The sequence below is a fragment of the Xiphias gladius genome, chromosome 9, assembly GCF_016859285.1.
Source record: "Xiphias gladius isolate SHS-SW01 ecotype Sanya breed wild chromosome 9, ASM1685928v1, whole genome shotgun sequence".
NCBI classification, from domain to species: Eukaryota; Metazoa; Chordata; class Actinopteri; order Istiophoriformes; family Xiphiidae; genus Xiphias; species Xiphias gladius.
The window spans coordinates 8,490,582-8,561,787 of record NC_053408.1 but is presented as its reverse complement, the minus strand read 5'-3'; the positions used below and the strand labels follow the sequence as shown (position 1 = coordinate 8,561,787).

The following is a 71,206-nucleotide window of genomic DNA, read 5'->3' as shown; positions in this document are numbered from 1 at the left end:
AGCATGGCAGCGCTGAGCATCGACAGGTGGATCGCGGTGGTGTTCCCGCTGAGGTATCACTCCAAAATGCGCCATAAAGACGCGGCTTTTGTGCTCGGGTACACGTGGGCGCACTCCATGTCCTTCTCCACGGTGGCCACCTGCCTCTCCTGGGTGGGATACCACCGGATTTACGCGTCCTGCACCCTGTCCAACCCCAGGGCGAGCGGTCGGACCCAGTTTGTTATCTTCACCGTCTTTTTCCACTCCTTCACCTTTCTCTTGTCTTTTATAGTGTTATGTGTCACATACCTCAAAGTGCTTAAGGTGGCAAGGTTTCACTGTAAGAGGATCGACGTTATTACAATGCAAACTTTGGTGCTGCTGGTGGATATACACCCCAGGTGAGTTCCCTTCAACTCATTGTTCCCTTTTGTATTACACCTGCACAGGGCACCTCTTACTACTAATCCTATAGCTTTCTGCACTGTGGTTTTGCATTGGAAGGGCATATAATAGGGCAATGTCAAGATTCTTCAGTGAGAAGAGGAAAAAGAACAAATTGTACAAACCAACCCTCTGATCAAAAAGGGAGGGGGGGGGGGCACCTGTCCCTGGGAGCAATACGTGTGGTTGGTGCCATCATTCCTCTTCATGTTGATTTTGCAACCTGAAATGACACTGTTCTGTATCTGGGTCAGGACAAAACAGTGCAGGTCACGATGCTTTGCGCTGACATTTGAATTTTGTACTCAGTATTCAGAAGGGTCGTAAAATCCGATTAAACTGAAATGTCATACAAAGTGATTGCTTTACTCTACCTCCATACAGAGTGGCTAAAAAACAATATGTAGTGAGTGTGTGTTTGTGTGTGTGTCCCTGTGTAAGAGACTGTAGATCACGGCTACTTTCTATTGGGTGCATACTGGTGCTCTAACTCCTGGCTCTCTCTTTACTCACGCTGATGATCTCAATTTCACAAAGTATTACACAAAGCAGTGTGTCATCATGACATCACAGCCGTGGTGCATTCAGGGTCACGCCCTCAGGCACGTGTGCACACATGTTGAAATTGTTATTCAGGGTAGCGGGGGTCCTCACTTTGTATTACAAAAGTTTTGGGATAAATCAGTTGTTTTACATCATCGCAGCCTCCGATGGCTCCCTCACTATTTAAACCCTGCAGAGCAGAAATGGACAGAAGTACGCCCACTCCTCGCTGTCTTTTATGAGATTTCTAGAGACACTTTGTGGTCCTCCCTGGGTGTGTCCCACTGATTATAACCCCATTAAACACTGTTCCATGTAGTGTTCGCCAGCGTTGCCTGGAGGAGCAGAAGAGGCGACGACAGAGAGCGACGAGGAAGATCAGCACCTTCATTGGAACCTTCATGCTCTGCTTCGCTCCCTATGTGATCACAAGGTGAGGGCCGGAGGGAGCGAGGGGGGGGAAACCAGGCTGGCAGACACTGCGGGTGTACGCAGCCCTTTTGTTTTGCTGGTATTCCCCAAACCTCCCACCTCTCCTGTCATCTGCCCCCACATCCTCCTGTCTGCCTTGTCTCTGCTTCCTCTCCACACCGGCCAGAGCTAGAAGATGAGATTGGCTGACCTTGTGATAAGTAATATGCCTCTGCTCTGCTGTTGCTGCTGCATTAGCACTTTTCTCTTCGGGTTCATCGGGTGCATCTCAGTTAGTTAGGTAGCACCCATAAAGAGTTAGAAACATACAGTAAGTGTGTGATGTGTAAGTGGATATGTGTGTTTTAATTTTGTAAATTATACAAAGGAGATGAGAATATCAAAACAAATAGTGTGTGGGGAGGGGAAAGAAACCCATGAAAGGCTTATTCATTGCTCCTTTGTTAGTGCAGTATTGGATATATCCAAGATATGTGTAGAATACATACAAAACACACAAAAACAAAATTAGAAGTAAACAAATTCAAAAGCTACCATGCTTTGTAAGACAAGCGACAAACGTCAGCTCTTCTACATTACCAAAAAAAAAAAAAAAAAAGCCACTTTCACTCTCACTTTGTTTTGTGATTTTAACAAAGAGATAGTTCCTGTGAGTAGTCCTCGTTTTTCCTGAAGATTAGATTAAATTAACAGGGACACTGTTTCTGGAAGAAGATGTTGCTGTACAAAATTTTTAATGTCTTTTTTTCAACGTCGTGAGCGTCTCAGTCCATTCACCTGCATTGTATTTGGGTGGGGGCAGAGATCTCAGAGATTGTTAGGCCTATCTCAAAACCTGGACACAGAAAAACTAAATTATCTGCTTGGCTGGGTACCGATAAATGAGTAAGTTACTGAGTGAGGCAGAAAATATATCTGTGCCCCATACTACATACCGCTGGAAAAATGACAAATTAAAACATACTCCAAACATGTACATTATTGAAAATATTGTAGATGGAAACTGTTCTCCTACAATGCAATGCCACAAAAGAAATGGAGGAGCTGCTCACAGCCGGAAAAAAAAAATCTTAAGCTAATTCTGGCAGGTAGTGAAACATCTCAAATACCACATCAGAAAACAGAAAAATATCTATTCTGGAAAAACATTCTCCTGCCTCTTTTCAAGTTTAGTTGGCAGTGGCCTTGCAAAGTCACAGTTTGATTGACATCTAATGTCACAAGTGTCATTATCTGTTAGTGTAATACAATTAAGTATATTGATTTAGACGGTACTGTAAAGAACTGGCCCTTTAAGACATCATTTTAACCAAACACAAAAAAGCTTCCTTAAATTAGTACCCTCATATCTTACTTCAAATTTAGCTCTACTAGTAAAAGACGCTGGGGGGATGAAGATGAAGATTAGATGATTGTCTGACAGGACATAAAAAAGCCCAGAAGATTTTGCTCTCTGAATATCATCTTGTAAATATTGCACATTAACATCTTTAATTAAGATCTTAAACAGGAAGAAATTGGACTTCTTGAATTGAAACCAGGTTGCCCCCCCCCCAAAAAAAGGGGAGGGGGGCTTTGTCACTGAGTTTTTCACCCACTCGGACCACGGACTACAGTTTGTTCTGTTATCAGTAAGCTGGCAGTTATGAATGGCCACAGCGGCACTGTACATTCCCTGACCCTGCAAACGGCAGTTAACTAATTACAATCTGAATATATTACGCTAAAAGCTCCTCCGCTGCCTCTTTGGTGCTCATGTGTTGTCAGGGTCATTACGTGGACGGCGAAAAACCCGGCTGTGCGTTGTGGCGGCTGACTTAACCTCCTGTTCGCTCCGGTGCTGTGGAGTGTGCGGGCAAATGCCAGTGATGGCTACTGGCCCTTGTAGGGCCAGTGTTAATGTGCTGACAGAGCTCGAATGTGGACAGAGTAATCATACAGAGTGCGAGAGCGGAGGCTTGGCGATTTTTTTTTTTTTTTTTTTTTACACCTTTTGTGACACCACATAGGATAAAATATTTTAACACTTGATAAAAAATTTGTGTGAAAGCACCAATTTTATGCCTCAATGAGCATCAGATGAGACTTTGAGACGCAGACAACAGGCGAGACTGTAAATCTTATTAGGTGACCCTTTAAATCAAATATACAGTATTGTACCTATACATGAGGTTTTTCTTCCCCAGACTGCTGGAAGAACTCGCTGTCCTCTGTCCTTTAAGGTTTTCTGCTGAGCCCTCAGTCTATTACTGTACTAAATAACAACCAAAGTTAATTGGCTCGTTTCCAGCCACTCATTACTGCTTAGACAGGTCTGCTTTATTCTTCCAGTGGCTCTGCCTTTGCCTTTTCTAACAGGGAATGCTGGCTGCAAATGAGAAATGGGGTGAAAAGTAGCCTCACACACTAAATCCACACACATCAGAGAAAGAAGGGGGAAACTCTCCGTGTAGGTTCACTTGACAGCTGCCTATATTTTATCTTGTGGGTGACTGCAAACAATAACATGATACAGAATATTTCTAAGGTGACCCATATGCAGAAATAAATACTGGTTCTTTACGTAATTACACAGTAGTAAAGGAGCACCCTGCTTCCAGCAAAAAAAAAAAAGAAAAAGAAAAAGAAAAAAGAGATGATGTTTTGTATGACCATGCCTTGCAAATGTGTTTCTATTTCTGCATAATAAGCTTAGGGCATGCATGTCTTTTCCAGCATGTTGAGTTGCCTTTCCACTACACTCCCTTCTCTCACAACCCTCTCTTGATGCTCGCCCGCAGGATCGTGGAGTTGTTTCCAGCGGTGCCTATCAATCCTCACTGGGGAATTGTCTCCAAGTGCTTAGCTTATAGCAAGGCGGCCTGCGACCCCTTCGTGTACTCCCTGCTTCGACGTCAGTACAAGAAGACGTGCACTGACATCATCAACAGGCTGCTGAAGCGTAGCTCCATGAACACGTCCGGGCGCGGACACGAGGGCCAAGGCAACAGCATACCGACGGTAGAGTGACAGAGAGTGGAATGATGGGATACGGTCTGAGGGTTGACCTGGCAACCGTTGGGGAAACATGAAGCTGATAATTCGTCAATGAAAGAGAGGACAAATGTTGGTTGTTGCTGTCCACGTCTGCCTGAATTTGGTGTGATATGCCAAGAAAAGAAAAAAAAAAGAAAAAAAAAGAGCTACGACAGACAAGGGCAAATCCCCGCACAGGAATACCACTGTGCTTGCATACTGCGTGCCCAGAACAGCAGATCAGTGCAGTGAACTTGCTGTGAGGACATTCAACAATGGCAGATTTCACATCCATCTGGGGAGACAGATGTGCTCACCCAAGAAGAACGGCCAGTTCATAACCTCATTATTTTAACTAGAGTAGCTTTCACCCTGACATAGAACATATTGATTTTGCAGTATATGTTTGTTTTGACATTGCTGTAGTATCTGTTCATATTATCTTTAAAAGAGATGGGAATGGCTGTATGTCTGTTTTAGTCTGTGCAAAGTGTTTGCAAGTGACAAGTTAATACGTTCATACTGAAAATTAGCCTAATCGAAAAGAAATGTATGTTGTATTCCCTAATTGTAGGCTATAAAAGATGAAAACATACAGGACAGCAGATATTGCCGCTGCACAGTCCGGCCCCGGTTTTTTCAGAATTTATCGGGTGAAACACACTACCAATTAAATTCATTCTTAGGCTACTTTTATTTTTTAGTACATTGCGTTGCAGTATAAAGGCAAATGGAGGGAAAAAGCAAGATTATGTGTTTCATGTGCATAAACACATTACCATCGTTTGTGCTTTCAGTACACTTTTTGAAGGACTTACTGACAAGGCCAAGCAGAGTTTTAATGGGAAACATGGGGCTTCAAAAAAGGCTGCCTTTGCTGTCATGACTGACGTGTGCCCCTCAGGTTGTTTAGTCAAGTGGAGCGTGACCGACTGTGCTTGCCGGGGTTGTTATTGAGAGAGGAGTAATCTACAGAGACTGCTTCATGCTTTCTCACACTTTTGGGCAGGAAGGACAGGAAAGGGAAATGTACATGATGTCTTTATTTAACTTTAGCAAAGTGATCACATGAATTCTAATGACATCCTGTGATATTCAATAGCAATGACAGCCGTCCGTGCAAGGATACAAACAGTTTTTACAACAAAGCAGCTCTGGAAGCAGGAATAATCTTTTTGCTTAAGTCCGTGGTAGAGCTACAGAAATAGTCTCTGCTTTCTGTTTCTACACATCTAACACCCATTGAATGTGTACCTTCAATATTTCTGACAGGCCCTTGAAGGCAGCACCTAATAAGTTTGGGAAACCTTGAAGACTAAGAAATCAAAATTGTTGCAGATTGATTTTCTGTCGTCTAATCGGTTAATTGACTAAATGTTTCAGCTCTAAAAATTTCCCACGGAAACATTAATTTCAAGGTTTACATTAATAACAGTAAATTGCAGGGGGGGTCATCACCTAAGAGGGGATTTTAAAAAAAAATCACTGCTTGTTTTTATTTTGCATTCAGGGCATCCCATCATTTATTTAAAACAAAGATCAGCACCCGTTTGAATTGATGCTGGATAGTGTAAAGTGGTACATCAGGGAATAAATATCACTTCAGTCTATGAAACAAAAATTTCAGAGTGGAAACCGTAAAGTACTGTAGACTGGTTATTGGTCAAGCAAGTTAATTCAGTGAACTAGAAGGATTAGACCCATTTAAATTATTTCGCTTCCAGAGCAGCTTTGCCCCCGTGAAACGCTTACATAACTAAATCTCCTGCTTTATAGTTCGAAGTATCCATCGAAATCGAAATGATGACATTTATGATATTTTTAAGAAAGATACATGGCAACCAATAATCCATGTATATGGTTTTAACGAGATGGATCGCTACAGACGGATGGCAGTACCACACTTTTATGTGCACATCGAATAGATGCATTTTCTGTATATTAATTTAGTCATATTGCTTGAACTATACAGTTATTTCCAGGCAATTCTTGAAGACAGGTCATGAGCCCTCTTGACTGACAAAGTGTTATCTTACCCACTGTATGTTGTCCACTTTTTTTTCTGTATCAGAAGACAGGCAGCTCTGTATCAGAGGGCTTTTGACTGGGCTCCACTTAGAGGTGACAACGCTGTACACAAAGTTGCTTCAGCGCCTTAGTTCAGGAAACAGAGAATACAGAATAATATGTATTGTGAAAGTTTATTTTACAGATTTCCCGCCTACGCTCAGTGTCGAGTTGGGATTTTCAATGGATTTGGGCACAGTGCATTTAGACTGTACATGCGGGGGGCGGCATTAGTGAGATACTGTATGCATCTACAGTTAGGACACACACAGTGCCAAAAATATAAATGACGACCAGTGAGCCAAATGTTAGTAGCCTCAGTTCACTTTCTGAAAACATAAGGTAAAATCGATTTTTAAAAAAATGTAATTACTAATTAAAACATATTCTGTTCTATTTAGTGTCCATGAGTTTAAGGATTTATGATAATAGAGAGGAGAAATGGTTGTTTTGGATTTATGATGCACTGCGTAGTACTGGATGGCACCCCAAGAAATCTGATGCCTTAAATTCTGTGATACATGGTGGTTTAGAGTCTTTCCATTCACAATGGCATTTGGATATCTTGAACAATATACACAGAATAAATCATTGCCTTATTCAGCTCCATTCAATAACATGACCTAGGATCTGCCACTGTATGTCTGAACCACAACTCAGCTTCCCATGGTAACGTCTCGCTGATGTCTTGCACTGATGTAGAGTAGCTAATTTTCTCATAAACGACAACTATGGTTATTGGTGAAAAACAAGCTAGAGATGAAATTATATGTGTTGCCAGGTTTGGATAAATGACAAAGTATTTTTGTGTCTTTTTGATATATGTACATGTAATTTACATGTATGACGACACTGTATTTGTTGGAGTGTTACAGAATGTGCTGCTTCCAATGCAAAGTAAGTTTTAACCCTTGTTGATAGCTGACAGTGAAGTGAGTGTAACATACCTCAATCCTGTTATGGCGACTGACTCGGTGGCCTGAAGTGTTTTGTTATGTACCCCCTAATTTATTAAACCTTGGCACAATGTTACTGCTGCTAAAGCTGGCTAAGATGACAAACTGATGATGACGGTGGGGATGTGATGACAGGTGATGGTGATGGTGATGATGATGATGATGATGATGATGATGATGACAGCGATAACTGCTGTTTCATTTCTGTTGATGGTAAGTTGAGAATATCTGGTCGTAATTGCAACGTCGGAGAAAATGAGGAGAAGATGATGGTTTCAGATTTTGAACATGATGATTAAACTAAACTGTAGACTTTACCAAAATGGTGTAGTACTGTTTAGGCAAAAAAAAACAAAAAAAAAAAACAAATTGTGTCAGTTTTCTAAATTTTTTCTGAGTATTTAACAACTACAGTACATCTTCCATGAGGCTTTGAGTGTTTGCCATCGGCTAAAAAAAACATGGAATATGTTGTGAACGAATGGTGACAAAACTACTGTTGTTTCACTTCGGCTAAAATGAGTAAACACCCAAATAACCGCATCAGCCATAATCACATCTTTTTTGTATCCACAGCAATTTGGACTGTTTCCACCTGCAGTCGGTTTGAGCCAGAGGGGAAGCGATTTTTCACTTCACACCACAGTGCAAGTGGTAATGAAACAACATCAGCCGCTGACTGAGGCGGCCTCAGTTGTAAATGACTGAGATTCTGTTCACTTATTCACACACCCAGGAGCCAGTGGTTATCTTCAGGTGGGTGGCACTGACCGGAACACGCGGCTTAGTCGTGGTTGGGCTCAACCCACCCGGTCAACTGACCCCCCCCCCCCGAGTGAGAAATAAACCACAACTCAAAGTGAAAAGTGGACACCTCACTCTGTAAAACACAGGAATGTTTTTTCTCTTCATAACCCCTTCGACTTTGAACCACGACTCAAAAGAGGTTAAAAAAGATTTAAAAAAGAGAAAGTCAGAGTCCCTACATATTTGTCATGAAGCCCGTGTTTTTTTTTTTGGTTATTTGACTGAAACAACATATGCGAAATCTGTGTGTAAAGCTATACTAATACTTTCAAGTGATTCAGTACAGTGGTGCAGTGAAGGTTAATTTTCTTTTTAAATGCGTAAAAAAAAAAAGGGTGCAATAACATCTCTTTTGACAGGTATTTGGAAAGCGTCAAAACAAAAAATAAAGGTTATGAAAAGGCCAGGAATGGCAAAGAATGAACGTTGTGTTTGTTGACTTTTTCTGCTGCAAACCACAAAGACATCGACATGCACCAAAAGACTCAGCAAAGGGTCCCCTCAAGACAAGGCGGTCTCTTTGTTTAAGAATGCTGCTTTGTGTTTCATCCAAAAATCCAAAAAGCCCAACAAGCTTCACCTTGGCTTTTGCCGCCACATCTGAATGACATGTAGGTGACTTTGTGGAAACTCTCAATGAGGATCCAGCATGACTCTTTCATATATCAATAGACATTAAGCATGTGGTGCTTATTATTCCACTTGTATTCTTGTTTCTCCCCCCTATGTCACCATGTGCTTTCTGTTTGACTGTGTATACTAGAAAATGCGATGCACATTGTCACTGTGCTGTTATGTCTTGGGTGTAGCTGCTGCTCAGTGTCCTTACTGATTGATGCTTGGGTTTTATTTGTTTGTTTGTTTGTTTTTTTTTCTCAGGACATCTGAATAACAGATTTTAATGAAACTTAGGAGAAAGTTGTGCTTGCTAGTTTTTTGCAGTTTACAGCAGATCAGGATCCTGTAGCGCCCCCACCCGCAGGCATTTTCATTTGTGCTTGTGCTTTCCTGACATTTACCTCCTGTTAGTTTTTTTTGCATCTTCCACTCATTTTCTCAGTTTGAACAAAAAGTTAAAAAAAAACTGTGTGAGTGTGCAAGGCCATGTACTGTATTTGGATAAGTCTAAAAATCAATGTATTTGATATCTTTTATGTTTTTCTATATTTAGTTGTGTATCGGGGATCCCTAAACATTTTGTTAAAAGAATTAGTAATAAGTCACTGTAATTATTTTCCTGCCGATTCCATACTATCTACAAAACCTCCCACTATCGCATTTTACTATACCCAGAGCTCCTGCGTGGACCAGCTGTGTGTGATGACTCCACCCACGGTGTGTGTCTTTCCCGTGTGCTCCGCTCCGCTCCTCTTCTGCAGGCTGCTGGTCTGTGGAGTTAGTTTGTTACCTGGACCTACGACATCTGGGCTGTGGCTGCTACAGTTTAAAAAGGGCAGTCCCCTCCTCTCTTTAGTTCCTGGCAGCCTCCCACATAACACCAAAGTTTTACTCACCTGTACTACACACAGACACACACACACACTGCTGATCTGTGCCTTATGCACATGCCTTATGGTTTGGGTTTTTGATGATTATTAGATTACCTTCATTCTAATTCTGTCTGTGTCTCCTATTTTGAGCCAGACAGTAACAGGCAGTGGTTAATTACATTTTAGGGATCATTAGGGGTAATTTGTTGTAGAGATTAATTAAACACCAGACAGATTCAAACAGCAAGGAAATATTGATCTTAAGCGAAAGGTCAAAGTGGTGTCAATATTTCACCTATTAACAACGTACTCGACTTGTTTCAAAAACGAATGTCTTACCTAACTCCTGAACTTGGTTCAGACACATTAAAGGATTATCCTGGTTTATTACAGCCTGGGTCTTATGTGAAGCCACGCTTGTGGTTTGGCTCTGGGGATGGCAATTCTCAGCCACTGAATGGATTGCCATACAATTGTATACAGACATTAATGTCCCCTGGAGGATGACGTTTAATGACTTTGGTGATCACCCGCACTTGTCGTCTGGCGCAACCCTGAGATGGACATTTGTGTCAATACACAAGAATTGGATGGACTGCCATTGTGCCCAGAAGATGAATCCTGCCGACTTAGTTGATCCCTTAACTTTTTGATCCTGTGTCATCATCGGGTCAAAATTTTAATTTGTCCAATACTTTGGTCTGTAACCAAATACCTGCAAAAACTAAAGACATTCCCATCAGCCTCAGCTGTACATTGTGTGGATGTTTACAAGAAACACTTTGGCTAGTATTTCTACTGCTCACCTTCATTTTCTCCTCCAGAAAAATCTGGAAAACCTAGTGGTTTTCTTAAATCCTGCAGAGTCATCTGACTGCTTATGTGTCTTGCTACTTCAGACTTTGTTTTAGTTGCTTGCTTGAGTACAATATACAGTCAGTTCAATGTTATTATTACCAATGGGAAGTATGGTCAAAAGTATGAAAATAAGCCCCCCGTTGCATGAAACTGGAATTTCCCTGAGGTTTAATCAAAACAGTTAAATCAAACCACATTGAGATATTTCTGTCTTTTGCTCATAAGGAAGCAAACTGTATAATGCTTCTAACCTTTGCAAATCAATTAATTAATTACAAAACTTGTTGACCACCCTCCCTCTGTGTCGTCTTTGATGTCCACCGAGCCCACAGATAGTCTATCTGTCTCTGAGGCTCTGGAGCAGTGGAGGGGAGCGAGGTTAAGAGCTGGTTTACCAACGTTGCATGGCGACTCACTCCCCTGATATCCAGGCCGGCACTCTAACACTTCAAAGGCTGGACCGACTTCTGAAGAAGCATTGGCCTTTCAACTGCTGGCAAGGTCGGCTGGTGTCTGTGTCTTCCCACACATCTGCACGGTATCACAGCTGCAGGCCACAGTGGCTACACTGCACACACCCTACACACTGTACAACCCCTCCCCCCATCCCGCCCCGATCCAAACCCACCCTCACTCAAAGGGATCGTCTGCAGTCCATATGGGAGAAGTTTAGACCTCAGTTTGTCTCACAAGCTCTTGTTATTAGTGAACATCACAGCTGTGGTCAAGTCTGTCTTTTTAAATAAATACTTGGCTGGTTTTACCCAAATTTAGCTCTAAATACCTGGTGCAACAACACAGTAAGTTACTGGAAAATCAAATGTGAGTGATTAAAGGTAGGTTTAGTGTATTTATCTGGTTTTTTATAAAATTTCTTGCCAGAGACTGAAATGTCAAACTCACATTCAAGCATAACTGATGACAATATCTCTTCTCTACACTAAAGGAAAGCAATAGAAGTCACCTGCAATATTAAAATGGCTTCCATGGAGAAAGTGACCAAAACCTAAGAGAGGGGACTCAGGTGTTGCTGGTCAAGGCCACGTTCTCCTCTTTTACCTCTATGGCTTTCTAAACAGGGCCGTCCTGGCTCTCTTTTTGATTTGAATGCTCAATTCCCATAGCCTTCCTGGAACTCAAGTCAACATTGGTGCAGCTTTTGCATGTTGGAGACTTTAGGCTCTGACAAACTTTCAAGTAAAAAAAAAAAAAAAAAAAAATTAGCTACATGAGCTAATGTTGTTTTTAGCCACGATAGTGCCATTACTGTAGGGATGGCAAATTTGGTCTGTCCATTGGTCCATTTTGATTCGGACTGAAATATCTCAACAACTATTGAATATATTACCAAGAAACTTTGTACAGATATTCATGGTGCCCAGACACTGAATCTTACTGACTTCGTTGATCTCCTGACTTTCCCTCTAGTGCCCCCAGCAGGTTGACATTTGGATGGATTGCCATGAAATGTGGTCGACACATTCACCAGAAGATGAATTGTAATTACCATATACCATCCAGTGGTTCTGTCATTCTTCCTTCTTCCTTGCTAACTTGCTAGTTTGTCAGTTTATGCAAGACTGAAATAGATTAAAGTTTTTATGTAAGGCATACAAACGCTAGCCTTTTCCTTTTCTAGCGCAAGCAGTGGGGTTGCCCTCTGTACCGCCTCCATACCCTGTCCATAACAACAGCCATGTTTGTTCGAATGCAGAGCTTGCAAATATCAGATGTTGGACCCTTGAATGCATCAACAAGGAGGCAAAACCGTCCCTGCTCTCAAATGAAATATACTGAGATACAGCCCCTGTGATACCAAAAAATGCGGGTTATTTTCGTTTTGTATCAAATAGATTAAAACTTGCAAAAATCACATGGATTGTCCCTTTAATAGGTAAATTCCCACTAACATACTGTAGATATTTCTTCTGTTTCAAATTCCAAGTCACTGTCAATGGTATAGAGCTGCAGAAAGCACGGTAATATTAACAATCTCTTATATGTCTTATATTCTCCAGTGCTCTGAGATGATGACAGGTGTCTGAGCCTCCGTTTAATAACCTTTGGAGGAGGAGATAAGAGGTTGAGGTCTTCCTCTAATTGCATGTTGGCCAGAGAGAAGGGAGGCTGGTGGTGTTGTCAGAATAAGCCAGTGATCTGTAAAAGCCCCAGCAGAGCTCTGGTAATTAGAGCCTTTCCACCCCGACACTCCCAAGATACAATCGCGCTGCTGCAAAAATCAGACGAGATGATGCTTAAAATTATCCACAGTGATTACAAGCAAGTTATGGGAATGTAATGGAGTTTATTTTCCATTAGGGAGGTTCAGTCAAGCAAGAGTGAATGTAAAATCAGAGGTAATTTTGATATTAATCATACAAATAACCAGCCCATCACAATAAATCATTCATTAATGCAATCGCTTTGACTTGTTCTATCAATTCCTTGTCCTTTCGATGCGTTGTTAAGTTCGATGTTAAGGAGAGAACAGTAAAAGCGCTTTATGAAAGAGTTTACAGATTATATTTTTGATGTTCCTGTGCTATTGTTGTATGCACGTGTTGGTTAAAACATCTCATTTGTCATTTCGTTTATGTTATTTTTATATATACCGCTTTTGTTCAGTTTTACTTCTCAGATTTTCTACCGTGTCAGTCTTATTAGTTTGTCCTCCAAAATACTTTGGTACTGGTTTATTTTATTCTTATCTGTCTATAACTAGTACCAGCTTACATAGATCTTTCCAGGAAAATCCTTAGAAATTTGCAAATTAAGATAAAGAGTTTGACTTATTTCCAAGATGCCTACCATGAGTAAAATCCACACCCTCCCACATGAGCAGCTAAAGAAGTTCAATTTGTGCAAACGTAGTCTTTATTTAATAACTTGCCAGAAGCAAAGTTTATTAAAAAAAAAAACTAATCAATGACACACAAAAGGTCACTGTGTCCACAGGTTTTTTTAAAGTACTGAAAATTGTACAAGTACAGGTATAAAGCTTTTGTAATGGTTTACATAACTCTGTTACATAAGTTAATAAGGATGTACATAATGACACTCATAGCCATTCCTCAGAGTGGCTAAAATTAGATGCTAAGACATATTCTTTATCTGTAGTTTCTATTTTAATTTTCTTTTATTTAAAAAAATAAGTTCTAAATTGATCATATTCAGTTATCTGCCATATCGGTATTTAGAGTTGATTTCACAAGGAATGATGGTAGATGTCTTCATATTTCTTATAGATTGAAGAAAAGGGGTTAAACAAACATTCCCCTTGGCAGAATGAAATACTTTTATGTTTACAGTGGATATTGAGAAAAGTCGAGACGACAACAGTGACCACAGAGAGAGCTTATGCCTGGGGACCAAACCAAACTAAACAAAAAACAAATAAAGAATCCCGTTTAAATTAATCCGCATTTTCAATCTCCAAACACTAATTCCACTGACAGCACTGTGGAGGAATCTGCCAGGGGTCTGAGCCCAGGCCTGGAGTTCACCCCAGTCTGATCAGAGCAGATGTTTGTTTTTAATTCTTCCACTGGTTTCCTCATACAGTCATTATGTTCCCAGACGTCTTTCTCTGGATCTGCGAGCCTGGAGCTGCCTGATGGGCAATCTGATGGGCTGCTTGTTGAATTTTTCCATAATTTCTTTGATCCGTGATAGGTTGGTGCGGCCGATGGTGAAGTCGCACCTGGTGGCGCCCATCTCGTAGCCCACCTCGCACTTCCTACTGGTGAGGCTGTAACCTTCAGCCCTGGCTGTTACTTTATACTCTCCGGGGTTCAGCAAGCGCCAGTAGTCACCATCAGCAGCTGATAACACAGACACAAGTGCACAGCAAGTACTTTTTTTTTTTTAAATGTTCTTGTAATAATCACTATCCCTTCACAGTGACCCCAAGATATAATGATATAATCATGATATTTTTATCATCCTTTCACTGTCACCTTGTAACACTTTCTTCAGGTCAGCAGCTTTGTCTTGTATCACATGAAACCAAATCACTGCCCATCCCATCTGCTAGTTTCTTTTTTAGGTTTACTTCAGCAATTCAGCATTGCATTTCCATAAATGCTTGGGGCTTGCTTCACAGGTTTACATAATGATGCTAGTTTTTTTTGAAAAACTATTTATATATCACTGTTTATTCAGTAGTTGTGTTTTTCAGCAGCGGTTAACAAACAGCATTTCCCATATCAGCGCTGGATATTCGCGGGGCAAATGTCACGGCTCGACAGAAGAGGCGAGTCCGTGAGCGAGTTGAGGGGTCACGGTTAGCTCCGACGTGTCTGTAATAGCAGCAGAACAAAGTTTTGGATAGCTACATCTAGCAACTGCTGCAACGGATGGCGATTTGTCTTAGAATATGGAAAGTAAATATCAAGAACGTACTTATTGGCAGAGCAGTTTTCCTGGGAAAAAAAACGAAACAAAACAAATTTCACAGTAATAATATATGTACAGTGAGCATGTTTGGTCTTTTCTCTTCTCGGGGTAAATACAAAACAAATCAAAAGACTTTTTTCTATTAGCGGGGAAATGGATCTAATTACTGCACAACCATTAGAGATACCCACTTTTCTCTCTGAAACCTTTCACTATGGATGCTTTATCTTCAAGGGTTTAACCTATATAGGACCATGTGAACATGAAATTTAAGTTAGATCGCAACAAGCATAACAGATACACATTATTTGTGCAAAAGCAGCAATATGCAAATCTTGTCCTAGAAAGATGAATTTAAACAGCCTACTAAGCAGTGGCAAAAAGCAAACATCACAAAAGCCTTCATCTAAGAAGTAAAATAAAAGTAGGAGACTTCTTTGTGTTCTACTTCTGAAAAAGGAGGTGCTCTGTATTAGTATTTAGATTTTTAAAAATAGCTCTGCTTTGTCATGTTGGATTTTCATGCGTGCTGAACGCTGCCTTTATGTGACCTAGGAACACGAGTGCGCTTGAGGTTTATTTTCAGCCCTTTGACTTGCGCATAAAAAACGACAGTGTTGCTTCCTTCCTCCCAGTCATTCAAACACCCACCTGACACGTTTGAACGATCACAGAGACGAATGAAATACGATAGCAGGTCTGTCTCTGCTGCTGATCTACAGTCGATCCCAACACTTACACACGGACATCTGTGCTCACATTACTCAGAATTCAGATGGCAGAAGGGAATCTAATTGGTTCCTGAAATGCATCAATATAAAACGCTAGTGAGCTAATGAATTCCTAGACAGGCAAAACATCTTTCAAATGTCCATTGTACATCTGTAGCTCCCAGGCTTTGTGTCCTGCCTTCTCAGTGACTACAGTTGATTTATCCTGATGAATGGACAACTGCTTTCCGTTCATAAAGGTTCATACAGTTCCAGAGCAAATTCAAAGCAGCTGAAAAGGTACTTTTTTCAAAATAAATAGCCTAAAATCTTTCCTGACTGCAACTGAGAATAGCAAGGTTTCTGAGAGGAAGCAGTAACTTATACTTAGTTCCAGGAATAATAATAGCTAATGTCCTTTTTGGACATTCGATTTCACGCTCTAAGTACAAAACTACTTTTGCTTTGAAGGCTGCATTTTTTAAGGCATCAGCAGAGATTGCCTCGAGGATGCACAGTCAATAGTCAAATTCAGAGCAGAAGGTCTCGACTCCACTGGCTATGACTGTCAATTGGGCTCCAACTACAATACATCAGATGCTTTTGTTTATCCTTTTTATTCCATCTTACACTGGAAAGCTAACTTACTGTAAGAGTGACTCATTCCTGAGGGAGAGACAGTTGAGTCAGTGCGCCCTGAGGTAGCTTCTGCTGCTCTGATTGCAAAATCTGAGCTTACTCGCATAAAATTTCAGAGATCAAGGGAAAACACTTCCGCACGCTGCAAAAAAATACAATGACAGCTGAACAAATTTCAGAAGTGAGCATGTTTGTTTTGTATTGGTTGCTAGCTCAAATGAACCATTAATCGCTGAAATTATACACAAAAATCAGGCGAAATGAGATGTTTTACCTGTACGAATATCGTGGCTGATGCCCTCCACGGAGATGATGGCATTAGCGATTCCGCGACCTTGCAGGTCCCTCACCACTCCTTTGATCCCACGATGCACCTGCATAGGAAAAGCATGACCCGTGCAACCATGCGTGAATCCTGCCCCAAGTTTACCCCATTAACATCTACTGCATAATTTAATGCTATGCATATTACACAACGTGATGATATGACGCATAATGTATGATGCCTAATGTTCGATCTTCAGTTTAACAGACCAATTCAACATGTTGTGATATCTTTCGTCCTCATCCAGCATCAATGTTTAAATAAAAGCTGTCCTTGGCAGATCCTCTGAAGTCAACATCACCAGACAGAATACGACAGAACAGGTCCACGAGTTTTCTCAAAGTGCGGCTGAGAACGCAGCCTTATTTTGGAGGACAAGACCTTTGCAACCGTCACTATCCTATAATCCACTGTGCGCTGGTCAGTTGGTTAATGAAACATTCAGGTAATCGTCATCAACTAATAAAGTCTGAAATTTAACTTTTTGCTTTTGCATTAGTCTTGAGGTTTTCTGACAGTCCCTATTGGCCTTTACTGCAAATTTCAGAAAGGTGATCAATTTTACCCTGACATCAAAAAAGGTGTTTGACAGTTAAAATACTCTTCAGTATGTGTAGAATATGTGATCAGCTCATATGGTGTTGATACAGCACTTTTAAGTAAGCACTATAGAGAGAAGAAATTACAGGAATAAATTAATAGTCAAATATGGACAACCATATCCGTAAAATAACTCCAAAATCGTAAAAGCACGTGTTTATGTTTCTTGGGTTTGCGTGTGCACGGGTTTTCATGTGTGTACATGCAGGGGCTACTTTGCCACTGTACCTGCTCCATGAAGACGAGAAGAGACTCGCGGTTGTTCTCCCACTCCTCAGGCAGTTCGCTCTCATGAGGATATTTGTCACAACCCACATACATTGACAACTCAAAGCAGTTGGTGCGCAAATAGCTGAAATCATTCATACCTGCCAAGAAAGAGAAACAAATTTGTAGGCCAGCAACAACTTAGGTCCGCATTTCGTCCAGTTATTGGCCAGAATTTTGGTGATAATTAGTGAAAGGGATCTGAAGCCCTCTCCCTTTTGTCTGCCTTTGTTTGTTTGCCTTTGAATTTTTTACACGATGCTTCAAACTAAAACCTAGAAGCTTTGAAACAGCCAAAGGGCTTCAGTGCTGAATATGCGGATGTGGGTGCTAAACAAAGCTACAGCTCAAAGGCTCAGCGCTGAGCAGAGAAATCCTGCATAACACAGTGTTAGGCTCAGTGAGAAAACATCCGGGCATCTATGGACACTAACTGCCAGCCGCCGTGTGCCAGGATGCTCCATTGATGGTGCCATCCTCCCTGGCAAAGTCTTCTGTGTGGCAGACCCGTCGGTTGGCATCAGTCATCAGGCGGTGGGTGGATGCGTAGGAGAAGGCCAGCCAGCGGAAGACATGGTCATCCGGGGTGGGGGTCTGCTCCCTGATCACCCCCTGGGAGCGAGTTTTGTCATACGGGAAGGTCACCACCAGCTCCCCTCCCTGGAGGTTACCACCCAGCACAAAGGGCATCTTCTCCATCCATGCTATCAGAGCCCGTGTCTCCACGGCAACCTACGGCGGGGACACAGGAGAGGGGAGGATAATGTAATTCATCCAATCATCTCTGTACCGTGATTGCTCAATGAACTCCCTCACACCGAAAACAATTTCACTGCATTGTGCTCTCAAGAGGGAGTTGTAAAGCCATCCGAAAGGTTGTTCACACATTCCCATGCTGTAAACGAATTTCACCAATATTTATTCTGAAAAGTGGACAAATAGTCATCGGGAGGCAGCAAGCCACCTGGGATCCAGTCTCTTGTATGTTACAATCAGGAAATTGATCAAATTGTGTCAGCTGTTGGGATCGTGTAATTAAACTAGCCCTGCTAGCTGTCTAAGCGCTGGTCGGGCCGGTCAGTCAGGCGAGAGAGGACAGTTTTCACAGCTTCCTGAGCACAGATGGGGATCCCAGCTCTGCAGCTGCAGCTGCTATTCTACAGGCTCTGTGTGACTCACTCGTGGCTCTCAGTAACGTCAAAACACTCGTGAAGATGTGCTTTTAATAGATCGCTGGGTATATTTTAGCTCACAGCCTTTCCGTCACAAATAGCAAATGCATCCGCTTCTCCCGAAATAAACAGCGCTGACATGCCCACGTGGCTGTTTTTACCCTTTGCAAGAGGCAGATGGTCTTCACTGTGGGATTTGTTTCTTGAACTGGAGGAGGTGCAGGATAAGGACACAGAGTCATAATTTATCATCTATAGGTGAACTCACTAAACTAATTGGCAATCACATTATTAAGGAATTCAGCACATGCGGGGTAAAATTTTACATTGTAACTTCATATTGTAGACAATGAAAACTGTGAGCAGGACTTTGAAGTGACCTATAGCACAGATTAAGATTAAAGTCAAGTGCTATTGTTTTAATCTCCCATAATGTGCATTTCTGTAAACCCTAATCTCAAAATTGCATGCCCGTACTTGTAGGGATGCTGAAATATACACATTAAATTAGTTTAAAATACAATATAACAGTCTATCTATTGGAGTTAATCAGACTCACCGAGGCATTTTTGGACAGGTACCACTCTGGGGTGGGCACGTGGTGGTTGAACATTTTGCGAGGGATCCACTTCTTGGCCTCGGCTTCCCACAGTATGGAGTTGAGATCAGGGAAGTTGTGGTGAATGTCTATTCCAACATTGCTCCATCGACCCAGAGACCAGCCACTGAGCTCTGAGCCCTGGTTAAAAGAAAAAGGAACAGAAACACAATATAAAGGAAATCCAGAGAGAATTATAGCTGTAGCAGGGGTTTTTTTTCCGGGATTCGAAACAATGAGCCAAAAGAGGCTAAAAGCTGCTATTGTTTAATGATGCAGGGTTGGGTATTTATTCTGAGTGGGTGCGACACTACCAGTGACCCTTTCACATTACACATAATCATTTGATTCAGTGTAAATAGAAACATATAGCTTTAAAAAAGCTATGATCATTGTATCAGCCTTGACAAAATGTGATGATTTTAGCTGCCCTTTTACAGGCCTCGCAGTTTTGAACAGCCTTATCTGATTTAACTGTGCACACGCATGGAAATTAGTTGTTTGGCGCACCATTAGCTTTTGAGTGTTACACTGCAGTGCACTTACACATCAGGTCCCCAAATGACATGATGTCACTGACTGTGCAGAGGCCAAGCACTGTCAGATTTACTTTTGTCCGCCCTTGCTTGTCTTTATCTATTTGTGTTTCATTAATACTGGGCCTTTAATCTCACAGGCCTGCAGCTGATTTAAAAACCATACCCAGCAACATGTGTTTCAGTGGTATTTTACAGCAGAACAGGAAGCCCACGTCCACTTATGTTCACTTATATAACACATATATGGTTCTTCGGGCCACTGTTCATTTTTTATATATTCCACCGGATCATTCAAACCAATTTTCGAGCATGCACCTGCATCACATGCGCTCTTATCGGGATACAGCCTGCCAAGAAGATACGGTGCCATTTTCACCGGGGGCCAGCACATGACATGAGGTCACTAATGGCTGTTTTGCAGACCTACCGCTTCAAAGGCTTTCTCATACCCATCGGGGTTGACAGATGGCAAGAGATGGATTCTGGTCTCTTCCACCAGGTGACGTATCCGCTGGTTGCCGGACAGATACTCCAGGCACATGAACTGCATCAGCAGGAGGAGCAGCTCTCGTCCCAGCACCTCGTTACCATGGGAGCCTGCTGTGTAACGAAACTCTGGTTCACCTGGTCAACAGGTTCATACAAAAACAGAGATGGGGGAAAGATTAAATATGCAATCACTGTGACTACATGTACAGACACACAGAGAAAGACACTGTGAGGAAGACAGTGTGATGTCTCTGATGTTGTTATCATTGTACGTTAAATTGAGCAATCACGTCCTAATGCGTTAAAACTCAATGTTTCCTCTAACACACTCACCAACTTCATGCTCTCCAGGGTTGTCAGAAATCTCTATCGCATACAGCTTGAGGCCGCTCTGGCTCTTTCCTATGTTATAAATCCGGGTGATGTTGGGGCACATCTCATTTACCACCTTCATAAGCTGTGGAAAGTAAATAACGAAGCATCATATTAAATCTATAAATACATTAAATCTTACCCCAAATACCTGAATTTAGTCAATTGCAGCATTCACATCACCCTTGGGGTTCCACGTCCAGAGGTAGAAGATAACAAAGTACATATACTCCAACATTGAGAAGTACAATTTTGAGATATATTTTCATTTTTTGCAACTTCTACTCCACAACCTTTAAAATGAAAATATTGTGTGTAACTAAATTTTTTGCCGCTCTGTTTACTAGTTACTTCACAAACAGTGGTTTTACACACAAAAGTTATGAGCTCAATGAATATAATAATAAATTGTATATAAATTGTATACTCACTCACTCCTTCCCAAAATTTCTACCGTATTTCAAGGCCTTCATCAGCAGATGGAGTCTCCAAAGTTGCCGAGACGAGAAGTCATTAAAGTACTGATAATGGAAAGATATACTGAGTATCTACCGTTCAGTGACAAGTGAGCACACTCCATCTGCTGAAAGCTCCGGAACATGCGAGTAAGTGGACCTGGAGTTGAGATTGTTTAGTCAGCTTGTGCTTTCAAGGTAAACCGTCAAATTCAAATTATATACAGTTAATCTGTTCAAATTAGGTTCCCCTGGATGAGCTAAAAGTAGCTGATTAGTCACAATGAATTGATTCATTATTTAATTCATTTTACCAGTTAATCAATAAATAATTTAATCATGAAAGGTCTATTCTTCATGAAAACACCAATCACGATCCTAATGAAGCTGTTAAACTTAGTTTTTGAGTGTTAAACTTTGACTAAATAATACCTCAATATATTGTTTAACTTTGATTGTTGCTTGTTTAGTCATGAATATTAGATTTTATACAGAAATACTTAAAATGTGATGCCAAGTTTTCAGGAGGCTATATTTTACATTGGGGTATTGCCACTTTGAATGCTGGCTTTTTGAAACCTCAAAATAGTACAAAATAATCCAGATGTTATTGGAAATTTAAAAAATATATATATCGCCAGTGCTGTGACACAAAACCTTATTTTATATCACTCTAGCAAGTGAGGTGGGCTTTGTGAGAAGCAGACAAGGTAATCATAAAGACAGGCTTGTAGAGGAGCTGATAAAATAGAAATTACTATCATTTACCCATATGGGCATAAGTGGAGACACAAAGAGAAGTGCAGCACGAAAAAAGACTAACAAGCTGCAAGCAAGTAGAGCAACTGCATTAATGTCATAAATCTGTGTTTACACACTCTTCCAGCTGCTGCGGAAGACATTAACCAGTCAGGAGTGATGGGGTTTTAATTAAGCCTGGGTTGGATCTTGACTATTCTAACTAAGTAGACAGACATCTGGTTCTGTTCATTAAACAAAAAATTGCTCCCAGTTTATTAAGACACGACATTCCCTTGATAAATATACCTGTATCATATTTAGCAGAATCAATGTAGAACCCTTTTTTTTTTTTTTATAATACAACTGACGGTGCTGAGTGTGTTTTAATCAGCTTATAGTAACTATATACACAGTACACGTAGGCTAATGCTATCATTAAAGAGAAGCTTCTTGGCTGGGGTGTTCCAGGATGATGGCAAAGTCATATGCCATCTTCCTCTTTGATGACTGTGGAAATTGTTCTTTCTTTCCAAATACTTTTTAATGCTTTTCAGCTGTCCACGCTCTGGCAGTATTAGTATTCCCAGGGCTACTACATAGCAATCAGTTGTAATCTAACAAAAGGACAGTCCTTTAAGCATTATAAGAAATATCTCTCCCACTCCTCTCATGGGGCATGTACTTTATTTGATAAGCCACAATGAGCTATTTCCACTTTGAGGTCCTGGCACAGTACTATTTAAACTGCCGCGGAGGAGAGGGAGATATGGTACCAGGTACCTGCACGGAGAAAAGAAATGTCAAGGGTGAAAAGGCTTTAGAAGCCGAGTTTTAAAAATAGTCCGTCCTTTCTTTGTGCAGGCCTATTGAGGATGGACACCATGTTTGACACATTCGCCCGAAACGTAACCGAAAAAAAAAAAGAAAGCAAAGACAGTCTGTGTAATTCACTTTGGTATTGCTGGGGTAGCGTTTCAGGCTGTCACACCAGAAAAAAATAAAAAGGCTGCTGTTTTACAATGAGCTATACAGAGCAAGTATTAATTGGAGTAAGTCTCATTGTGGGTCATAACAGCAGGTTAGGACACCAGTAGTCGACTGTCTGGCACAGGCGAGCCACTATATTACAGAAGATTACGATTCACAGCACTTGTACCTTCACAATCACTCAGGCACAGCGCACGCAGTGACAAATACAGCTGTCCTCCTTGTCGGTACGAACAGGCTACTGTTCATGACAACTATATGAATAAGTAATGACACAACCCAGGAGATGCTGTATGCATTTTCATGTGGCTGGCAGAGCTTGCTTCATTTGTTTCCGTTGCACACTTTCCTTCTTGGAAAAGACGCAGCTTGTCAGGTGTTGGCTCACAGTTAGACAAGATGTTTTATTGCTCCATGCTCTGGTCCCTTTGTCGAATAAGGAAATATGAGCTGGGCATTCATCCTGAAGTCTGATATCTGTTCTTTCCTGTTCACTGCGACTCACCTGTCTCATCTCTTTGTAGCTGTGGTGTCTGAAGTCCAAGTCGTCTGTTGTTATGACTTCATTGCGTCTGTGGTAATAATTATTTGGATCTGCAGGGAATCAGAAAACATACAGTTATTGATATTCAGAAACAAAAGAAGGCGGATTAGTTACTTTATTTGTAATGATACCTGAAGAAATGAATGATCAGTCACACGAGATGTGTAAAGACTATAAATACTGAACACCTGGTCTCTTTCCTCAGGCTCAGCCATATTACTAAGAAACATAATTGCTCTCTTAGTGGTATCTAGCCATGCAGAACATTTTTGGTATTTTGTGCCCTGGTTTTGAGATATCTGCCTTTGAGGTTTCTACACAACACAACAAAAAGGAAGTGAAATTTAATTTAATGTGCTGCGCTCCCAGCACTCAACAGTTACACTTTAATAACTCAAGAGCAACCTGTCTTTATAGAAACAATGTCACAGTTACTGTGGTTAATCTCTGCAGACCTTTCCATGCCAAGCTTTCTTTTTTTTTTTAGAAGAAAATGTTTCAGTGAAAACTGTCTCCAAACCTCAGCACATAAAATCAAAACTGCACGGCTAGATACCAGTAGAGGTAAGGAGGAAAACCTGAGCGGCAGGTTTGTGTTTAGGGTGAACTGTCCCTTCAACTAATGCTGAGTGCAAACATTCAAGTCAATTAAAAGGGTATACTTTTTAAATGCGTCACATCGCCAAGTGGCTTTCAGACCGAAAAAAAACCCCTGAATTTAAAAAAAATGCAAATGGCTTCATTGGCGGGGGGGCATGTGGCTTCAGGCACTGGTGAGTCACCGAAATCCAAGACGTCCAGTGCTGAAACACGGCAGAGCAATTTATAATGCTATGAAAAGGGCGCACAACTTGGTAAAGTTATGACAGTGATAATCAGAGACTGTCCTTGAATAACGAGTCGTTTCAGTAAGTGCCCCAAAAGGATATGTTTACGTTCAAGCAAACAAAGCCCTCTAGTGGCAGTGGTAATTGTGACTCTTGTCCCTCCGGAGCAAAGGAGAGAAAATAATTGGATGTTGTTATAGAGCTACAAGGTCCACGTAGGAGAGAGGTCATGGTGAATGGAGGGTCAAACAAAAAAACGTCTGACTTCAACAAGGGAAACGGCTGTTCATTTACAGTTTCTTCAGCAGACAACGCTGTGTTTTTTTTAACCATGACTGGAGTCTTTCTCTAACTGTAACTGTTTATTATTGTTACCAAGACGACAAAGGTCAATTAACCTTAACCCAGTAGTTAACCCTACCCAAGTTGTTTTTGTGCCTAAACCTAAGCAAACCTTAAACACAGCAGTATAGGATCAGAAAATGGGAGAATTTTTGAAACGGCAATGTCGTCCCATCGATTGTGGCATTAGAGCAGAAAACGGTTGTATGTGTCGTTCTGAAGAGCATAGACCAACGACCTATTTTTTCGTTTAATTTGAAGGACTTGTTGGATGATCACTTTACATTCGGTCGCATCGATCACAAGGTAAACTTCAGAAATCCGCTTTTCACATTACAAAGTAATCTACCTGTAATGTGCTCCTTAGCGTATTTCATTGGCCAACACAGCCCCTTGCCAAAGGACCTTCCACTGCTTCCACAACCCGATTCTTTTCAGAGCCCTCCCCACCGGCAACCCCACTCTGTCAACATAGTGGCGCCATTCAAACAAACAGGCTTCCTTTTTTTCACGCAGGGCTAATGTCTGTCTGAACAAGGCCCAAATCCTGTATGATTCCGATATTTTTACCCTCCAGTGGCAGGAATTATTCATGTGTCTGCTTTGTCCATACAAACCCGTCACCTGGCATGGGACAGCCAAGGATCTCCACTCTCATACAGATGCTGCCGCTGTTAAACCAGGACCGAGGGTTGACTCGGATGTATCGGGCGACCACTGGCGCCGGGAAGATGTTCCGGACTGGGATCTCCTTTTCCCTGTTGGCACTGAAGATCTACTGAGGCAAACACAGTCAGCCAAGTGGTTAAAAAAACTCTGAAAAACATGATTTTTTTTTTCTTAATAAAGTGAACCTCACTTGTTTTTAGCTATTTCATTTCATTTATTAGTTTCTTTCTCAGAGGGGGGATGGCTTTGGTCAAAAGCTGAAATGAGCCAAATGTAGCCCAGAGTACTAATTGTCATCCATTGTCCTGGATGTTAAAAGGCACAATAAAAATCTAATTAAATGACAAAGTCATGTATAAACAATAGAACATACAGTAGACGTTAAAGAAGCTTTGCTCGCATGCACAGGACGATGAAGAGAGATTAAAACATTTTGTTTCCACGGTTTGGTCCACATAACCCTTAAACGAATACACATCCATGCACCTGTCGAAAGTTATTAAACTTTGGTACCACAGGGAGTTTATTGTAAATTTTAACACCCACGGTTGGAGTTCTTCCCTGCACCTTTTGGCATTTTGAAAGACAAACAGCGCAGTTTGGCATTTGGCACAAAAGATGGGCGAGTGGGTGAGTGGGAAGCTCGTATCTGGGGCTAAATTACTGCAGGGGCATTATCTCCCACATCGATGACATCACCAGCCGAGGGAGTGTACAGTTACACGAAAATTTCATTTGTGGGGACGTGAACCGCAGCGGGGAGCAACGACGATATGATTTTCCTCAAAGATATCAACTTAATCAGATCTGCATGTTCATTGATAATAGGATTATTAATATTGCTGTAATTTTACATCCAAAGGGATCAGTTGCTGTAGTTTGTGGGTTTGCTGTCAAAGTATTGTTGTCTGTGGTTTCTGTCCATTCATTTACTTCAAGTGCCCAAGTAGAAAAGAGATCCAAGTCTGACAGTGAGCCATGATGAGGTTCCCATCTGCTTGAGGATCATCAGTATTTACTATTCCCCCTCAGCTCATTAAGCTTGGAAATAAGCAGGGATCCAAAGCTTCCTCTGTAATTGCTCTCAAGCAAGAATTCATTTTTCTATCTGCTCCCCGTCAGTCAGGGACACAAAAAACAAGATTCCTTATAAAGCTAGTTTACAGAGAGAAAGAAAAATAAGGCTCAAGCTTAAAAGCCTTACATTCTGATTGGAATCTCCAGTTCTGTGTTGTATGTCAGGGGATGCTAGTTTTAAAATGTCGTGACTGTTACTCACCAAGTCTACTGAGCCGTTCTTCAGTGTTACCCAGGTGTGACTGTCGTTGCTCACCATGACCTTGTACGAGGTCACCCAGTCACTTCTGTTAACATTAGAAGAAAATCGCGGGATGAGAGGAAGAAAAAAAGAAATATCCTTTCAGGCTGAATGTAGTGCAAATGGAGCATTGAGTTGACTGTGAGGAAATCGCTCGGTACACATCCAGAAACACTTAAATCTCACAGGGTGAAAGCCCATTTAAAAGGAGGAATATTGGAGAGGAGGTCGAAGAATTTTTACTTAAATTTTTATAACCTAAAGTTTTGGAATCTGAGCAAAAGTGAAGTTTTTCATGCAGGTGATTTTTGTTTTAACTCGGTCAAGTTTTGATTCTGAAATTCAGGAAACTTTAGCCTGGTAATCAGATTGAACTGCTATTTTGTGTCACTTCATTCATTCATTTGAATCGCTGAACAAATCAGAAATATGGGCCGTGTTTCATAAGTCTAGAACCAGACTAATGGAGCGTGCTATTTCATTTATATGAGTAATGCTATTGTGGATTCAAACTATCATTAATCTATGCCCACATTTAAGAATGAAAGTAAAACTTGAAAGAAGAGTTTGACATTCAGGGAAGTACACTCAATCTCTTGTCTCTTGGTCAGTATTCAAATCTGAAACATTGACATCTTACTCACTTTAAGTTCGATAAGGATGATGGGCTTGAGGTGCATTACAAAAATTCAGGTAGATTTCATACAGAACTAACCAGGTTAAGTTAATACATTAAAGTTAATGGTTATGCATGTTTGAGTCCATTTACAACAGATAATTTATGCTTTACATCCCAGTTAGACATTTTGCAAACCATGTTGGTGTGTTTTAGTAATTTTAATCTATTCGGCCTACCTTTCCAAGTGCCCATTGGTTTCCACTGATCTCTGTAGAGTATGAAAATCTGTTAGCACACCATTGAAACTTTCTTGAGTCGTCTAATCCATCACATTGAACATAAAATCTGCGTTAACTGTTGTCAAAGTAACATTAGTGGACTTTTAAAACCACTCTTAAACTGCATTACTGCGCATAGCTATCACTGAGGACAGTTAGGTATTTTTTCTAGAAATTTGGGGGTTTTAATTAACCAGGGGGGAGTTACATCCCACTAGTCATACAATTAATTAATTTATTCACACAGTTAGAACCTACTTGCGTGTTTTAGAGGCTGATTCCAGTAATTTACAGAAAATATATTTAATAGTCTCTGAATAAACCAAATTTTAAAATCCACATAGTTAGACTTTGGCTTGGACTCATTAAATTAGAGTTGATGTTCAACTGTGACGGATTACAAAAATCAAGCAAGTCTGACAAGTCTGATTTCATAATGATTTGGAGATAAATGGAAACAAGTGGCTGGAACGGAAAAACAACTGTAAGAAAGCACAGCGTGCTTCTGAAAATGGTCAACACCAAAGTAAAGTATACAGGAGCTGTTGTTAAGGAGCGACAACTTATAAACCCAATGGTACGGTCCATTAGAAGTAGCATATGTAGAGCACAGAGAGGTGAAACATCCAAATTGTGCATTTTTTAAAATGTTTGTTTACAAAAGGAGTTCACCAATGACTTAACGTCCCAATCTGGCAGACAGAGCTCTGCCCATAGTTTGCAGTATGTAGGCTGGCAGTGACTCCTGTGCTTCTGGATAAAGACATCAGTGCTGAGCTGGTGCAGCCTGGTAAGAATTCCCAGTTCTGCTAATTAAAGCGCTGTTACAGACAGAAGCCCCTGAGCTGACACCACAGACAGCTACATGCCCTACAGAGCTAATTGTGGAGAAATTCTGTCTCAGGAATCAGTGTCTTGTGTGCCCTTAGATCGTGCTGGCCTTGAAGGAAAATTACAAACACAGCCTGATAAGGTAGCCCCCCCCCCCCCCAATGATCTCTAACTACGCAGCAGTTTCCAGAAGTCTGAGCCACCCTTCCCAATTAAGAATCACAAAGGCCAAAACTTGTCAAATATTATTGCAGAGCAAAGTCAGTGTAGATAGATGGCGGGTGAAAATGTGAACATGAAACAATAGGGAAAGGGTTCTATTTGTTATTACCCAAGCCTGTAACTGATGGCTTCATTTCTGGTTAATAAAAGATTTCGTTACGCAATACAGATCAAAAATAAGACATTTGGAAGAAAAACATTTGGGTTGCCAAGTTGTGAAAAATCGATTAATATATTCAATGTCACAATTATCATTTTTATTTACATTTTATGTTGAAGCTATATATTTTTATTTTTGGTGTACATTGGTCTGCCATTTAACTCTTTATCTTTGTACTGTTTTATTAGTATTATAAGTTTGCTAGTCATGAAGTGAACTGATCTGTATGAAAGGTGATATTCAAATAGAATAATTTATTATCCGTTTTAACCCCTCCAATGAATAGTTTGTCACCTTTTGGCTGCGTAGTATCAAAATCTATTATTCTAGTGGAAGAACCCTTTATTATTACTTACCAACATATAAATTTGCAGACATGTGAACTAATTCAATGACTTTTTTTGGTCTTTAGAGGCCATCAAGTCTCCACCCAGGTGGATTTGCTACAACCTGGCAACCCTTAAGTTGTTCTTATTAATGGATTTACACTTATTTCTAAAGCAAAGGTAAATAGGAGCTTGCAGCCAGGTCAACAGTAGTATAATAGACAATCCAGTCTTGTTAAAAAGTTTGGGCTGAATAATTCAAGGTGAAGTACTATGACAACAGGTACCTTCCTCCATAACACAACACGCACACCTAGTTCTTTGTGAGCTCCGAGTGGATTTCTCGGGAGCTAATGGGACCGAATATGCGCTGTGCAGTATTTTTCTGTGCGCATGTGAGCATAAGTGTCTCACACACATAAAATCACTGGGTCAAAACTGACACAAATTCAATGTAGCGTCGACACGTGTCACCAACCAAACCCAAGAGAATGGATGTTTCGACCCAGTGTTAGCTTTATTTTTCAACAAGTCCTCCAACCTCAATGATCTTGCAGGTCGTTTACCGCTTCCCCCTGATACGACCTATAGGAGCGTACTGGCAGCTTGGCAAACAGGTGACGGTTTGGTTTAGAGGACCTTTGTCGTTATGGTTACAATAATAAAAACGCGGTTAAGGTTATGGAACCGTCATGGTTAAAAGGAAAACACTGACTATTGATTTAAAATGGGAGACAAAAAGCGGTCTCCCGTATCAAAGGCTTAATTTCTGTGGACTCATCCATCCAAACCATCCCTCTTCCTCTCTATGCAGACTCTGTGGCTCTATAACAGACGACCTATGGGCCCGTTTTTTTTTTTTATTGAAGGGCAGTCTCTTATGTTTTCTTATCTTACTGTTGGGTTATTTAACCAAACTAAAATACGATATAGTTGCAATGATATCTTTGGTACTGATTGTTAATAATATGCGTGTCTTTTGCAGGTTTGGATGTCTGGAGCAGAAATAATTTTGTGACAGCTTTAAGGTCAGACTCGAGAATGCACTCGAGCCTAACACTGGTTCAAATTAACCATATTTTAGTTTGAGTAATATAAAAAAAATTACTCTAACAGTGGGTAAAAACTTTCCTACTCATTAATACAGGGATAAATTAACCCAGCATCTGAGCTTTATTGACCCATTCGGTAAAAATTGACCCAGTTGACCCAGCTGACATTACACCATGTCAGAAAGGGTGCTACTCTACAGTTATACATGATTGTACATATTTGAACTTTAACTTAACAACAGTGCAAAATAATTTACACTCTGGCACAGCGATGGGGATATGTAGGTAATTTCCAAATTTAGACTATCTTTAACAGGCATTACAGAAACTGTTAGCGACACCGAGCTGGATGACTCATTCGGTACTGTAGTCAGTAAACACTTACTGTAAATATAACTAAAGTCTTAAAATATGTGCAGTTTAAAAAATAATCCCCACTTGTTATATCCTCCTTTTTTACCCTTCATCTGAGTGTGATGAACAAGTTTAAAATCTATTTTTTGCGGTGTTATTTTTATATTGTAGGGACCTTTTAAGAGAGATGAAAGAATGAGGCTGCACTTCAATCAATAAAACCTTAATCCCACAGTGAGGGGATCAGAAAAGACTTGTGAAAAGGGCAAACACCAGTGAAGGTTCAGCGCCATGTGGACGAGATTGAAAACCTTGTTTTGTTTATATTTGTTAAGTCAGATTTTCCAGTTGGGTTTAAAGAAAAAATTCAACAGTCATTTGGAGTCTTGGAACAATTATTGATGTCTGTCTACTTCCAGTTTTCATTTCCCCTAGTCATTTTGAAACTCATGCCATATATAATTAGGTCATTTACACGTTTTAGGTTTAGATTAGCCATGCTAGTGGCATGTCGCTATGGATGGCAATCTTGGTCTGTCAGCCGGTTCACGACTTTTGTCTTGAGTGAAACTTTGTACAGACAGTCATGGCCGCCAGAGAATGAATCTTACAAACTAGACTCGATTAACTGCTGATCATACAAAAAAAATCTATCTATTCCCACATGGAGACTTCAATTCTTCCTTGCAAATTGGTCAGACCAGGACATTGGTCAGATAGAAAGCATTACATAATAATCTAAATAATAATAATAATCTATTTTGTATACTCTCCTCTTATATGGACTATAGTGTGCGTGGAGTGAATAATGTGGACCATAATGCCTGCGCTGCTCAACTGCGGGAGAATAAACAAAAAAGATACAAGGCTTAACGGGAGATTCATATTAAAAATGATGGGTTATCTAGCTCTGTGAAAGTTGCTTTTCATATTCTACAAAAATGAATGTCAACAAATGATTTATAACAACGTCAAGACAGATATCTCCAGGATTTAAGGCAATTTAGGAAAACTGGCACAAAACCCATCCCCCTTAATTATCCTTTCAACCTAGCTTTGACAAGAAAATCCCCATCCTCACTGTGCGACCATCTGGAAATTCTCTGTGCATGTCTGCAGGGTTCCTACTCACGACCAGAAGGAGCTCCTGCCCTGTGTGATGACCCCTGTGAACTTTGTCAGCCTCCTGGCATCCACCTCGAACCACTGCAGAGGGTCATCTCTGCCCGCGCACCAGGCCCCGTCATGGAGGTCATCTTCATAAAGGCCTGCCTGCGGGCCAGACACAGCCGCGTGGAGCACACTTTTATTCCAGATGTACATGTTGACTCACATATACGCACAGTCTATGCATGGTACGACGCAATGACTGGTAATGCTGACAGCCTCTACTTAGCTTGGTTTTGTTAGTGTTGCAAAGGTCAACAAGGCTGAGGTGTTTAGATTTGATCCTCTGACAATCTAAAATATGCTGTCTAGATAAGAATCAGCTATGCTAGGAAAATGTCTTCTACGGTGATGAAGATATATGGATTATAAATTAGATGCAGGCTACATTACTCAAACTAGACTAAAGAGAGTTAACAAGAGCAAAACAAAGCCAGCGAAGCTGAATTACAGACGTGAACACAGGACACATCTGTGAGACAGGGCTGAGTGTTGAAAACACTGTCTGAGCCTCTCTCCAAATCCCAGCATTCCTGAATTTTCTGCATCAGTTTTAGTCCACATTCTACTGATGTAACACGAGGACACATTTTCTTGACGCTTGCTTGGTTCAGCAGCTGAAAATGTTAAACTAATTGTAATGCATTAAATGCTACTCCATCCATAAAGCCTGTGCTGCACCAGTTGACATTGTTGGCTAAGGGCGAAATGTGTGCGCAGTCACACACATGCTGAATGCACACAGGCTCCATTCTTCATCTTCTTGGTCCGGACTTAAGCGATGCAATGACATACTGTTCTGTACATGCTGAGTGCATAATATAGATTCATCTTTATCATAACTTACACTTGACAGTTATGATAAAGATTAATTTATATATATATATATTATTATATAATATTATTATATTATATATTGTATATCTTTCAAGTACACCTCTGTTGTTGTACTTTAACACAGAATCATGTCCAAATCACATCTACACTTACACATTCTCACCTCAAAGACGAGTTAAAGGTGAGTTAAAGATTGGAATAGGGGTTAAATCATTATACAATTACTGTATATAATACTGTATGTATATATATGTGTATATGATGTTCACATTTTAGGTTTTGTGAACTATATTAGGTTAATATTCAACATCATTGTGGTGTGTGTATGTGGTGTTGGTGTTGGGGCTTTGGTCCCGTATATATATTAAGAGTCCACAAAGGCAAATTCTGGAAACTTTTGGAATTTGGTGGAGTTTTGGCCAAATGAAACTAAGGGTGGGATTTGCTTCGCAAAACTTAAACATAAACTTCTTGTAGGTCGAAAAGGCCTGTGGAGGAGCTGACACACACATCTGCCAAATCTTAACATGTTTTGTGGTTCTGTGTCTCAAAGAAGCTGATCGGCTGATCCAACTTCAATCCAGGTTTTGAAATGGAAAAGAAAAAAATATGTTAATGTGCATTTTAAAGAAAGCAGCCACGTGATTGTCTCTAAACGATCCTGTACTTTCATTAAACTGCAGCTAGGAGAAGCATGTTCCAGTTGCAAGACAAAAGTGCTCAACTGCCTTGAACCAGATTCCTAAAGCAAATATGCATGTCTAGGTTTATTGTTGAATGATGGAGGAAATTTGCAAATAAGAGGGTCTGTTTTATGTTCTTTTTGTGTGTCAGTTACAAGAGCAGGACATCTCAAACATGTGTTGAAAAACAGATTTCAATTAAACATGGAAGAAGGTTTGGCCATGGAACAAGTGATTACATTTTGATGCCAATCCAGATCCAGGTGCAGATCCAGGACCTTTCACTAGCTACTTACTAGAATGAGAAAAAATCTGGCACATGTATTCCATAACTGTCTATTACTATAAGTATTTTGCTGCAGGGTAGCTTTCCTTCTTTCATTACATTTCAAAACGTTTCCATTCTGATTATTACAATTTTACAGGGTATGTACAGTCACAGTGCTTTCTAATATTTCAGTTTTCCTGTCACTATGCATCTCCTATTGTGAAAAGTTAAATTCATCCCAGTACTGTTGGTGTCTGGAATCCAAACAAACTGTAGCAGCTACAAAAGTGGAAATAAAACAAGTTCACTGGCCACAGGCCTGATTCAACAGGGAACATCTGCTTTTGATGTGTTTCTCCTGATTTACCGATAATTCTGCCCTAGAATGGACACTATCTCTGTCCCTCCACGATTCCTGACTTGCTCTCACGTGCACGGGGGGCGCGCATGCACCAAACAATAAATCCTTTGTTTTTTTGCTTTCCTGAAACATAATGCCTTGCTGTCTTGAGTGAATTAAGAGCATGTGTGTGTATGTTTCATTAATTGTGCAGCTGGATTCAGAGCAGTGCAGCCTGCAGAAGATGAGACTCGCTGCAGACGGTACACAGACTAATACCCTCAAAGCACAGCTTGCACTAACAGGAAATACCTCTTCTCCCAGATGCCAGTCCTTTTTATTAGGTTTGGGCATGTGCCCCTGGTTTGATGGCAACACTATTACTTTCTCTGCCGAGTTAGCTTTGGAGTATTAAAATAAAATGTGAGCTGAAACAGAGTGATAATGTCATCCACATTTAACTGAGGAAAAACCAGTTATCACGGCCGACATCTTTCCAAGGGGCATAAATATGAACTTAAACAGTTCTTAAAATTAAAAGATACTCTCTCTCAGTCATATTTATTTTGAATTGCTGCTTTCTGGAAAATGATTCCACCCAACATGAAAGCTTCCAGGGAAAGGTGAAATTGCCCAGGGACATAAAGTGAGCCCCAGCCATTGGTGGTAAGCCCGCCCAAGCTATGCCAACACTTTGCATCTCCGTCTCACCATCTTACCTGAATGTTAAGACGACCTCTGTGTGCACCCAGGCCGTAGCGTTTCGTAGTTGAAGCATGAAGCTGGAAATCATCAATCTTCAACGTCTCCAGTCCCATAGGAGGGCATTCTAGGTAATGAGAATGACGAAATGGCATGTGATGTTCACGTTATGTGTTATCATGTGCTTCGAGCAGTGCTTTCTGCACAGAATAGCTCCTGAGTCAGGGCCCATGCATTTGTTAATAGCTTGACAAAATGACTCAACAGTAATGAGCAATTTAGACTTTGCACACTGAGATCAAATGTGTGAAGCAAAAACAAGACAGCAGCTGCACTCTCTGTTTGTGCTACATGTGCTCTACTCAGAAAACCTAATGTAGTCAACACATAGTGAGCCGTAAACAGGTTCATTCAAATAATGTGAAATGACCAAATTAAAGCAGAATCTGATTGTTATGATAGCGGCCATTATCAGTGTTGATATTTCTTCGTCCTGCCGCTCGACAGCACAAACACACGCATAGCACACATATGCATGCACGCGTGCGCACACACACACACAACAAAACTCAAGATGGAAACCTTTCATCAAACAAGCTTCCTTGGCAGCTAAATTTATCACCTGCTGCGCTACCCACATCAAATTTTGAGCTAGAAAGAAAAACAAAGACCAGTTCATGTGCATCCAGCATTGCACACTTCTGTGTGTGAACAACTCATTTTCTCAAAACCAGGAAAATCAAACTACAAAAGGAAAACCTGTGTGAATGGAATGGAGTTTAACAGTGTAACAGAGACTCCGACGTCTAAAACCGTTACGAATCTCAGCATGTGTCAAGCCTCATGGGTGATTAATGACTGTACACTATGAACGCTTCCTTTTTGTAATTTTGCAACGCACACCTATCACAGCCATCTGACTGCACCTTGAATGCGTGATTAACTTGTTGAAATGACAATAGCAATATCATAGTCCCGAAAGAGAGAATATGGGAAATTGCAGCAGCTTGCGGCCACACACCTGTCAAGTATGTTGAGAGGTTTTGATAAAACATAAAATGACATTAACGGAAAATCTTTCAATGTCAGAAAGGTATTGTCATAATTTTTTACTGTCGCTGGATAATGGACTTCACAGACAATGAAGATTTATATATCGTTTATAGACATTCCACGGGTTGTAGAGTTAACAAACACCAAGCTTGGATTACGAGAAGGTTCATTCTCGTTATGCTGATCACCATACATTTACTTAATACACCTCACTGTATACTTAAACACTGGTGTGCACGGTAGACTCAAGAGAGTTTTGGTGCAGCGGATATCGGATAAGGTGACAAACAGGTCAAAATCACAACAAAAGTTGTTTCATCCTTTAAGAGTTTTTGCACAAATTCCTGTGAGATATCTACAACAAACAATCTATAGTTCCTTTAGAGCACTCACAGCAATATTGAACAAGACTCTCATATAGTTGGAGGACAGACTTATTAAAAAAAGAAATCAAAGCAGCAGAGGCAGCAATATCCTGACTTTTTAGTTTCCGGTAAGGGTCAAACTCCAAAAGGAGCTGGATTCGATAGTTCCCATAATGCAACCTAATGATGCCTTTTTGTTTGACTCTCCCCGCCATAAACGCCAGTGTCTTCCTAACTCCGTGGCTCCCGCTATAACCAGGCTTTTTTCTGTTTTATAGTCTTCAAGCCCAAGCTGAAATAACCCTGACGACATCACAATGATCTGATCAGGGTTACTGGGTTATTTTTTCTCAGACTTGACTCGCATGCTATGACCAAAATCGCTCCCTCGTTCACTCATTCACTACTCCCTCTGTGACAGACACTCAACAGTGAGCAGTAAATTGAGAGTTCTTACTAATCATCACCGTTGTGCACCGTCGTTGTCAGCTGTTGAGTTGCAAAGCGGTAATTCGCAAATATAAAATGCAGAGCACTGCATTGTGGGATTGTTATCGGAAAGTAGTGCACATGCTGTGGACATGGACAGCTTTTGAGGGCACTATAGAGTGGATGAATTTACAGCTCAGATTTGTTTCTAGAGGCTGAGTAGTGCTCTACGTGACCAGTAAACTGCAAGTGAGGAGCTCACTGGAGACACCTAAAGAGGAGACAGTCACTGTATGTGATGGCCCGGAGCTGCGATTCAGACTGCAGTGTGTGACCTTGATGTCTTGCTGTAGGCCTGTCCTATGGATCCATACCTAGTCATGCAGAAATGCTACAATGTAAACAATACTCATGGGATATGTAATTTAATTACAGTTTCTTGAGCCTTGCTTTGATTAAGTCTTTTTTGAAAGATTTTTCCCAGCTGCATAAAATCAATATCAACTTGTTTCCATTGCAAATGGCAGATTCATTGCTGCAGATGATGGTACTGTGCTGTCCAAGTATCCTCAGCCCGAACTAAAAGAACATGGCAAATCTACAATACAATGAGTCCCGTGGTTGATATCTTTACTGGTGGTACCGATGATGGCAATTATCAGTCATCAATATGAATGATCATCTCGTAATTAACTCCTTGAGCATGCCAGTTATCCAGTAACATTAACTCCTTGAGCATGCCAGTCATCCAGTAACACCCACTGATGCCGCAGCAGTGGTCCGGCAGGAATGCAGCTGTATTCACGGCACTCTGCCTTGATTTTTGGATAAACATAGTCTTTAAAGGAGAAAGCTGCACATCAGTTAAAAAAGTTTTAATTTGCTGCTGGAGGGAGTTTGCAGTTCATTTGAACAAATGCCTGTTTTAAATGACTGCGGTAAGTGAGATGGCATTCACTAAATAGGGCTCTTTGTATGAGATTGGCTCATCTTTTACACTACAATGGATATCACCCAGTGAGGTCCAAATGGGCAAATCAAGGTTGACGTGTGAAATCCCTACTGCCCAAAGGCTCTTTGGGTCAGATCAAGCTGTTTGCAGACTTCCCTGGACGGCAGCAATGGAATTTCAGAGCAAGAATTTCCGATTGGGCACCCGTCTGTTTGTACATGCAGCATATGCCTCACGTGTCGCTGTCATACAGCCAGGACTGCCTTGGACAAATGAACCCTCAGAAGCACAAGAGGAACAAAGAAGACAAAGGAATTTTCGTTAAGAATACTGTAGATCTGGACATTTGCCATTACAGGACACAGGCATGTGAAGTTGGCAGTAGTGTATATTTTTCATCCATGGAGGAAGCTGGCTTTGCATTTTATAGCTGTTCCGTCAGCCTGATATGTCTGAGACACTGAAGATCGTCAATTGCATGCACCAAGATTTTTTGAGAAGCCACAGACAGAGATCGGCTTCCAAAATCCGCACTTGCATGAAGCAATTTATGTTTGGTGCGTAGAGCAAATATAGCTTGAGTCCTGCTATAAAAACTGAAGCATAAAAAGCTGATTAAGAAGCCAAAGGCAAAGCCACTGGTAGGACCATTTAGTGTAGTGTTCACAGTAATTCTATACAGCAATAAAACGCACATTGCTCCACTTGTGATCCCGTATGTTTATATTGAAAATCCTTTTGGAATTAGACACATACTGTAAGTCCACAGGCTCTCTGAATGGAATGATCACAACATTTTAGGGACAACCCAGTCCTCAAAGCAGCCCAGAGAAAGAAAAAAAAAAAATGAATGAGTGTCTGCTATGTTGCAAAGTCCTAAATCATTATCAACATCTGCATGAAATCCTTTTTTTTGACAGGACCCACACAGGAACACAGCATCTGGATTCAACAATACTGTGTTACAGAAATGACGAAACAGACAGTAAAGGCCTCACATGTCACTATCTAGGCCACTTGCCGTGTTACTGCTGAGGGCCAAAACCAATTCTGGGATCAAGGTTTAGTCAGGCTATGACTCACAAGTTCTTATTTCACATCTGGTGGTACATTATTGAAATACTTTTTTGTTTATAATTTATCAAATTATAATGTTCATGTACTGTACTCTTTAAACTGCTTCCCAGCAAAGGGCTTTTGATCCGTTTTTAATTAATACACAGCGAATTTCAGAGCCATCACTTTGAACACTGTAGCAAGACATCTAAACAGAAGTGTAGAACTGAAATATTAAAGCAAGACAATGTAACTTTTGCTGAACAGTGGACTAACTCGGCATTGTAAATTACACATATCGATTGCTATCTAAATCTTAAAAACATTAGCTACTATTAGCCACCATAAGCTATCGGTCATACCAAACCAAGTAAGGCTGTAACAACAAATTTCCTGTTTGTTTAAAAAAGCATTTTATTGATTATGGGTTCAGCTTTTCATTTGTAAGAAGATGGTTGTGTTATTTCTTCTGTCAAAAGTTACATAGTCATGCTTTAAAAGAAAAATCACCCTGAATCATAATTGCAAATTGTCAGAGAGCTGCACAACAGCCCTTGATTCCAATTTTACTTTTCAGCAGAACAATCTTTTAAAAACTCAATATCATTTATCAACCCCAGCCTTTGTAGCTCGACTGTGCACACGTGACAGCGGAAACATCTTGTTTCAACACATTTCTGTTATGTCTGAAGGGAATGATGAATGAGCTATTGAAACATCTGCTGAATCAAACTTTAAAAATCCCTGCTAGTCTTAGAGCCCTGCTTAATGAATTCCCTATTGTTTTGGTATGTGTGGATGTGGCAGGCACTGTGGTTCTGCGTCACCGTCAACAATAGCCAAATAATTAACATTTTTGAAGCTAAACAATTTCTAAAGCTGAGCAATAGAGGTTTTGATGTGAAGAAGGTGTATAATTTGTACATTGTATCAGGCAGCTGTGGCTCAGGTGGTAGAGCAGGTTGGCCACTGATCACAGGGTTGGCGGTTCAATCCAGGGTGTATCCAAGTGTCCTAGAGCAAGACACTGAACCCTAAGTTTCCTCACTTGTAGGTCACTTTGGATAAAAGCGTCTACCAATGAGTAAATGTAATGTGATGTACATGGTTGAGGCTCTCAAAGTGTCACCTGATAAATCAGCTGCCACCGGGAGACGCTGAAAGAAATTCAGAAAACGGATTGGTGTTGAGACCCAGGTTCAGCCATGAAAGCATGATTTTGGGAGTCTGAGCTGTCCAAATCTCAACCGTATGGGCTTTTTTGTGCCAGACATGTTGGCACGGAGTTCCCATTTTCTTGCACACGAGAATATCCAACTTTCTGCTCCCATTCCCCCAGTGGCAAATTAAAGATGGCAGCCTCTGTGTCTGTCTCGTTATGTTCTTTACAATAGTTTCAATATAAACACATAAATTCACAGTTGGCCACCACACGCAATCTTAACCTCCCAGCATTATTAAATACAGCTTCCCGTAATGCTGGAAATGCCTGACACTGGGCAATTAAGTGTACTACAGGAAATATTAGCATTTTCAGAGCTGTGGAAAGTCTGAGGTCAAAGTACACGCACGTTGCCCCAAATCACGCTTCCAGTCAAGCGAGTTTAATCTCTCATCTGACATGACAGGAAGGCTACTGGGGCATCTTGGCTTCAGTTTAGCAAATATACTTTGATCCTGGAAACCAAACACAATTCTTTATAGGCAAAGAGGACACCAGTGCCTCTGTGGATTGAATTCCACTCCTGAGAACATCATCTTATATTGCCAGACTTTCCCTCGCAGGGAAAATATGCTTTCTGAAATCTCTTCCCCTTTCCAAAATATTTGTCATTTCTGAGAGAGTTTGTTTCTTTTTTCCAAATCCTAACCACTCCTGCGAAACCGGAGAAATGATCCCCGCAAAGTGGAGGGAAGATTAATTTTTATGGGATCATTTTGCATAACAAGTCAGCGTGTCGATGGTTCTTCACTCACCCTCTTTTACTGAGTTGTATTGTCCTCCTACTGAGATGCTGTTTGAGGTCTTCAGGGTGCTCTTCTTGTTCTTCTCCACCTTTTTGTTGGGTGTTTTCACTAAGGAAGGATATTAGATCAATACAAGAATAGAAACATGTATATTTTTTTTTCTGTAAAAGGTTGAAAAACAACTTAAAACTGCTAATTCGTCGTCAGCATAGAGAGCGAAAGCAACAGGGTTGACACAGAAAAGAAGGAATCTTTGGCTGGATTCGGTCCTACACATATGGATGGATTCAGGACTGCGGACTGAACCAAGAGACAGTCACTGTGCACATAATTTGAAAGCGTTTAACTCTTGTGCTCCTTACATTCAGTTACAGCGTATGTCCCACTCACAGTAGCTGGGCCGACGATGCAATTTAATTTGCGCTCTCATTTGAGATCTTGAATACATTGATAATATTTATGAGATAACAGCCCCGAGGTTCAAATCGATCATGAAAATACCCTGTACAAGAGGCAGGAAAGGGCCAGGGAGTCACATTCCAGGGACTGAAGATGGAATTGAAGTGTGTGTGCTTTTTATTTGACTGATTGTCAGGTCAGGATAGGCCCCCACGTGATAACGGTCCTCCTCACATCTGAAAGTCTTTATCCTTGTCTCGTTCTGGGGACAGGTTAAATCCTCAACAATGCTCCGAGCTGTGTATGTGGTTCAGCGCAATGGATGTAGAAAGCGCAGACCTATGATCATTTAGACGTTGTTGTGGTACAATGTTCATGGCAGTGAGCTGGTCAAAGTAATGACACAATAAACCCGCACTAGATGTGTGAGGACATAGATATGGGGTTTTTCAGTTTAATGTGGGCAAAAAATCCCTCTATTCCAAAGTACGTTATGAAAGTAAGTACGTTTCTTCACCATAAAATAACTGAAAAAATAGGGCTTTAGAGTGAAGTAATACAAATATAACATGTAATATAAATAATAAAAATGCCCAAATTTAAATATACTTTATTTCCCTTTTTTTTAATCTGTACCTTGTTTCTCCAAGTTTTGGATTGAACCCATTATTTTCATGATTTCAGATAAGTTGAAAGTCTACATGCCACTGTACAGGTTGAGAAAGTTCTCTTACCTCTTTCCCTCTTTAAAACATTTCAGAAAATGCCAAAAAATACATTGAATCATTAAAGCTGAAACAAGACTGAGATGAGGTTTGTTTGGTTTTTTTTAGCAGCCTGATGATACGAGCTTAAAAATCTTTCCAAAACGGAAACATTCAAGCAAAGAACCAACACTTCGAAAAGTGTACTTAGAGCTGCATTTATTCATATTTTTGCGGGTTTTTTTTAATGTTCTTTCTTTGGTTTTGTTTTGTTTTTTGGCCACTTGGGGGTAGCAGAAGAATCTGTAAACATAGACCTGACAAATTATCACCTTTTAAAGCTATTATGATGAACATGTCACCAAGCAATTACCTATTTCCATTCCAGCAGACACAGAGCAACATTTACACTAATTTGTTGACAGTGAACCATAGCAGTAAATTTATGGGCTGCAAAACCCCAACGGTGACCTGAAAGGCGCTTTAAACGCTCTGTAGAGCTGAGGGGAGGTGCAGAGAGGGGTGATAATTCTCCATGGGTTTGTCACTTTAAGCAGTCAATTTCACAGTACAGCCAGTCATTTGATCCATTTTTAATATAAAAAATATTGATTAATGCAGCTTCAAGTACTCTACTTGAAGCAGCTACTTTTATTACTGTACTTTTTATTAACTAAAATTCTGTAAATAATTTTAATTGAAAGTGTTTGCAGTCAGTATTCATTGGTGCATAAAAACGGCAATTTAATTTTAATAATATGATGCAGTGTGAGTGAAGTGGTGTGTCTGTATGTTTCATTGTTATTGTATTCCTCCTCTAGTCCCACCTGCAGCAGGTATCCCTGTTGAGACACGTGAAGCCAGATGCCTGAAACATGAGGTCACTGTCGACACAGCTGCTCTAAATTATCTGCCACCAACCAATAGAAGCCCCTCAAGCCTGTTACTGTCCTCCAATCACCTGGCAGGATTTTAAACATACCTACAAATCTGCTACTGCATGTGCTTGAGCTTTGAGCTGTACATTTCTATACGGATTATAATAGGATAGCACCGCTGTTTCTCTCTGCTTTTGGGAAAACGTGGATTTGACATGTGTTCTGGCTCCAACAGGTAATGCAGTCCTGACCTCTGCCGTGTGTGAGGCTGTTAATCCTGCTGTTGTGCAGAAACCGCACGGAAACATGGCTCTGATCTTTGCGTGCGGGGGAGTGAGGAGGAGGACTACCTGAGGAGGTCATTGTTGTTGTTTTTTTTTTTTTTTCCCTCGGCACATCCATCACCATGTGAATTGAATTCAGCTGCTCCGTCTGAAGTCTCAGAGTACACCGAGGTTCAATCTGATGCCTGAAATGGTCCGTTTGAATTAATCAAATTGTGTCTGGCGCACATTAGCTGAGAAAAAAGTAATAGCTTTCTGAGCAATAATAAGCCGCGACTTCTTTAAAAGATCATTTCAGCTTTTCACATGAAAAGCATCAACTTCTGCAAAAAGAAACAAAACCAGGTGTTTTTTTTAATTAAATTGTTGTTTTACTGCTTAATTCCAAGCAATATTCTTTCATGCTATACTGTCATGTTTATTTTATCTAAAACGTAACTCAAAACATGCCTTAAAAAGCTGGAATTATTAGCCATACACTGTCATCTAGTGGTAACACTGATTCATAAATTTACTTTACTTAAAAATTTCAGCAGAACTCAAGTTTTCTAGCATAAATGTTGCAGCCACAAAAACCTCTACCGTAAGAACACTGTCGATGTAGGTGTTGTGCAATCAATGAGCAATATTGATTTTTTTTTATTGATTTTTAAAAAAAAATCAATATTGCTCACTGATTGCACTGGTATGGGTGAGATGATTTTGTAGAGGATGTCTAGAGCAAGAATAAAGTTTTACACCTGATTATACAAGAAAGCTTGAGACTTAAACTGTTGAAAGAGCAACACTTTATCAAGTGTTCCTGATAAGAGATGGCAATGCTTTTACCTGATTTTGCATCAGCTGTTGTTTTATCCGTCTTCCTGCTGTTGTCTGCCTTTCCCTTGGGCATTTTCTTGGCAGGGTTTTGGATAGGGTGCTCATTCCTGCCAGGTATTGAGGCGACAGGCTTCTCCAGCACTTGGACCTGGTTGTACTGCTCTCTTGTCAGCAGCTCCTGCATGTAGTAATCCTCATCTTCGCCAGGAGAGCCATGGCTGAGGTCTGCAAGCCCCACGAGGAGTCCCAGCAGAGCCAGGGGGGTTAGAAGGCTGAGGCACTGTCTTGTCATGACCCCGGGGGATTATCTCCAGCTGAGAGTCCTGATGCCGTCTCCGGAGGAGCCTGCTGCTGCTGCCGGGCTATGTCCCATCAACTGCTCCCCTTCCTCTCCCGTCCCACTCCAACACAAAGAGTTCACAAAGTTCTCAGAGCGCTCCAAGTCACTGACGAAAGCAGCGGAGCCAGAGGGTCCATGGACGCCTCAGCCTGGGAAAAATGCAGTGAGGGAGGGAGGAACACAGAGAGCAGGAGATGAGGGAGAGGAGAGGGAAGAGGCAGGGAAACGGACAGTACAGTTCTCTCCTTTCGATGACGGCAGGTGACTCAAAAAGAAACATTTTTTTCTTGTTCTCCTTTCGATTCAAACAAGTCCAAACTCCTGACACATTGTATTCACTTTATTGGTGTGGGTAGAAATCAAACGGGGATAAAAATCTCTCTGGGAAACATGCATTGACACATTGAGGATCTGCTTTCATCTCCATCTCCTCCCACTCCATCTGAGGCAGAGCACTGCTTTAACCAGAAGAAAGTTTCCTCTTTCCTGCGGGGGAATCAACACAGGGACTTAAACAACTCTTAACCAGTTTACAATTCTGTGTATCCAAAGGAGAAGCAGAGGCGAGCTTCCTGATCCATGTAGGGGTTTGTTTAAAGTCCCCCTGGCACACAATATGCATTCCCAAACAAACAGTAGCAGTTATTTGCTCTTTTTAGTTTGAGCAGTAGATCACACTGGGTGTACAGCTGTTAGTAAAAGTGCATTTTTTTTGCACATTTTGTGAATGTCAGCTGACACCAGATGATATCCCTTTACTGGGAAAGATATTTAACTTATTTCTCCTCTTAAAGCTGCCTCACTTTTCTGAGGCTGTTCTTGTTTCAGCAAAGACCTGTTTGGACTCTGCAGTAATTTACACGATAACAAGCAGGCTGAAATTTAACCGAGCAAACTCTCCATGGAGCATCCAGGCATGTTCCAACACAGGGATGGAGCGCTGCCCTGTGTGTCACACCTCATCACATCAGCGCTGCCTGTTCCTCTTTCTCTCCTTTACTCTCTCTGACACACACACAGACACACACACACACACACACACACACACACACACACACACACACACACAAACATGATCCCATGAAGACAATAACAAAGCTGAAAGCCAGGAGTCAAACTCCTGAATAAAACTATTTTTTTTTCAGCTAAGAATATTTTTCTCCAAGTTAAATTGTAAAAAATTGTAAAAAGACAAAAGCTTCATCACAAGGTTCCAAATGTGTTATCTCTGGCATTTAAGAAGCATTAGTTCTTGTAGCTAAAAAGAGAAATGAGAAATGTTTCGCCCTGGGCTTAAAAGATTTAGTCATATGGAGCGGGGATTCCACGGAGCGTTCACACAACTAATAGGTAAAGCTTTTGACATTTCATCCACCTGAGGCAAGAAAAATTAAGGCAAAGATAATAATCCTTGAACAAGCCTGGTGCCCCGCCTGGACGTTGCCCGATTTAAATGCATTGGTTCATTACACATAACTGATGTGGATGGACATTGCATAGAGAAAAGTATAAAAAGGTTGTATGGAGATCAGACTTTACACCTGGGACTGAGAGAGCAGCTGAATGGAGTGGAAAGGAGGCTGAGGCTGCAGGCTAGTCACAGAAGAACAGGATCTGGAGTGGGTGGACAGCTCGAGGCTAGAATAGTCCATGCTCGACTGGCACAATCTTTCCCAAGCTAGGCAGGCATTTGCTGTTCGCCCACTCCCCGTCAAGACTACACCCATCCTAAACTGTCTGAGAAGAGGAAGGAGGGAGGAAACGGAAAAGATGGATCAGAGGAAGGCAGCCAAGAGTACTGTAAGAGTTTATCGCGCGCAATGTCCTCCCTTCCATCAGACCTTAAAACAACTGCGGCTCCCGGAGAGCTGGGTTTCTTCAGAATGCATGACTACATTGTAGCGGTGATGCCTCCGCAGACAGGTCTGAATTGTAGGGGCAATTACTTTATGGCATGGTAATGGATTTCTAAAACAGCACGCAAACATATAGTAAGCTTCTTACTGTCTCTTCACCACCATTTAAAGATGACCCTATGACAGTTTTGCCTTTGTTTGCCGTTTTGCTGTGGCTAAGGAATGAGTTTTATGAGTTCTATGGTGTGTGCCATTGCATTTTAGAGTGAATTTTAAAACTCTGAAAATCAGCTTTAAAACATACCAGCAACTGGATCCTAGTTACATTTGTAAAGTTAAGTCTGTATAAGCCAAATTGCAGCCTGAGATACTTGGGCAGGGCCATTCTGGCAGCCAACAAGCCCTCATACCTAACCAAAACAACCCACATAACCTTTACAAACATGATTCACATTAACATTGTCTGATCTAACAACTCTATAGCCAAAGTTCCCTCCAAATTTAGCACAAATTTCAACCAAATTTCCAGAGTATTGGCAAAGGAAAATGTGAATAAATCCCATGTCCATACACTACTGTTACGCAAATTGTAGGAGTTGGGCAAAATGACATATACAGCTGGTGGTGCTAATTCTCCAGTAGGGTTTCACTAAACCATTGCCAAAGAAGAGAAGAAGAGAACTAGATGACATGTTGAGCATCAGTCAAACATCAAACAGAAGAAAAAGATGCAAAAAGTTTTTGGGAAGATGGTATTTATTTTCTTCGTGTATTAATTTGAGATATGTTACAGTCTCCTTAACGCTCCACACAGATTTGATGGTTTTCGCCTCTTCAGTGGATTTATAAGTCACATGCTTCATGTACATCACGAGGAATTCACTAAGCCTTTTTCCGTTGCAGTTTGTTGTATTTTGCTTTTATTGATACACAAATTTTTCCACCTCAGCCAAGCATAATTTTTTTTTTGATATTTCGAGTTTTTTTTTCAAATGTCTGGTGTGTCCACTGGGGGTTTTGTTTTGTGCAAATTGAAAGCAGGTTGTTGGAAACACACTTTATGGTTAATATTTGGTTAGGTTTAGGTAACTGAAACCACATAGTCAAAGTTAGGTAAAGACTAGTCTAATATCCCTAGAAATACTGTCTATATCTATTTTCTCTATATTGGATGATTCCATATTGAATGTAAGATACGATTTATATCCAATGTCAACGCTCAGTTGCAATGCAGGAAGTAGCGTGCCCGATACTGTATGTTTTTAGCCAGATGTGAGGGCAACTACTACCACAGTCTGTCCTTAACCGAGTGTTTTACTTCCCCAGCCTTAACTACACCCTAAACTAAACTACACCACAACTCCCAGTTATTGTGGGTGGCGAGAATTTTAAAAACATTGGCACTGGTCCTAAAAAGTATTGTCACTGAACACAACCCAGGGTTTTGCGGTTGATAATAACGTCACGCTACTTACGCCTTTGCATCTGAATTATCAGTTATAATCAGTATCCTCCAAACTATAAGAGGTCACTTGTCAGGAAAACATTAAAAAATCTTATCTAAAATTTTTTGCTGGCATTTTCTTGCTTTTTTTATGTTGTTGATGGTTTAACATCTTTTACTGTGCAGCTCTTTGAAAAAAAAAAATTGATACAAGCTCCATAAACAAATATTGTTGTTGTTGTCAATGTTGTGCAATATTTATTTATTTAAATAAAACCCCAAAACTGCTGACAGCAAAGAGAAACTCTATTTAGGGACCCTATTTATCTTATAGTTACTATTAGAGAAATCTGTGCCACTACACACTTGGCTTTCACAGAATGTATGTACGGTAGTTTAGAAGTTACTTAGACACGGTCAGCATTTGTTAAAGCATGAAAATGTCTGAAACAGCCAGAATGTCTGCATTAAAATACCTGCTATGGTCTGATGCGGGAGGATCAAACAGCTTCTTATCAGGCTTCGGAGCAGAGCAGCTTGAGGCGGGCATGTTATGACAATAGCTGTCTTTCTCAGTGAAGAACACCCAAGGTAGCAGAGTGATGGCTCCTGCCGCTCTCCATAATCTCTTATAGGGAGAAAATCCCCAGCTGCATACTCATTAATTGGACGTCAGTGCCCAGAGTGACAGGTTAGAGGCTCAGTGGCAAATACCTCCCTGCTGCTGCTTTGGCACCTTGTAATAGATGAAAAGTGGGACTGGCTTGAGATACAGAATCTGAGATCAGAAAGATTAATGTATAACGGTATTGTACTGTTTAGCAAGACATGGCAAGGCCAACTTTTCCCTGACAGACAACATGTAGTTTGTGATAATTGGGACTATCGCACACTGACTAGGCTCTGCTTTTCAGAGCAGTGCTATAAATGAAAAGTCACAAATGAACCCAAAGAGGCTTAGAAATGTGGTGTTTTAGCTTTTTGCATGAGGGGAGAATCTGATTAATGTGTGTAATCTCACACAGACTGTACACACACAGCCAAAAATGCATGCATGCAAAAACATTTTGTGATCATTAATCAAATACAACCTTGAGGGTGTCAAATGGGCTTGTGGCCAGTATTTGTAATAAATTCTGATGTCTGATGAGTTCATTGGGGAACAAACAGGTTACTCATGGTTGACAGGAACAAATATTTATTATTAATATTTATTCATTTATTTACCTGTCCAATAAAATGTGATATGACACATTTATGGATCCAAAACATGGCATATTGCAATCTCAAATGTACTACTTTAAAGCGTGTGAATTGCATTACAGATGAATCTCAACCCCTGACTTTTTTCATGTTCTGAAAAAATCTGCAAGCTAAATATCTGTTCACCTCGCACTGAAAGACAAACGCGCTGAATTTGCACGCAAGGATGACACCGGTGCTGTCAGTGTTTGAATTTAAAGTTGGTGCCATTTAAATTTGAGTGCCATAGCCAAGAAATAAATAGTGTGGGGCCAGCTGCACTGTTCTTCCTAGATTTTACCTGGACACTTGAAAGGCAAGTCAGGATCCCTATATTTAATAATCCACCCAATCAATGACTATAGTCAACATGCATGAGTGTTCTAGTGAGTCAGCTTTTATATTTGCAATGTTACGGATTTTGGGAGAAGGAAAGGGCTGGTGTTGGATTTTATTTCTCCTGCGTCCATGGAAACTGTGTGAAATGTGGCGATGGTCAGTTTGATAGACCGGGACACATGCAGAGCATTTTGCTTGGAGTCTTGAAGTTTGTGTCAGTTTATGTATTCGTGGAATCCCTCTTGGAACTCAGAAATCCCAACCTATTTCTGTCAAGTAAAAGATACAAGCCATTTTTTTTCCATTGGTTTGGTTATAGTCAATAGATCAAGTGCTATAACTTGATTAAGATAGCAGGATATCCCATAACAGGTGTAGGTATTTCTTTGTTACTGTCTAATGCTCAAGCGGCTTTTAGCAGATGTTTTGCAAAGAAAGGTTAAGACCAGATATTAAACTTCTCGCTCTTTCTCTTTTATTTGATTTGAAACAGGTTCAGTTGATCCAGTTTCACTAGATTTTGTTTTTGTTGACATTTCATATCCGATCCGGATAAGTACAGCACAGTGAGATATTTTTCTTTCGTCTCGTTTTGTAATGACGACATAGAGGATCAAAGCAGTGTCAAACCTGAATTTTGTTGAATTACAGTTTAGGAACCAAAAAAGAGAGAAAAAAAAAAAAACCCAAAGTACAGGCAGTGATGAATTATTATATTGAGAGAGATGTTTGAGTTATATGAAGTGAGTATTATTAACGCCTGGGTATTCAAAGAGGCCACCAGCCTGTGGCTACTATTTTATATTGTATAGTTAGTACAAAATGGTATTTTGAGGAAGAATTTTATAGTTTGATGCATAGCAGTTTAAGAAGAGATGAACATGAAGCCAGCTGACCTTACCGGACTGGACGTCAACTCTTATTCCCAAATATTCTATAGTAAAGTCGCTATAATCAATATTTTTATATTGACAATGAATCCGAAGACTATGTGTATGTGGAAAGGGTCGCTATTAGTGACAACAGAGAATTATCACGCAAAATTTCAGTTCCTTTCAGCTAGACGGAGCATTTTGGCATCCTTTAACTCGCTGTCTTTATGTAACGCCCCGCAATTTCACTATTTCGATTATTTTGATTCTCATGCTCGCACTGCTCTCATCAGCATTGTGTCCAGATGCAGCAGGCAGTTGTTTTCAGCGAAAAAGGACTAAAAACCCATTGTACATTACCTGCTCGGCACCAAACAGCAGACAGACAAAGTCAGAAACTAGCTGGTGAACACAGTGGAGCGTTTAGTGGCTAAGGAGCCACAAATTTCCCCCAGGAGTCGGGGGAGAGCAAAACAGAGATTAAAAATCAAATTGGTTATTGGATTTAGATTTCATCCGGCCAGAAATATGACTCCAAATGAATGCTAATGGATATGTAATTAAGCCACAGTTTGCTAAGAAGTTTGCCATGTCAACATAAGCGGTGATAATATGTCAGTCTTGCAGCTTGTATCAGCTGCCCCCAAGTGGCCAAAAGAGTTTTTAAGTCTAAAGATTACTGACCTAAACACAATTATCTGTAAAGGTTTCTTATAGAACATTTTTTTAAACAAATGTTTTCACTGGCATGTGAATAATAACTTACCAAAGTGCAGAGTAAGCTTTTTATTCGGGCCAATTGAGACATCTGTGTTTTACGCTTGCTGCAACCTACTTTTGTGGTTTTCTACCTCCGCCTTGACTCTGTCAAGTTATCACAGTATGACCCCTGCGGAAACTATTACATTTGTCATAGTCCTACAGTTTGGGACAATTTATCATTGTTTGTGGGTTGGAGAGGTTGTTGAGAGTGTCTCCGCTTGGGAGACCTTTGGGTGATGAAAGGTCTCTTTATCTATTTATCACACACTTAGACCTCAAGCTGCTCAGTAACAATGTCAGTTTCACCACATGATGGCCTTGATCCCAAATGTGTCCCAGCATAGCCGCCCTCAGTTTCCTCACTGAAAATGCTCCCTTCCTGAACACCTGTGTTTCTAATTCTTTGTCTGCGTTCACTGCGGCTGGGACAGTTTCCAGCTGGATGTGACCGGAACTGGCCAGATGTTTGCATCTAACCACACTGACAGTTTTTTATTTGAATGGCAAGTGAATGACGAGGGAACCATTAATTTACATATGAGCACAATCAAAGGTAATAAAAGTTGTTGCAACATTAGCTGTTGTGTGTTCTTTATTGCCAAGTTTTTTGTTTGCTTTGCAAACTTACAACTCTTATATTTACTCAGGGGAAGAAGAAAATAATCTAGGACTCTGACACACTGATTACAAAATTAAAAGATTATCAATCTCTAGAACCCCGAGGACTTCTTCAATATATCATTAAGGATTTGATAACATAGCTGTGTTTGCGGAAATTGACAGTAAAGCAGTGGTTCCACGTTGAATGGGCACTCTGAAGGACATCTGGGAGCTTAGCTGCTTTGAGGAGATGGTCTTTGCCCAGGCACACATGTAACCACATTAGAATTCTGTACTGTCTTTGTTGTGAAATGCTCGGTCGGAGACTGAGGTGAGAGCTAATGCGGAGCAATGACCCGTGATCCACTGAACCTTGCTGAACAATGACACAAGTGCAAGGGCACAAGAGGCCTGGGAGGAGAGAAAAAAATCGAAGGAAAAACATCTGGTTTAGCACATCCTCCATTGTTAAGAATTTGATAAAAATAGCTGAACTTTTACATTCAGCCACATGGAGGGTTGCCAACGTTAAACAGAACCATTAGGACAAATAATTAGGATACAAACATGCATGAAAAGTAGTTCTTGATGTTTAAGACATTTCTAAAGATTTTAACTTTGGACGTATAACATAACCAAAAACAAGAAGTTTTAAAAAAGCCTGGGAAACAATCTTTACAAGAGCATGGAAAATGCCCTCTGCCTGAAAACAAGAAAATAACTGCAAGCTGTTCGACAATGCCATCACAAGAGCGTCTTAGCTTAGCTTAGACAGTGAGACTGTGTGAAGAAATAAGCAGGGCAATCAGTAATCCCTCGCTTTTCCACGGACCATTTGTATTTCTACAGTATGTGTCCAAAAGAGATAAACTGCATAGCACTGTATATAACAAACAGATGTTTTGGTCTGAACCCTAATATCCCACAAATGTTAGGAGAGAGAACTGAATGGGACTAGCAGGACTTTTCAGTTTAATATCCTCTGGTTGCTTTTGGATTACTGTGTGTAATATAAAAGAGAATAATCACTGTACTAATAGTGACAAATCTCATCCAGTCGAGAATACAGTATTTGTAAAGATCTGTTTCTGTCCTGCATTCCTCGCTTGCTCCATCATCAGTGGGCACGACTGGGCCTCCAACAGCCACTTCAGATATAACTGGCAAACTATCAGAGCACTCAATCAACTTGACGGATTGCAAACGTTTGTAGCAAAAACTTATTTATTCAGATCTCTCTTTTCTTGTTATGTTCGAGAAACTCTCCATTAATCACTGACAAGTGAGACAGAGCTGTGATTCGAAAGAGGATTTTTTCATTTTGAGACAGCCCATTTGAAAGGATCATGAGAGAGTTATGAGGTGGAGATGTAATAAGCGTCGCTTTGTTGGTGGTCTGGACAGCATATTCTACCCTGACTGTGATGGTCAAAGATCTTGAACTTGGGACATAACTTAAGAGACCAGTAATAAACATCCCTCTTATTACCAAGTCCCACACCACAATGGAATTTCATTAAAGTTTAATATGACAGAGGGCTACAGTGCGATGAGTAGGAGGAGCAGAGGACTTAAGATAGACTTGATGAAAAGGGAGAAGAAAAGTGGTGGGACAGACACTGGAGAGGGAGCCCCTCTGCTCTTGCCCTTGCTTTAAAGCTTATCCAAACTGACAGAGGAGAAATGGACCTGGGGAGAAAGTTTCTCTCGGACACATCCAACATCCCGCTGTGAATCCCATAAACGGGACCTGAAACGCCCTGCCTCCACGTTACAGGTTCAGGGACTCCATCGTCATGCTGCCGGCATCTGGAGGTCTTCTCGTCTTTCAAACCAAGAGGACCCATACTGCAACAGGGATGACAGAGCAGAGTCCTCTTACTCAGAAAGGAGGTCGTAGTGGCTTGGAGTCGCTCCTGTAATGTCCATATCACTGATGCCATTAGACCAATGACTCCTGTTTAAACAGTTTTTACCCAGTTACAACTCATTATGTTTTTTTGTTGTTCGAGTGAGAATTTAGTTGTATTCTTATCTGTACTAAACACTAATATATATAACGTCTATATAACGTCCATTAAACTTCTGAAACCCCCTCAAACCTTTTCACAGACTCTTGATGGCCCTGGCCTGAACCACTATTTGGGAACCCTATGGTCGTGAAATTAATCATCTCTGTTTTTCTGCCCCTTTATAATTAAGGTTGGTGTTATTTTCATATATTCCTTTTTGTCAACAAAGCACACGAAAAGACTAAAACTTCAGAAACTCTCTGAAGTTAAAGTCACAAATTTATGTGAAAAAAATCATGTTTTTTTTGGTTTTTTGGGTTGTTGTCAAGGAACCACATGGCTTCACTTTGCAAGGTTGGATCAACCTCATCTCACCACAGATGTAACCAACGACACCCTTGCATCTGTCCATTGCATTGTAGTTCCTGATGGACGAAAGCCACCACCTCACCTAAATCAGTATGGTGTTTTCTTCTGCATAGGCCCAGTTCACAGCAATGTCTCTTCAAAGTCCGGATGCTTATGATAATATGGTGATTCTGGGATAAAATGAAGAGTATTTCCCTTTTGCCCAATCTGATTGCAAAGTGTAATTTGATTAGGTTATCCGCTGCAGGCATAATGCAGGCAAGCAGTGGCATCTGTGGTGTGATGAGGTTGATCCAGCCTTGCAAAAAGAGAAGCGACGTGCTTCCTTGACCAAAAACAGAAAACACAATTTTTTCGCAGAGTCATAACTTTATAACCTCAAAGAATATTCATATTATGCGATTTTTAATCTCGGAAAACAAGTTTTTCTCGGTATATTACCCCACTCTCCTGGCTCCATGTACACATATAGACACACACTCACTCTCACACACTTCTTTTTTTTTTTTTTTAAACTTCGGTGGCCCCAATATGCCACCTTACCACGCACCTTTCACAGCGAGGCGGTCTATTTAAATCGTGGCTGCTCGTTTTCATTGAGGCCGTTGAACAGCTCTGTGGCTAAGTCTGCTCGAAGCTCGGCGCCTAAGCTCATATAACATTTTACAGGCATGTTAGCCCGCTAGCAGTCCAGATGAGTCCCTTCAGAGCGGATTTGGGAGAGAAATAATAGTTTTTGGCGCTCCCTGCCACTGCTGCCCACCATTCAGGGATTCGGCTTTCTCAAGCGGCAGTGCCGGTGGCTTTTGGCTAGTTCTCCGAACCAAACTCCACTTTGATTTGGAAGCATTTTGGAAGGATTTATTGTTGCTGAGATGACGGCGAACAGTTCTTCTCTTCAGAAAGGTAAATTTATGTTGATAATGCTAACATGACTATATTGCTGGATGTCTTGAATGTCTCGGCTCTGTTCAGTTGGTGTTTTTGTGCTTGGTTAGCCATTTTCGTAAGCTAGGCTGCTAACACTCCTGGCTGTTGTATTGCTGTCCCTCACATTTTCTTGCCTGCTCTCTGTCCTCTCCTACCTGCCAATTCCTGCTTTTATATTACTGCCATGATTCTTTTTAAGTATTTTCATCGGTAGTCATTATTATGACTTTGGCACATGCATTGTAATATTGTTGTGCTGTTTTGATTTATGGTGATTAACTCGGATGTTTATGCATTGTTGTCATGCTGAATTGGTTTTGCTGCATATTTCCCACTTGGTTGTTGCCTCATTTTGGATGGTTTTCTATTGGTCTCACTGTAGTAAACGTTAATATTGTGTATTGGCTTTAGGGATGTAGAAACGACTGTTGGCTTGCACAGTCCGTGTATATTTTTATTTCCCTTTTTAATATTGGCTTCGTGGAAAACTCAGCATGTCTTTTGTCACACATAGGTGGTCATATTTACATTTTCTACACACACTTCATACTCAGCTAAGCATTAGAGGAATACTTAAACTCAAAACAAAAGTTTTAAGTCACAATTTGCTTTACTATTTATGCCATGATTCGATCTGCTGAGCTCCTTTCTATCATTTACACTTTACCTTAAGTTAATTTCCATGTTCGAGTAAGTAAGTAATTATTTGCTACAAATCTCCACTGTCTAAGCATGTTGCTGCATATGGGATGGATTGCTGGGTTTCGATTTATCCATTTCAGTTCCCTAGATATTTTTGTTGGGGGTGTTTTTGTTGGGTGACATTGACACCGAGGCCAGTGCCCAGTCTGCACCTTCACTGGGCAGGCTATATTTCCCTCATAAACTGAAGTCCCTTTTACTTCTACTATGCTGCTCCTGCCCCGGCTCTTTTGACTCCGCTGCACACTGCACATACCTGCTGCTACTGCTGCTGCATTTCATAAGCTCCACCTACAGCACAGCATCACACCTGTAGGCACCCGAGTTCCCCTGGGGTGAAGTTTTATTATCATCACACCACAGTCTCTGCTGCGCCGAGCTTGGTGCACCCTTGTGGGAAGTGATGAGGTCAGAGCCTAGATGCCAAATATCAGCTCTCTATTATCATTATAATCTGTTCCAGGTTAACTGGCTGACTGAATTTTTCTGGTCCAACAAACCGCCCGAATACTGCCAGCATCTGAAAAAAACAGTCATTACGCGTCCAGTTTCTTGTCAGTCACTGTACTCTGATACAGCACAGACTAGGATGAAAGAAGCTTTGATAAAATCTGTGAATTCCAAGGAAATTCGAGTTGGTTGGAGGCTCTCATTGGAAAAGAACCCTCTCCGGAGGATCCAAACAAAATATGCAGATGATTTGGAGTCACTTTGGTCCCGACAGATTGTCTTGAATGCAGCGAGGAGGGCATAGTCAAAGCTGCTGGCAATTTTGAGATTGTACGGTGAAAGACCCGTATTGCCCTTTTGAAAACAGCAACAAGGAGATGGGCTCTCATGTTGCTCATAAAATCTGTGTGAGTGCAGGTTTCCCCCTTTAATCATGAGAGGTTGAAAGGAGGTTTTCCAAGGTTGAAAGGTTGCAAGGAGGTTTTCCAGTGGTATTTGGGTCAGTTTGTCTTGATGTGTAGCTTGGGGAGGAAGGCTTTAGGGGCTGCCAGAAAAGAGAAGCATGAATACCGACAAGTGTTTTTTTTGTTTTGTTTTCAAAGCACACAAGATCATCTGAATGTTGTTTTAAGCTAGAGAAACGTTCTCATTTTACTGTTGCTGTAACTTACTAAATGCCCGAAACGCCAGGTACCAGCTGTATATTCTTAATCATAGTCTGCCCTCTGGTGTAGAGAACGGGTATGTTCCAACTTCAGCACGTACCGCGTTTCAGTATGTTCTTAATTCAAATCGTTCAGTGGTGTTTGACAAGTGTTTGTAAACACATGAAATTGCTTTTGTTTTTTTGTTGTTTTTTTTTTTCCTCCGGGTTATCTTTTAGCCCCGTGGGTAGCCGTGCCTCTGTCTGAGGTGTTCAATGGTCTTTTTGAATGAACGCACTAGCTTTAAAAGCCTCCAGATCCAATCACGAACCGTTTAATTCAGCTCGTTACTAATCGGTAATTATTTAAGTGCTTGCGACAAACTTTCGGGAGAAGGAGAGGAAATTGTTATGAAGGCTTGACCCGAGCAATTACACGGCTGCACGTCGTCAGCGAACCGACTCAGTCAACTTCAGTCAAACAAAACCAAAAAACAACATAAACTACAAAGAACCTAATCATCGGTTGGTTTCCCCTTAATCTCCGGTAACTCCCTTTAATATCTTGATACACGACTTTTTTTATTTTCTTTTATTTTTTTTATTTAAACACCATTGGACGTCTTTTACGTTTCAGCGTTTGGTATGTCACTATTGGGCTCCAGCACCGGCTTATGCGATCTTAGGCCTGCAACTACAGGTATTTCCCAGTAGAGGGCGGTGGTGTCTCACTGATCATTTATGATCTGATCGAAGACCGCGCAGCTCCGCTCAGTTTGTTCTCGACCAAATATAACTTTCAGCTTATCAGAATTATGATGAAGGCACAGTGTAAGTCTCTCTTCTGCTCGGATATATGGTGTGTGTGTGTGTGTGTGTGTGTGTGTGTGTGTGTGTGTGTGTGTGTGTGTGTGTGTGTGTATGTGTGTGTGTGTGTGTGTGTGATTTTTAAGAAGAACAAAAACTATTAGGTCTCGTCTTTTCAGTTCCGTGAGGCATCTTTTAATTAATCAAATCAAGCTTCAAAGTAGAACACAGGACTGTTTTCATATCTTTGATTTCACTATTTAATTTTGTACACCTGGTCAAAAAAAAAGAAAAACAATCAAGACCTGCCAATATCTCTTTCTCTCTTGTTTGTACTCACTCTCTCTCTCTCTCTCTCATACACACACAAAATCACCACACTCTCCTGTGCTATTTTCTATCTTTGATTCATCTCTGCTTTTATAACTTAGAAAATAATTTAAATAAAAAACATTGATTTTTCATGGGCACTTGAGAGATATGAAACTCAAATGAAAGGGCTGGCTGACACATCTGTTTTTTTTGTTTTTTTTGTTTTTGTTTGTTTGTTTGTTTTATTGTTTGTTTTTTCAAAACTGAAATAAAAGGGAGGTGGGTTGCTCAGAGTTTAGAGTTACTCTCCCAGAGGAAAGAGTCATTCCGCAGCACTTTGGCCAATTTCTTGTTGAACGGCGTGTAAAAATCCCTCAGGATCTCTTTAGTGATGGGCAGCATGGGTCCCAGGTTTTTGTCAGCTGGCCTCCTGGTGTTTGATGCCGGACTTCTTGTGATCTCTGACTCTATTTCTTTTGTCAGAGGCCCTGTAAAACACATACAAACACTTCTTTCATATCCCTTCTTATTCGGCCACTTGAGATTTTGCCTCAGCACTAAACAAATGGAAGAAAAGACAGCAAAGGTCACGGAAATGTCACTGTGTATCAGCAGTGCTCAGAGCAGAAGATTCGACATTCTGGGAGGTGATCGCACCTTGGCAGTTTGAAGAGCTAAGTCTGAGCTTTGGGGCAGTTAAACTGTGGGATGAACCAGACAGGCAGAACTAAAGGAGCTTCCAGACTAAACTCTGGGATTTCACTATGTGAAACTGATTGGGACTACACATCAACAAGTGAAGATTTTCATACACCAGCATTCTGTATTTCGAGTTTTTTGTAATCGGTACCTTTTTTAGATTGGTAAATCTCTATGGTTTGTAACATGCACTTAACATTACATATCCCTAGTTGTCTTTAGTGATCCGTTTTGTATTGTATTGATCAAAGTCCCCACAGGGAATGAATACAGTCAAGATCATATGTTGGGATATGTTAGTCACTCACCCAGGTTAAGGAAATCAAAGACTTTGTGCATTGTGTATTTCCTATTAGAGGCATGGTCTTCCAACCTCAGGACCAGAATTTGTTCCCTGCTGAAGACAGTCAGCCAGTCCATTAAGTACACAATGTACAGGCCAACTTGCAATCGAACCTGAGGAGACAAAACAAGAGAATCATTTAGAAGTAATCAAGCTCTATCCAAGAAACTTACCCCGTTCTAGGGGACGTGGTGGTGCATGCATGGCTAAACCTCTTTTAAGGAGATGAACAGGAGGACGGAGGGAAACATGGAGGGAATTCCACCAGCTTTCTCTTTCATCTCCCCCATGCATTCAGCTGGTTAATGCAAGGTACCGTCTGGGCATGTGAACATGTGCTAATGTCATGTGGTATGAGTAGTTGAGGGATATGAGAAAGATGGAGTTTCCCACTATAGAATCAGAAACCTGCATCACTACCTACCAGTGGACCAGATATGCACTTTATACCCCTATATGATGATGTTAATTTCTTTTTTTCTTTTTTTTTTGTGATCCATTAATCGTAATTTTTAAAGCAAAATTCATAAATATTTTTGGTTCAAGTCTGTCAAATGTGAGGATATGTTGCCTTCCACTGTTTTTTATGTCACTGTAATTAAATATGTTTGGATTTTGGAATGTTGGTCAGACAAAACAAGCAATTTGAAGACTTCAGCTTGGGCTCTGGGAACTTGTTATGGGCTTTTCAACTGTTATTTGAATGATTAACCAGTGACACAATTCATTAAAAACAATCTTTAGTTGCAGCCCAACAAAATAAATTAGCCACTGGTCTTTTGTGAGATTTCACCGGAGCATTTGCAGGTAGCCTAATTGTTGTTGAAATGGATTTTAGATTCCCATGTGACAGTTCATTGCTGAACAGTAGGCGTAATCAAAATACCTCGTTACTGGGAAAGGATTTGTCTGTTTTTTTTCGCCTCTTTAGCAAAACTGAAAGGCCTTTCAGAATAAATGAAAGCCAAGCCAAGAAACTCTTCCTTTTGTTAAATCAATTTGGTATAACAGTGAAGGTCAATCATGTTCTCATGCCGGCTTGTATTTGTCTATTCTCTCTGGACTCAAATCTGAGCTCAAAAACTTTTATCAATGAGCCACAGGCATAAGGGACCACTGTAAGGACAGCTGTAATGCTTTTCACTTGGTGCAATAACTCAGAGGAGATATTAGTGGATGGACAATTAGGCCAGCAGCAGAAAATAAGCATACTCCTAGAGAGCCATAACGCTTATCAGTGGCATTTGGAGAGGAGGACCTCTGAATCAAGGCAGCCTGGATGGGGAGCCAAAAGAGGACGGGCAAGACTCCTAGTCGCCCTCTCAGCCAGTCTGCCTCAGGGCAATGTGGCAAAAACTGGCCAGGGGCCCAACACTGGCGCCCTGCACTGGCTGACACTAAGACTTGGTCTGTTTTTTGTGAGTAAGGTTTTCTGGTACAAAGAGAGGCTGTAGACTCTGCACTCCTCGGTGGTTCAACAGTGCTGCCAATCCCTTTCATGAAGTTGGTTCTGCAAGCTTTATCATGTGCTAATGAAGTGTTGATTTCACTCCATCTGTCTTATTCACTTCTTTTCTATGTCTTTCTTCCCACCAGCTAATACGCTTATCATTAAACCTTTTTTGTTTGTTTGTTTGTTTTGGGTTTTTTTTTTTTTTTTGCAAGGCTTTGAGACAAAAGCAGGAGGGAGGGTGCACTCACTGGCATAGCATTGTTGACAGTAGTGTTGTACACACAGGATCGCATTGTGTACTCCGTAAGGCAACCCTCGAATAACTGCAGCGACTCTGACACCTTCTCATGGAAATCCTCTGCAGACTTATTGGCAATACCAAAGTAAAGGTAGTCAGAGTATAGCCTGCAAGACAACAGAGATGCTCTGTAAACATATTTGAACACGAGATAGACAATGAAATTTCACCTTTGTTGGATGTTCAGACTGTGAGGCTAATTGTGTTTTCGGTTCTTAAAAGAAGTGGATGGGTTAAAACCTCTTTTCACCCATGTTTTGCATAAAATTGTTTCTTGCACCGATCACTATAGTTTACAGTAAATAAGATGCAATTATGATTATGCACCAGAGTCACTGTAAGTTAAAAAAAACAAAACAAAAACAAAAAACTGATAATCATTGATATCCGAAACATAATGAGCCTTATGTATTGACAGTAAACTCAGACTGTTAATCCCAGCTCTCATGATTCAGTAAATGTATCTCGTGCCTCAATATAATTAAACAAAGGCCAAACTATTTGCCAGTATTATCTTAATGACGTTAGTCTGTATGAAAAAAGGGAATGCGAGAGACACATGAACTATATAAATGGTCTGTTGCAATTCATTCTGAAATGTTAGACAGCATCTATACCACGGAGATGCCTAGGTTGTAAACAAGTCTCACATAATAAAAATTCATTTCCCCTAGAATTGCTTTTGGGAAAGGTTGCACAGGCTGTGATTTAACAGACAAAGGCAATTATAGAGAGCATGTTGAGACACTCTCAGAAGTAAAACTCAACATTAACAGCATAAAGTAATCCTAGTTTAAAAAGAATGCCTCACAGGCATTCAGTAGGAAGCTCTCAACACGTCTGATAAAGATGTCATAATGAAACCCATGTGGAAGCCAGACTGAGCAAAAGGCAACACATCTTCTGTGACCACAGGTCTTTTGTTGCCTATAAACAGAGAATGTTTCTCCCTGTATCTGCAGTATAAACAGTCATGATGGAGGCCCAAAGTAGACAGTTTGCAGAACTGTATCTGTATTATTACAGGTAATTTCAGACAGATATATGTAATATGTAGTATGAGGCAGTGAAACAGATTACTCCCACCTTTCCACTGGGTCCCTGAGCATAACGATGAAGCGGGCATCAGGCTGCAGGGCGTGAACAAAGTCCTGGATAAGGAAGGGAGGCTCTCCCCCTGTGGTGTTGTCGTAGAAATACACCCAGGCGTTGTTATCCCACATGGTGGACGCGCTGGCTTCTCCTGCAAAATACACCCACGGTAGTTCAAATAAAATCATAGACACAGATTGAAAAGTTATGTTTCCTGCTTAAAAAGACGCTTGCATTTTAGTTTACAATAAACAATAGTCTATTGTGACATTGACAGTACAGAAAATATAGTGTGGTGAAAAAACAAATCAATGGCTAATTATGCTCCAAACCTCCTTGAAGCACGTAAGAAAACGATAAATACTTAAACTGCTGAGTGTTTTTTACTACAAAAGTTATTTCTAAGATCTAATACTCACCTAGTTTTGTATTATTAATTGTTTCGTCTGCTTTTTCAATGATTTAGAAATAAAATCAGTATAAACAGATAAATTCCCCAATTTATTTCTTCAGAATAACATACAGCAATCAGCCATAAATGTATGGAATTTTGTTTCAGCTTCATTCTGTAATTGCCTGTGTAACTATCAGACACAGCATGTTCCCAACACACATGCAACAAGTCAAAAAGAAAGATTCTTGAGCAAGTGCAAAAACAAAGAAGTGAGAGTAAGAACATCTCCAGCTGTGAGCAAAATTGTGGAATGACTGCAGTCCACACTGTAACCATACTGTCGCCCATAACAAGTCAGAAGTCTTTGTTTTTCATAAATTTTGAGAACAGGAACTTTTATCAGGCTGTGCTGAAAAAATTATATCCAAGATTCATTAGGCTGTCTCCACCTGCTCTGAGATATTTGGAGGGAAGACAACACGCGCCTTATCTCCCTCCTTTTCTCAAAGAAGAGGATGATAGCCAGGACCTATTTTCTGTGATGACAACGGTGAGAGTGAAATAGGATCGCTGCTAATGCTGTTAGGCCTAAAATGTTACACGCTATGATCAAGTCTATTTAAAGGTCTCCAGGTCCATTAAAAGGGCTTATTTTGCTCCACGGGGAGAGGCTGTAATAGGGCAAACAAATGGAGGGGCCAGACCGGCGTGCCTCTGGTGTTTCACAGCAGCTTGGTCTTGGCCGGTGGTTGAGGAGAGTCAGAAGCCCAAGATCCTGGCCACAGGCCTGCACCTTGCTGGGCTCTCCCAGGGCATGATGTGAATACTGAGTGGTGCTTTGGCACGCTCCCCCTTTACGAGGATTATTTATTTAAAGAGGGAAACAAAACAGGGCAGCATGCTAAGCTGCGCTCAATGCATCAACTCAGTCCAGTGTGAAAAGGCTATTGTTGAAAACTTAAATCAGTTTTTCTTTGCAGCTGAGCAGTTCTTTGAGATTGTGTTTGGATGCCGAGAAAAGACAGACAGATGGAAGCAGAGGGGCTGGAAACAGGATATGCAGATAGAGGAAGGAGATTTGTAAGACTTCTCCATCCTGCTGCGGATATTATTGCTGTCCTGCAAAAAAAAAAACAAACAAAAAAAAAAAAAACAATGATTCTTTTCTACAACACTTCAGTGAAGTGGCTAAGTGAAGTATAAGGAAATCCATTATTATTAAGATGTTAGACCTCTCTTTAGGGCTGAGTCACTGCTCTCCTAAAAAATCACGTCATTCTCTGGAGTGAGAGTAGCTGCTACAGAGCAGCCCTGTGCCTCGGCCTCGCTACCTGCTGCTGTAATAGCAGCTTTGTGATATCGGAGGCAAGATTACGGGTGAAGTTCCAGGCAAGTGTCAACGTCAACCTTAGCCGACCGCTATTGGTTGCAGCCTGATGAGGCCACAGATTACCGTCAGTCCACGTTCCACACACAGATCACAGCGCCGATACATGATCTGAGTAACTACTATGATTCAGCAGAGGGAGGAAGGCAAAAGCTGCTCTCTGAAATGATGTGAAACTTTTACAAAATAGGAATGCAGTAATTACACTGAACAGGAAATGTCTGTGAAACTAAAACTGCTGGGAGATCTGATTAGCAAGGTAGTAGATGGTGTCTTACATGCTATCATTTGTATCTTGTTCTCTTAGCTTCCAACATGAACTTCTTAAAATAATATATCAGCGGTGCTGTATGGGAATAGACAAATCATGTCATAATGTGCCACTCTAAGGTTAGAGTCTGAGCTTTAAGCAGTGCTTTGCTTGCTCAGTGTGAAAAAATGTTTGATATTTAGTGTCTCTGCACAGTTAGTCTTAAAACTAGAGTTAAGATTTTAAATAGAATTAAAAATGAGCTCACGGTTAGATTGTGGTTGGATGAAGGTCATTGTTAGGAAGTGGGTGATATTTACTTAAATGTTGATTTTTAAATATGTATTGTATCTGACACATTGACATGACAGCTGTAGCACCTTATTTTTCACAAGCTACCCAATCCAAATATTGAAGGTCCTGGTTCAACACCATTAAGTGATAATTGTTATGATTTGAGTAGAAGTTTGACTAAATAAACTTACGTGACGCGGTCAGCTAGAGAGAGGCATATCACCGTATTGGAGTTGTTGAAGTACAGAAACACTCTGTCCAGTCATGATTATACATTGGTGTAATTGGTGGTTTTATGTAAAAGAGAGCAACGCTGCAACACTTGCCGGCTCAGGTGGACAAAATACAGTAGAATACAGTAATCACAGGATTGGAATTTGATCGGCTTTATTTAAGCCGATACTGATCCATTAAAATACTGTATGCCCGCATCAACCCGATACATATCCTTAGGATCGTCTGGGGAAATCTCTACATTGGAGTACATTATAATAAAGCTCTGAAATGCCACATAAGTGCATCCAAAAGGCACATCACCGCCATTTTAAGGGCTACACACACAGAAAAACAAACAGTGCTCCTCCTCCATTAACTTAAAAGATCTCACATGCTCGTTGTCACTGAAACCAGATGACTTGCAACCACAGGAAGCCACTGCACATTTCAAAACATATGAATTGACTTAACAAGTTGGAAGTTGAACTGTGTAAATGTTTTCCCTTAAAACATTTACAGTTTTTTTTTGTTTGTTTTTTTTTTCCCCCCCAAGAGGGGGGGTATACCAGAGTCTGTAAAGACACTGCAAGTTAGTGAGGCTCAGTATCATTAATGGATGTTAATAAACAAATAATAAATCATCAACAAAATATTTTCTACATTGTAGTTCATGTGGCTTCCACCCTTGGACACCTTATCTTGGTTGATTTTAAGTGAAGTAATTTAGGATTTTAAGCTTATCCATGAAGACAGAAAATTGAATAAATTTGATGCCAAAATGCTTACAGGGCACGAGCAAATTAGTTCAAAAACTTTTATATGTTAGGCACAGCTTAAAATGAATCCAATAGATTGCAAATGATATATTAATTATTAAATTTAACTAGTGTTTAGACTGCCATTTTGCTTACCTATGATCATGTTAGGATGGCTGGGGTTTCCACTGGCATTTGTTGTGAGGTTGCCCTGGATTTGGTAAGCAGCCTGATCGAACAAGTCCAGGTAGTCTTCTACTGGGTATCGATCGTGGAAGCCCTCGCTGAGACGAATTATACCTGGCGGGGGGGAGAAGACCGGGATGGTAGATATAATGCAATTTTACCCTACAAAGTGTATCTCCAGTGCATATGTAATTATATATTGTATAAAGTAAAGACAGACTTTTTTTTTCTTTTTCTTTATGAGGCTACAAATATTCAGATTAGACATGGATTGGGTGGGAATCTGCAGCACTGAGATGGGTGTGTATCCATCAGGCATGTTGTTATTCCTGCTCGCCCTCTCTCCTTCATATGTTTCTGCGGTCGAACTAAAGAAGGTTGTTAGGGTTTCCGTGTTGCCCTAACTGCAGGGTGACCTAATAAAATCCAAGTTCAGATCCAATCCAAATTCAGCAGGGAATACTGACTCTGCTCAGTTTTCAGTGTTTCCAATTAAGGGCCAACATCAAGTTAATGCTTTAAAAGTAAGACTAGTAAATGTGTTTTCCATCTGGGCTGCTGTGGTCTACAGTATAATTACAATTTCCTAGGCAATTGAGGAGATTCAGCGAAGATATTATGAGTATCCATGCAGCATAAGGATAATGAGGTAGCTCAGGCGACTGATACTTCTAGTGATGCTTTGATGGTGTAAAACACCTTTCTCTAGTTAGCAGGAAAACATGATTAGAAAACTATAAGAAAGTCTCCAAACAGCCAGCCTGCATCATTATTCATCCAGAACAGTCACACTCGTACGAGGTGTAACGCTGCTGGTGTGTTTCGCTTCAGGGCTTTTTCTTTCTTTTTCCTTTTTTTTTTTTTTTTCCATCTTTGTGCTTTTTCATATGAATGAAGGGTCACGCATTTTTCAGATAGTCTGTTTCTTGATGGTTACTGTATAAGACAGACACACATGCTTAAAGTTGAAACTGTTCCTCTAAGAAAGTTATGCAGCGCGCATGGCATCAAATCACCTTTTCACAGCATCAGCTGAGTGAAGCCTCAAGGGGAGTCAAATAAATAAATACGAAACAAGACCATTTGAATTCAGGGTGTTCTCAAAGGTCTTAAGAGAAAAGTGCTGATTACCAGCGCATAACCCTGAGTGCAACACTAGAGGGGATAGGGAGAACGAAAGGAAGTCACAGCAAAGATGAAAGCATGGGGAATGAGGGCGGACAATAACTGAGGGGGGCCTATGTCCTTGAGATACAGCTGCATTTGCTGCTACGCAACATGACAAGGCTGCAGAAAACACAAGCACGAAGCAGACAAATTTATACAAAAAAAATCTTCCATATCCCGCAGCTTAATGAGGATCGAATAATTATCAACTCAAACCAAACACAGCAAATTAAAATAAGTACTGCATGCAGACTGATCAATCCACCAATTAGGTTTTGTGAGTCTCAGAGGGATTAGGGGCATAGTCAGCAACTGGATGAACTTCAAAAGTATCGCTTTGGCTGCAACAGTTAAGCCTTCTTTGATATTTGTAGTGAGAATTTGGATCAAATTTTCAATAAATGTGGCCAATACTGTATGTAATACCCTCAACAAGTATAATGCCAAACCGCCGGGTTAAATTATTAAAATCATTAAGTAATTTTTAGACAAATGGCTTCAGGCTAAAAAAAATGTATATATCAGTCATTGCTGAGCAGACGAATAGTGTTCATTCACAGTGAGAATTCACGATGAATAATTGTGTCCTCATGCTGTGCTGATGTGATGCTGCAGGTTTAAAGGCGAATTATGAGATTATTTGAACACTGTATGTACACATCTTTTTAACTCACTATAAATTTATCATCTAATCTGCTTTCGATTTCGTAAACTGAGCCATCAGTCGAAAGACAGATCGGTGTCCTACAGTTTAATTGCTCCTCTTCACATTTTTTTTTTTTCTTCCCGTACTTCTTCACGAATGCAGACGCACATTAGTGATATACACACACACACTGACTCACACTCCTGATGCCTGCCTCTTGAGCTGCTGAAGATTCTCCATTATTCATGAGTCTTAATGGCTGTTTCAGTTATAAAAGAAAACATAAAAACATTGGTATTGAGGATGATGATTTGCTTTCTGTTGGGAGCAAAAACACAAGACAAAATTAGAATCTTAGCCTACTTAACACTGTTACTTGTGGCGTGGACACTAACTATCAACTACATTTTATTTTGAAAAAACCTTCAGCTCTACGGGGAGAACAGACTCAAGATGGTGTGAGGTTTTTTTTTTTAATTAAAGTGTCATTAGGAAAGTCACCTTATCAAACCAAAGGAGTAATACAACAAAGCATCTCCAAGTTAAGTGAGGGTTGAATTTGTATAATGCTTTTCAGTTAATTCTGGGCAAATACAGACTCGCTCCCTGATCTCACATGATTTTTAATCCCATCTGTGGTGGTGTGGTGGTTCTTCTAACATCACAGATGCACATGGTGAAGGAAACACACAATGGCATCCACACATTTAGATGACCGAACCGCCATATGACCAGTTGTCTGCTGTGAGGTGGCTCTGACCTCTCAACGCACGGTTTGAGGGTTTATCACTTTCTTTGAGTAAATGACATATTGCCACCTGTTCAAACAATGAAGATGAAAGCCAACAGTGTAAGCCAGAATTGTGGCAGTAGGTTGTGTGTGTCTAAAAAATCTGAACTGAGAAAAAGCAATGATTAACAGATAATGCTAGACTCTAAAACAACTAAATTGGCAAATGTCTACAAAATGGAGAGAAAAAAACATGAAAATACTCCTCTAAGAGTTTGTAAAATATGCAACAGCTCCCTCATCAAATGATTTGCTGTCTAATTAAGTAAATGATTGCGCTGTCACTCTTTTTTTTTTTTTAAATGAGTCTAAAAACCGTGTTGTGCAAAAGGGGAGAAAAAAAGCTGTAAAATGAGGCGAGAACTAGGCCCTGATGGAGATTTGTGCAAAGATTGTGGTTTGAAGCTGTGCTGTAAGGAATGATTGCAACATTTATGTATGCTAAGCATTTACAGGAACTAGTGCACCCACACATCTTTTACGTGTTCTCGCCAAGTGGTTTCAACCACAGAGGCAAATCTGTCATAGATGATGGTGAAAAACGGTTAGTCTCGGTCCTTTTGCATATAGTCCTAGCTGAGTCGTCAATGAGCACTGTCACCACACGAGCTCAACCATCTATGTGCCAAGGTGGGAAATTTGCACCGGCAAGAAGCTGATTTTAGCACAAAAGCACACAGGAGGGGGAAAGAGAAAGAGACGACTAGCATTTAAAATGTTAACTGGAGGTAGCAATAACAATTGCACAGTAAATACACCATTAGAAGTGTAAATTTGGGGCTAACAAATATCAAGTAGAAAATGAACAGCTTAAGTTTATTCTCATGCACAGCAGAAGATGGGTCTTGAATTTCTCGGTTAATTGCATTGGGAGACTGAACTGTGTGCATCAGAGATACTTAATTCATATCATGTTGAGGGCTCACATCCAGCTAGGTTTCACCTAAATTATGGTTACCTATGGTAACCACAATGTAACATATGGATACACCTACTTTCTGGTATATTTGATGAAGAAAAATCTGTTGTACAGTTTGAAATTGTCAGCCAATACCCTAAGGACATTTGACCACGTTAACTGCTAAAATATATAGAAATGATGGAATTTAGTTACCACAATCCACACATCTTAACAATATGATGACAGTAAGAATACAGGAGATGAATTTAATTGTGCTTGTGAAACAGACAGGCCTGCCTTTGAAGATGAGACCCCTTCAAATGTTTGTCACTGAGTGCTTCTGAAGCTCCCTTAGGTATGGCTCTGCTAAAATGATATACTGTAGAGTTACGTTTCACATCTTTGATGCTCTTGGGCTCTCGTTACTGTATACCAGCCGGGTGGGCTCTACCGTGGCAAAGTATAGTTTTCTTTACTCACCAAACCTCTTGCGGGTCCACCAGTGTGGCTCTTTGAAAGTGGTGAACTTGACATCCGGATGCAGCCTCAGTCTGTCATACAGGTCTGTCGTGCCACACTTTGGTTGGCCAATGATATAGAAATAAGGAAGGCACCGCATGCGGTAGAGTTTCCCATCATGATGAAACAAGTGCTCTCGGAAAGTGTTCCTCAAGTGCTGAAACACGGTCCGGAAGCGCCTCGAATAGCGTGCATACAAGTTTGTCCTGTAAGGGTCCGAAGTGATATTCCCAGTGTACTCCTCATACCAGCATGGGTTCTTGAAACCAGGCAGGAATTTGTGGGGGATAACAGAAAACATCTGTAAAGGCAAAGAAAGGTGGCTGCGTCAAACTGCTGAGTCAATGTACTTTTTCCAAATACATTAAAAAAGACGCAGCCCCCTGAGATTGTCATTGCTAAGGCTGCATGACTTAGGATAAATACATTCCAGTCATTTCACAGATGCATTAAAGGAAGAGCTTTGTTTAAAAAGCAATTTAAAAACTTTTTTGTGTATGAGTCCTTGTTTTGGCAGGTGTAGACAAACACCATCTGTATCGGAGTACACGTTCATGTCTCTAAAGGGCCACACTTTCAGGGAATTGGTTCTAGATGCATAGACACATTGACACAAGTGAGAGTGAAGTGACATGTGTACGTGTGCATACTGTGTTGTCAGATATTGGCTTTGATTGTTGCATTGACTCTGAACTCTAGGGTAAAGTCCGAAGTTTTTATTTGAGATTATTTACAACCCAATCAGACGAATAGTGTGGTAATTTTGGCCATTTTTATACACAGATAGTAATTAGGCAAGTTATTGTATTTTGGATATTTGAAATCAAATCCCTTGCAGCCAGTGTCTGTCTGGCTGCATTCCAAGCGGACATCAGCAAACACATGATATCTTTCCTGTTAATGCTCTGCCTGGCCTGTACTGCAGCCATTTACCTTTTGTCCTTGTTTTGGGGGCTTTTTGCCTTAAGTCTGGTCCTCAGCAGTTGAAACAAATGATCCGTTGGGATTCCACTGTTCAGTCATTGTCCTGATGCACTGCCCTTTAAAAGGGCTACAAGTCCTTCATTGTTCACCCAGTATGGATGTAGACACCCTCAACAGTTTAACATTTCATTTCATATCCAATGTGCTGGACTCAAGTGAAAAAAATCCAAAATTAAAAAGCAAATCTGTCCTAATACTTTATGATAGCAGTGCATACATGCAATGTGCACGTATGCAGTGGGAGAAAAGCTAATTTATCCTGTAGAGGTGAGGCAATACATCTCTTACTTACATTTCTTCTCACATTTCAGTGTTTTTTGGTGATCAAACACAACAAAAGCCCGTGTTTCTATGACTCACTCACTGCCTGTAGGACACAGCTACTTTAAGGACAGTTAATGCCAGAGCCGTCCACAGATGTGGTATTGATTGTCCCACGGTCATATTCTCCTATCCATTTTCTTGTTCAATAAGAAATTAGTTATGTTACAAATACCCCTGGCACTAGCCATTATCATTAGAATTAACAATTAATTTAACCAGGCTTTGAGGTGAGACGGACACTACGAGAATGCAATGGGGTCAGTGTGTTTGAAGATTGAGAGATGACTTTGAGCTTTAAATCCCTTCTGAGAAAAATTAGGTAGAGACATATATGCAATTACATGGTCTGACATGAAGTGTTATACAAGGTTTTCAGAGCACGTTATATCTTTTATAAATTAGATTAGAAACTGCAGCTGGTGGAGAATTGCACTAGCGTAGCTGTATTGAACCCTGACTAGACAGCCTGTAGGCACGAATACTGATTTGAATCACCTTTTCACTAAGCGTTTAATTATGCTGCAAGACACATTTTAATTGATTGTCAATTAAAAGAGAGATCAATATCATGCTGGGCCAGGTTTGTATTATGATTAAAAACGAGATAACATTTACTTTAAAACACTGAGGTATTCATTACACAATCAATCAGATAAGAAATAAAAGTTTTGATAGAATTTGAATCCTTAAGATCTCTTTGAATACATTAAATGAGAAATAAGACAGATATACAGTATGTTTTTGGGTACTCACATGTGGCTCACTGTTAACCAGCGACTTAAGCTCTGGGATCTGTCGACTGCTGCGAAACTCCACCTTGGATGTGATGGACTTGACCACTAGTTTGATATGTGCATAGTCCTTGACTGAGGAGAGGTTGAAGGAAAAAGGTCCTGGGCTGACTAGGCTGCTGAGGTGGTAAGGGGAAGGGGTTAGGAGTAGGCCCTTCTTGTCTCCTGTCAGAATGTACGAAGCCATGATGAGGAACGTGACAGCCAGGCCGAACAGGAAGCTGTAGAGACGGATCTTGCGGAAGCAGCCCAGGGTGCTCCAGCGCCTCGGTAGTTCCCGTTTCACTTCCAGGACTGCAAACAAGTTCATGGGTGTGTCGTCCACCTGTAGGAGCAATGGCCTCTTGCGGTAGTCGTCCACTGCTGAGCCCAGCAGGCTGTATTTGTAGTCTGTCTGTGTCATGGTGTCAGCAGCCCGCGAGTCCCAGATGTCACAGCTCAGACACAGGGAGCCGTTTTGGAGCAGGAACCAGCCAGACAGGAGGTTTGGAGATGGGGCTGACAGTTGATGTCCATGATGGGTTGTGGAGAACAGCCCACCTCATCCACTGACACCCTCCTGGTAAAAGTAAAAGAAAGACAAGAAGAGAAATAAGAGAGATGACCTGCTGTCAATGGTGACTCAGTCTTGTCATGTCTGGGTTGATACAGCAACTTCCAAAACTTCAGAGATAATTGAAATAACTTTCACAAAACCACCTACGCTAA

The 71,206-nt window shown here is 40.7% G+C and overlaps 3 protein-coding genes and 1 long non-coding RNA gene across 6 annotated transcripts in view; 2 read left to right on the top strand and 2 right to left on the bottom strand.

The window, feature by feature from the left end:
* The window catches only part of LOC120794866 (G-protein coupled receptor 26-like), a 6,195-nt gene extending 474 nt beyond the window's left edge, over positions 1 to 5,721 (top strand). The window contains exons 1-3 of the mRNA XM_040136259.1: positions 1 to 383; positions 1,289 to 1,402; positions 4,182 to 5,721. The exon at positions 1 to 383 is cut by the window's left edge and continues 474 nt beyond it. Of these exons, the coding sequence (XP_039992193.1) occupies positions 1 to 383; positions 1,289 to 1,402; positions 4,182 to 4,410 (726 nt within the window). The 3' untranslated portion in view covers positions 4,411 to 5,721. The remainder of the gene's footprint in view (positions 384 to 1,288; positions 1,403 to 4,181) is intronic.
* A 7,744-nt stretch (positions 5,722 to 13,465) lies between these two features.
* Positions 13,466 to 43,621, bottom strand: cpxm2 (carboxypeptidase X (M14 family), member 2). Its single transcript, XM_040136287.1, has 14 exons — positions 43,339 to 43,621; positions 40,255 to 40,353; positions 34,440 to 34,549; positions 31,558 to 31,697; positions 26,545 to 26,629; positions 25,221 to 25,371; positions 23,389 to 23,477; positions 20,662 to 20,785; positions 20,267 to 20,463; positions 19,262 to 19,441; positions 17,965 to 18,262; positions 17,492 to 17,631; positions 16,613 to 16,712; positions 13,466 to 14,415 (listed from the first exon to the last, which is right to left on the bottom strand). Exons 1-14 carry the CDS (start codon positions 43,619 to 43,621, stop codon positions 14,159 to 14,161), a joined length of 2,253 nt encoding a protein of 750 aa, XP_039992221.1. The 3' UTR covers positions 13,466 to 14,158.
* A 10,100-nt stretch (positions 43,622 to 53,721) lies between these two features.
* Positions 53,722 to 71,206, top strand: part of LOC120794386 — a 39,777-nt gene continuing 22,292 nt past the window's right edge. The window contains exons 1-2 of the long non-coding RNA XR_005708120.1: positions 53,722 to 54,071; positions 57,622 to 57,623. This is a non-coding gene — a long non-coding RNA (uncharacterized LOC120794386). The remainder of the gene's footprint in view (positions 54,072 to 57,621; positions 57,624 to 71,206) is intronic.
* Positions 56,987 to 71,206, bottom strand: part of LOC120794385 (carbohydrate sulfotransferase 15-like) — a 34,497-nt gene continuing 20,277 nt past the window's right edge. For 2 of the 3 annotated variants that reach the window (XM_040135421.1, XM_040135422.1), the window contains 7 exons: positions 70,461 to 71,057; positions 68,361 to 68,700; positions 64,347 to 64,490; positions 60,889 to 61,045; positions 59,753 to 59,909; positions 58,017 to 58,164; positions 56,987 to 57,566 (listed from right to left, as the gene is read on the bottom strand). In XM_040135421.1, coding sequence (XP_039991355.1) covers positions 57,298 to 57,566; positions 58,017 to 58,164; positions 59,753 to 59,909; positions 60,889 to 61,045; positions 64,347 to 64,490; positions 68,361 to 68,700; positions 70,461 to 70,901 — 1,656 coding nt within the window. In that variant the 5' untranslated portion in view covers positions 70,902 to 71,057 and the 3' untranslated portion in view covers positions 56,987 to 57,297. The remainder of the gene's footprint in view (positions 57,567 to 58,016; positions 58,165 to 59,752; positions 59,910 to 60,888; positions 61,046 to 64,346; positions 64,491 to 68,360; positions 68,701 to 70,460; positions 71,058 to 71,206) is intronic. The other variant, XM_040135423.1, reaches the window with a different exon arrangement.

Bases quoted from the DNA above. Each gene is read 5' to 3' on its own strand.
- cpxm2 (XM_040136287.1), bottom strand. From the start codon at position 43,621: ATGACAAGACAGTGCCTCAGCCTTCTAACCCCCCTGGCTCTGCTGGGA. The intron at 20,786-23,388 runs GTGAGTCGCAGT...TACTTTCCACAG, and splicing joins GCTACAAAGAGATGAGACAG to CTTATGAAGGTGGTAAATGA. The intron at 19,442-20,266 runs GTAGGTCTGCAA...TCTTTTAACCAG, and splicing joins ATGAGAAAGCCTTTGAAGCG to GGCTCAGAGCTCAGTGGCTG.